Here is a 71,005-nt window from a genome sequence, read left to right on the forward strand (position 1 = left end):
TTCATATGCCCAGTCACTCATGTTGGATGCTTTGGGCCCTTTAAAGATAGAACTTTAATCCACTCTCATCACTTCCAGGGCTACCACTATGATCCAGACCAATATGATCCATCATTGCATAAACTAAGCATGGTTGTGCATGGCTATAATCTCAGCACTTGGGAGGTAGAGGCAGAAGGATCATAAGGTTAAGGTCATTGTTGACTACATAGTGAGTTTGAAGCCATCCTAGACTACATGAGTCCAGGTCTCCAGACAAGGTGGAAGGTTCAGTTTAAGGAGCTCCTGGCTCAGAAGGAATGACAGCTTCAGACACTAGGAGAGACAGGCTCACAAACTCTGGACAGTACATTCAATGATGGGCATTTTAAAGAATAGAAAGAAACCAGAATCCAGAGGTAAGCAATTCCACTTGGAGGATGAGGTTTCCACTTGACATCCAACAGCTGTGCGATGCCATTTCAAGAAGACCCCTGTTCATTTGGCATAGCAGCCTGCAGCCCTATGTGAAAGTTACAGCTGGTGACAGGACTACATACTAAATCTGGTCCAACAGAATTCTGCCAAACAGCAGTTAGTGATGTGGAAATGATTTTAGCCAGAATCTGCAGGGGAACTTTAGACACTGGTTCCAAGCAACACATTGGGCAATGGAAGGATTGCACAGCGGTGGGCCAACACCAGCAACTGAACATCTCAGGGACCACCCAGAGGTCCCAGACCATATCTGCAACCCAGTCTCCCAGAGGAAGGCCTGGGGCTGAGAACCACACTGTTCAGGGGGAGCAGACTTCTGGGAGCCTATGTAGGAATACAGAGAGACTCGGATACATGGCTGAATCCAGCAAAGCATCAAACAAGTCAGACTGCTTCCATCCAGCTCTCCCCATCACGTTTATTCCTTAACTCAGTTCCTAGCATCTACTTAGCAGACTCACTCCATGCTGTGCTGTTCTTGTCCTATCTGTTTTCCCCCCTTTCCTTTTCATTTTCCTCTCCCAAGGAATATAGATGCCCAGGTTTTCACCACCTCCGTGACTCAGCCTTTTGGGAGCTGGAAATGTCCTGTGCCATTTGATCATGTTTCTATAATCCCTTTACAATCAACCTTCAAACAAAACTGCCTTACTTCTCACTCCTTTGCCCCTGCTGTTATCTCTATTTCCCTCTCCATGTTTTCTCTGTCACCCCAATACTAATCACCAGTTTTAACCATGAATTGGATTTTCTTTTTCTTTTTATTCATACCAACAGTAACTAATGTTAATACACACACTTTATTTTTATTTTTTGCTTTTTTTCAAGATTGGGTCTCTCTCTCTAGCCCAGGCTGACCTGGAGTTCACTATGCAGTCTCAGGCTGGCCTTGAACTCACAGTGACTCTCCTACTTCGGCCTCCCAAGTGCTGGGACTAAAGGCGTGCGCCACCACGCCCAGCAGTGGCATGTAAAGGGTGTTTACTAGGCTTTCATTGGAACCTATTCTTTGGTGGTGACTCTTTTTACAGAAAGTATTACTGAGGATCAAGCCTGGTGTACCAATCATTAGCCCAGCAGAGGAAAACAACACCTGAACTCAACAACAACCTATTTCCTCTTCAACATTACAGATACTTCCCCCGAAAGAATAACGGTGGATTTTTATTTAAAATGTTAATAAAATTAATAAATGTGGGCTGGAGAGATGGCTTAACGGTTAAGGTACTTGCCTGCAAAGCCTAGGGTCCTATCTTCCACTCTGTATCTACCATAAGCCAGACACACAAAGGTGAGGCAAGTGCAAGGTTGCACATGCCCACTAGGTGGTGCAAACGTCTGGAGTTTGATTTCAGTGCTGAGGCCCTAGTGTGCCAATTCTCTCTCTCAAAACAGTAAAAAGTTTTTAAAATTTAATAAATGCAATCAATGACCTCATTCCTGATGCACAAGTCCTAGTGCAAACACAAGTATGAAACATGAAGGTAGCATAACCTCCAGAATTTACCAATCACACAGTAATTGCCTCCACTGACAATTCTAGCCCAGAGTATATACCCACCAAAGCTATCTGTCGTAACTGAAGGAGAAAGGAAAAACTGCATAATAAAAACAGGCTCTACCAAAGATACTTGAAGGGATCCTTTAGACTGAAGAGAAAGATTAACACCCATTGAAGTTACAGAAATAAGCTAGAACAGTAGTTGAGCAAGAGGAAAATAGGAAACACCAAAGCATTACAAAACAAACAAAACAGGGCTGGAAAGATGGCTCAGGGGTTAAAGGTGCTTGCTTACAAAATCAACAAAATAACAGGAATTATTACACCTCCATAATAAATCTGCATATTAACAGTCTCAATCCCCCAATCAAAAGTCACAGAGGGCTCCAGAGATGGCTTAGTGATTAAGCTTCTTGCCTGCAAAGCCTAAGAATTCATGTTCGACTCTTCTGGTCCCACATAAGCCAGATGCACAAGGTGAGGCAAGTGCACCAATTTCTCTTTCTGTCTCACATAAAAAAAAAAAAAAAAAAGGCCAGTCTGTTAGGCGTGCCTCAAAAAAAAAAAAAAAAATCACAGACAAGTAGATTGGGTTCAAAAGAAAAAATAACAACGATCTACATATTTATTGACTTCAAGAAATGTACTTCACCATCAGTGACAAGAGGCACTTATGCTGACAAGGTAGAAAGGAGTATTCCAAGCAAATGAAGTTAACTAGGAAATGAGCAGTTATCATTGTTCTAATATCTGAAAAACAGACTTCAACCCAAAACTAGGGAACAATACATCAAGTATATTACAATTCTAAACACATACAGTGAATGTACCCAATCATATAAAACAAATACTACTACATGTAATGTGGTAATTTAACCCTAGCACAACAATAGTGATTTCAATATCCGACTCTCATCAGTTGAAATAATCATTAGAGCTAAATGATACTGTAGATCATGAGGTAGGAGGATCACCTTGAGTTCAAGGCTACCCTGAGACTACATAGTGAAGTCCAAGTCAGCCTGAGCTACAGTAGACCCCCATCTTGGAAAAAAAAATATTGTAGATCAAATGTACTTCACAGACCTCTAGAAAATTCTGTCCAACCACTGCAGAATACTCATTCTTCTCAGCAGCCCATGGAACATCTAAATTGATCATATACTGGACACAAAGCCTTAACAAATATAGAAAATTTGAAGTAGCTTTGTGTATCCTACATGATCATAAGGAATAAAGTTACAAATAAAAAGCAAAAGAAACTACAGAAAATTGATAAATTTATGAGGATTAAACACACTGTTGAATAGGTCATTGAAGAAATCAAGAACATCAAAAAAGTCCTAGAGGGCTGGAGAGATGGCTTAGTAGTTAAAGTACTTGCCTGCAAAGCCAAAGGACCCAGGTTCAGTTCTCTAGGACCTATGTAAGCCAGATGCACAAGGTGGTCCATGTGTCTGGAGTTTATTTGCAGAGGTTGGAGGCCCTGGCGCAACCATACTTTCTTTCAATAAATAAATAAATAATATTAAAAAACTTTTAAGACCTAGAATTGAACAAAACTTAAAATACAGCATACCAAAACCTATAAGATAAAACGAAGAGTCCTAAGGGTAGCTATAAGTGCCTATATTAAAAAATCTCAGAGATCTCAACTTACTGATGCACATTAAGGGCTTGGAAAAACAAGATCAAGTCAAACCCAAAATCAGTAGATGGAAAGAAATAACATCTAGGTAGAACTTAATTATGTGCCAGGCATGGTGGTGCACACCTTTCATCCAAGCAGTCAGGAGGCTGAGGGAGGAGGATTGCTGAGAGTTTGAGGTCAGTTTGAGACTACATAGTAAATTCCAGATCAGTCTGGGCTACAGTGAGACTCTACCTCAGAAGAACTAAAAAACAAAAATTAATGATATGAAAATGAAAAACAATTACAAAAGTTCAGTGAAACTGGAAAATAATTCTGCACTTGATCTTAGCCAAAAGGCCGGGAAGCAATGGAAAATAATTCTATATGCACATGATCTACTTAAAGTAAACCAAGGGTCCGAGAGGTGGCTCAGTGGTTAAGGTGCTTGCCTACAAAGCCTAACAACGTGGGGTCCATTTCCGAGTACCACATAAAGTCAGATGCACAAAGTGGCACATGCATCTGGAATTTGTTTGCAGTTGGCTAGATGCCCTGGCATGTCTATTCTCATTCTCTTTCTCCTCCCTTGCAAACAAATAAAATAAGAAATGCTTAAAAATAAAGTAAACCGGGCTGGAGAGATGGCTTAGCGGTTAAGCGCTTGCCTGTGAAGCCTAAGGACGCCAGTTCGAGGCTCGGTTCCCCAGGTCCCACGTTAGCCAGATGCACAAGGGGGTGCATGCGTCTGGAGTTCGTTTGCAGAGGCTGGAAGCCCTGGCGTGCCCATTCTCTCTCTCTCCCTCTACCTGTCTTTCTCTCTGTGTCTGTCACTCTCAGATAAATAAATAAAAAAATGCACAAAAAATATTAAAAAAAATAAATAAATAAAGTAAACCAAGAGCCAGGCATGGTGGCACATGCCTTTAATTCCAGCACTCAGGAGGCAAAGGTAGGAGGATCGCTGTGAGTTCAAGGCCCGTCTGAGACTATAGAGTGAGTTCCAGATCTGGGACCCTGCCTCAAAAAAAAAAAAAAAAAAGCATCTCGTCTATAAAAAGCGAGTATGTCTGGTGCTTGCAGTGGCAATAAACTGTAGCATACACACACACAAGTAGATAAACAAAATAAGTTTTCTTTAAAAAAAAACTGTTGAGAGAGAGAGAGAGAGAGAGAGAGAGGAGCATATATAGAGAGAATGGGTGTGCCAGGGATCTACAGCCACTGGAAACGAACTAAATGGGCACTGGGGAATTGAACCTGGGTCTTTTGGCTTCGCAGGCATGTGTCTTAACTGCTAAGTCATCTCTCCAGTCCTAAAATAAGTTTTGCTCTTTTTCTTTTCCTTTTTCAAGGTAGGGTTTCACTCTAACTCAGGCTAACCTGGAATTTACTGTGTAGTCTCAGGGTGGCCTTGAACTCATGGCGATCCAACTACCACTGCCTCCCGAATGCTGGGATTAAAGGCATGTGCTACGACACCCGGCTTGGACTTAGACTTAAAAAAAACTTATCTTAGGCCGGGCGTGAGACCCTACCTCAAATCCCGCCCCCCCAAAAAAGTCTAAGTCCAAGTGTTGAATTTTACCAGAACTTTAAAGAAGGATTAACACCAATCCTTTTCAAACTATTCCACAAATTAGAAAGGGAAGGAATCCTCCAAAACTCTTTACAAAGCCAGTATCACCTTAATGACTAAATGAGATTAAAAAAAATTATAGAACAATCTTCCATATGAACACAGATGCAAAAATTCTCAATACTTACAAACCAAATTCAAGAGTCCATTGAATAGATCATTCATCACGATAAACTTGGCTTTGTTCCAGAGATGTTGGGATGATTCAATACACAAAAATTAACAAATATAATACTTCATATAAAATTACTCATGGATAGCAATCACATATAGACCCAGAAAAGAAGGCATTTGACAAAATTGAATGCCACTTCATGATAAATACCCCAAAGAGACGAGGAGTGGAGGAAAAATCTCAACAAAGTTTACATGTGGTAAATCTCCAGCCAACGTTACCACGAAGTGGGATTAAATCAGAAACAAGACAAAGATGTCCACTTTCTCCACTTATTCCATATAGTGCTGGGAGTCAGGCAGAGCAATAAGTAAAGAGAAGCCAAATAAAGGAGATACAAAGGAAGAAGTCAAAATATCTCCTTAATTGCAGATGGCAGGATTCTATACATAAGAGACCCTAAAGACTCCATCAGAAAATGGAACTGAACCACTTTCCACAGCACAGCAGGATACATGATGAACGTTCAAAGACCAGCAGCCTCCCTGTGTGCCAATGACAAACACACTGAGAAAGAAATCAGGTCAATAAAAGGCGGGGACTAGAGAGGTGGCTTAGCGGTTAAGGCACTTGCCTGTGAAGCCTAAGGACCCAGGTTCAATTCTCCGGGGCTCAGATGTGTCTGGGGTTCGTTTGCAATGAGTAGAGGCCCTGGTGTGCCCATTCTCTCCTCTCTCTCCCTCCTTCTGTCTTTCTCTCTCAAATAAATAATTTAAAAAAAAAAAAACCTTTAAAGCACAGCAGTTCAAAGTAGTTGCTACAAAGTCTGTTGGCCTAGGTTCAGTTCCCCAGCCATGATGTAAAATCAGACACAAAAAGTGACACAAGCAGCTGGTGTTCATTTACAGTGGCAAGAGTCCCTGATGTGTGTGCATGCATTCACACACAAATGAATTTTATTGTTGTTTTTTGTTTTCTGAGGTAGAGTCTCACTCTACCCCAGGCTGACCTGGAATTCACTATGTAGTCTCAGGGTGGCCTTGAACTCACAGTGGTCCTCCTACCTCTCTGCCTCCCAAGTGCTAGAATGAAAGGTATGTACCACCACACTAGCCCCAAATAAATAATTTTAAAAGTACCTTGGAATAAATCTAACCAAGGAAGCAAAGGCCTTTACAATGGTAATTTTAAAACACTCAAGAAAGAAATGAAGAGACTAGAAGATGGAAAGACTTCCAATGCTCATGGGATTGGAAGAATTAACATTGTAAAAATTATTACTTTTTTTTTTTTTTTTTTTGAGGTAGGGTCTCACTCTAGCCCAGGCTGACCTGGAATTCGCTATGATACTCTCAGGGTAGCCTCGAAATCACAGTGATTCTCCTACCTCTGCCTCCTTAGTGCCGGGATTAAAGGTGTGTGTCACCACTCCCAGCTAACAATTGCTATTTTACCAAAAGCAATCCACAGATTCAGTGTAATTCCAATCAGAATTCCAATATCACTTCATAGAAAAAGATTTTCTTTAAATTCACTTGGGGGCTGGAGGGATGGTTTAGCGGTTAGGGCACTTGCATGTAAAGTCAAAGGCCCTAGATTTGATTCCCCAGGACCTATATAAGCCAGATGCACAAGGGGATGCATGTGTCTGGAGTTTGTTTGCAGCAGCTGGAGGCCCTGGTGTACCCACTCTCTCTCTCTCTTTTGCTCTCAAATTAAAAAAAAAAAATAACCAAATATAAATTCACTTGGCCTGGTGAGATGGCTTGGGGGGTAAGAGCCCTCGCTACACTGGCATGAAGGTCTGAGCAGGCTTGATTTGCTGAGTTTGATTCCGCGGCTCCCAAGTAAACAGCTGGCCACGGCCATGCTCACCTGGGACCCCAGTCCTGTGGGGAGTGGAGATCACTGGGGCTCACTGGCCAGGCACTCTGATGGAAAGCAGCAGCTCTAGGTCCGTTAGAGAATCTGTCTCAAGGATGCATGATAGGAGAGAGAACTCATGACGTTCTCCTGTGGCCTCTGCACACGACCACATGACGTGTTACATGCACTGCATTGTGTGCTCTACACACACACACACACACACACACACACACACACACGCTCACATGAAGGCACAAAAGCTCTCTGATAGCCAAAGCAATCCTGAGCAAAAAGGAGTAATTGTCTCAGGAACAAAGGAGACAAGCAGGAGGGTGAAGGGGTGAGCAAGGGAAGGTGGGGGAACAAGGTTGGAAAGAAACATGCTACACACACACACACATACACACACACACTGGTATGAAATTAAAAAAAAAAATTAGGGAGGCTGGAGAGATGGCTTAGCGGTTAAGCGCTTGCCTGTGAAGCCTAAGGACCCTGGTTCGAGGCTCGGTTCCCCAGGTCCCACGTTAGCCAGATGCACAAGGGGGCGCACACGTCTGGAGTTCGTTTGCAGAGGCTGGAGGCCCTGGCGCGCCCATTCTCTCTCTCTCCCTCTATCTGTCTTTCTCTCTGTGTCTGTTGCTCTCAAATAAATAAATAAAAAATTTTAAAAAAAATTAAGGAGCTGGAGAGATGGCTCAGCAGTTAAGAGTTCTTTCTGTGTAAGCATGAAGGCCTGAGACTTCTGAGTTCTAGTCCCCAGCACCTACTTAAACTGCTGGGCATGGCCACCCACATCTGTAACCCCAGTTCTGTGAGGAGCAGAGACCACAGAATCACTGGAGCGCATGAAAATGGCAAGTTCCAGAACCCATCACAGACTCCATCAAGTGGATGGGCGACAGAGGAAGGACACCTGATGTTCTTCTGTGGCCTCTGCATGCACGGCCATGGGGTGTACACATGCACACACCACAGCACACACGTGCAACCCCCCCAAATAAGTAAAGGGTGTGTCACTGTCTTCCTTCAGAAAACAGGTATGCTGGTGGGTTGGATTCCCATGTCCACAGAAGGAAGCTGGGAACAGGGAGAATTCATAGCACTTCAAATTTACAAAACTCTTGAGGGCTAGAAGAATGGCTTCATAGTAAGTGCTTGCCTAGCATGTGTGAGGCCCTAGTTTTATCCCCAGCCCTACCAAACAAATGTACAAATGCTCACGCACATGTACATACGTATATGTACATATTATATCTATGTATCTCATATATGTGTCATATATATATATATATATCAGCCATATTAACCAGTAGTATAAGAGAGACCTGTGTTTGGGGAACATGAGGCCATCTGTTTCTGAGCTTAAGTATAAAAGGCCAACTATAAATAAAAATAAAAGGGCTGGAGAGATGGCTTAGTGATTAAGGGGCTTGCCTGTGAAGCCTAAGGACCCAGGTTCAATTCTCCAGTACCCACAAAAACACATGGTGGTACATGCATCTGGAATTTGTTTGCAGTGGCTACAGGCCCTAGTGTGTCCATTCTCTCTCTCTCTCTCTCGCTCTTCCTCATAAATAAAAGCAAAAAAAATTTAAAAGGGCCAACTCTCCTTCATAATGGATAACAGACATACTAAGTTTAAAATGTTTTATTTTAAGAAAGGTACTCTTAGATTTGTTTTAAGCTTTTTTCTATATTAACACATTAATCATCACCTTAGATAGAGCCATTAATTCTTTTTAAATCTGTATAAAAAGAATGTTTTCTTGAAAAACCACAAGAAAAATACAACTGCTTTCTCTTTTCCCAGGTCAGTTATTACAGTTACAGTACATTTACATGTGACCAGCATCTGATGCTTTCCAAAGTATTAACAAAAATAGTTAGAACTATTCCCTTAGACTACCAGCTTTTTGAACAAAAATGTACCAAACATGCTTAATGAGACTGCCAAAAGTAAAAACATTAATTACACAGTTTCCATGTTGGTCATACAGCAAATGCCTCTTACAAACTGAATTCTCTCAGAATTCCTGTGAGGTAGGGTACTTTTAGACGTGGCGCCATCCTGTAAAAACAGTGAGGTTGGAAGCCCTAGTGATCTTACAGGTCTGCACCGCTGGATGGAGAAGCCAGTGCTCGATGCAAGTCTATAGCCAGATTCCAATCCCCGTGCTCCATTAGGTGTCATTCAGAACCAGCAAGCTTGTCAATGCTCACAGACCCAAGAGAGACCTCTCAGTCTCAGGCCTTTGAACCACAGCCCTCAGGACAGGTGGCTGAGAACCGTGATCAGTTGAACTTTCACACTGTGCATGTACCTCTGTATAGACATAGAGACCATGCAGGTGAGCCAATTACTGTAATGGCTGTGTCGTTCCTTCCAGGGGTCATGGCCACAGGCATGCCAGTATTTCCAGAAACCCTGTATTCTTAGCTGGTACAGCTAAGAATGCATTTGTATTTTCTTTATTACCAACCCTTCTGGGGTCTGCATCAAGTGGGAACTTCGGACCCACACTGCTTTCTGTGTATTGTGTGGCTTGAATTGTTTACTAGTCCCAGCTTTTGATGAAAGGAAAAATAGACCTTGACATTGTACAAAATTCTTTCTTTATAAAAGGTATAAAATTCCAATGAGCTAATTTTGGAAGTTCTCAATACTGCTTCTGCACTGTTTAGACGCCAGGCAATATCAGTAAAGAGAAACAGGATGTCCATTTCATCCTCCCAGATGATTTCCGGGACAATTAGCAGTGCTTGTGAGCGGTGGCGTGCTGGTAAATGTTTAACAGCCAGCTCTCAGATCAGCCAGGGTTGCACAGGTTTTGCCCATTTCTGTGGCATGGCTCATGTCAGTGTGCCAAAGGGCTGTCGCTGAGCAGCTGGGGCCCAGCAGCAATGTTGCCACCTGGGTGCCATGGACTTAATGACCTCTGGAGAACTGTTAATAAAATCAGGAAGTGATGTTTTGAATATTCATTCGCTTTGTTTTAAAATATAATTTGTTTAGACATGTTAATTTAATTTTTAGTCATGACCGCACGTAACAACCAGTTCTCAAAATGAAAATTTAGTGGCCAGTTTTTCTAAGCTGGTCTGAGCTGGCCCAGCACACAGCTGAATTAGTGTCAGAGTCCACACTTCTTTCTGCCATTGTAGGGGACGGATGAACTGATTTCCGCAGGGGGAATGGAGGGACTTTTGACTACTGCTAAGTAAAGAGCACATAAATCCTTTGAACATGCCAGGCAATAACTTGGGGTTTTGATTAATTAAAAATATATCTACATGTAGCAATGATCATTGAGATTTACAACTTCAACAGAGTTTTTCAAACTTCAACTAAAAGTGACCTCAAACACAGAGTATGGTCCATGTATGAAGTGGCAGAGGGAGTGACGTGTGTCTTCTGCCTCCCATCTGGGTGTCATGACAAGTACCAGGTAAGCTCTTAATGATGTGCCCAGGGAGGACCTGGGTACCAGGACTCAGTTTATTCGTGGTTAAGTATGACTGGAGAAGATTGACACAAAGAGAGGCCTTCCCTGCGGTACTTGGTTTCCTGTGTCAGCTTGACCACTTTGGTGCTCGTGAGATAAGGGGTCCTCACCTGCCTCTGGCACCTCGTTTCACCTCTGGTAGAACTCAGAGCTCTCCACGCCAAATGACTTGTCTTGGCTAGGAACTATGAGAGAACACACAAACAGCGCAGGTAGCATGTACGGGCAGCTCTGGCTAGTTACAGGGTGATTCATCCTGAGACCTGACGAAGCTGTTTTGTTCCCGTGATGTTCTGTAGCTCACTAGGGAGCATAGGACACAGTGGGAGAGTCAGATCTGGTGTTGGCAAAGTGTTGGTGGAGGGCCTTTGGTTGAGAGGACTGACTAGCTTTGGGGAAGGACATGCATGTGCCTCCTGTGGAAAAGGAACGCAAGAACTGTTAACCATTTGATATTCACCAAGCGTTGAATGTGGGTCTTAAGGAAAGCTCTATGCAGGGGATTGCCTCGGCGGCAAGCACCACGTGTCATCTCAGAAGCTGTTCTAGGGGTTCTGCTGCCTTGCTGGCTCTCCGCACTGAGCGTTTATAGGGTGTAGAAGGCTATTCAGTGAGAAGAGGCCGGGGGTCAGGGGCAACTGTTCTTTCCATCTTTGGTGACTACTTGGCTTTAAAAAAATTTTTATTTATGAGAGAGAGAGAGAGAGAGAAGGGGATAGAGTGGGCTTAACAGGGCCTTCAGCTACTGCAAACGAATTCTAGATGTTTGCACCACCTTGTGCATCTGACTTATGTGGGTCCCGGGGAATTGAACCCGGCTGGGTCGTTTGGTTTTGCAGGCAAGCGCCTTAACCACTAGGCCATCTCTCCTGCCCCTCCTTTACTTGTTACAGAGAGAACACTGGCTCTGCCCAGGCTCTGTTAATGCTCAGCCCATGCAGAACCACAGTCGCTGGGCACCTTGAAAACTCTGGACAAAAGGGCAGGGGAGACTCAAAGTTACAAAACTAGCCTTGGGACGTCCCTAGCCTGGGGTCTCCAGGTAGGAGACTATTCTTAGGAGGCATATCTGCTCTGAAAGAGCTCTTCTCTATTTGGCCAGAAGGATTTCTTTTTGAAGAAGCAATTTGGATCTGAGTCAAAAATCCTAAACTGTAAGGAGATGGCCATTTAGGTCACTGGACCAAGCTCTAGGTGTGGACACAGGCTCTAGCTTCCCATGCCCTCAACAATGTGGAAGAGATTTTTTGGCCCTTGGGTCCATGGCTTGGTGGGGGATGCAGGAAGCCAGGTTCCCTAATCCCCATTGCTAATGGAGAAACTATGAGTCAGCTGTCCCACTCTTGCTGGGCTGAAGAGTCCACCGTGGACAATTGCAGGGAAAGCAGGAAGAGGGGAAAGGGAAGCTGTGGAAAAACAAACATTTCCTTGCATTTTACTTGGAACAGAATAGCACTTCTGGCCCATTAAAATCGCAGCCTTTCCCCTCCCCTGCTGTCTTCCTCCTCTATGTATAAATGGATTTTTTTTTTTCCTACCTGATGAGAGTTCAGGGTGCATCCTGTGGAAAAACAGAAGCAAGACGTAGAAGGTAAAAGCCAGGCAGCCAAAGATCACGCCACAGACCAGGAAACTGTAGCTGCCCTGGGCTTGGAAGACCTACCAGAGGGAAACACAGATAGTGGCCATTGAAATTCCACAAGTAAAGAGCATTGGGGACACAGCTTCAAGAACTGACAGCAACACAGGAATGTGGAGAGAGGGGGAAACTTTGGTCTTCCCAAGTCTAGAGGAGGCAGAAAGAAGTTCTGCCCAAAAGGCTAGAGATGGACTTGGCCACATCCTTAATTGTTTTTCAGTGATGGGGTCTGAAACTTCCTGGAAGTCTCCATATGACCACTGAAACTCCAGTCATGGGAGATGTTTCTAGACCCACAGTCCTGGGTGGAACTTTGCAGTGGTCTACATCTTTTAACGTTTTATTGTGAGCACGTAAAACATGTCAGAGTAGCTAATGGAACCTCCATAGGCCCACCACCCGCTTCAGAAGCCGCACTGACTCCGTCTGTGACCTCCCACTTCTTCCTGGCACCCTAACACCAAAGCCAACCCCAGTTATCCTGTATCAAGGCAGAGGACATCCAAGGTGTACCTCTGCCCGGCAGGGCGCAAGCGGAGGAAAGGACAGTGATGGCTGTGGGGGGATTTTGGAGACCACAAGCCGTAGTTTCTGTGTCCCTGCTGACAGTTACTAGAAGTGTGACTGACCTAGGGCAAGCTACTGCGTTTCAAGTTGCTCTACTGTCAAAAGGGGACAAATATCTCCACTATAGTAGTCAAGGGGAAGCGCTGTTGTTTTTGCTTTTGCTATTTTCCTGAGGAAGCAGAACAAATGAGACACAGGCACGTCAGAGGACAGCTGGGAGGGTACATGACGAGGGCAGGAGCTGGGCTCTGGGTGGCATGGCCTCAGGCTGGGAGGTGTGAGCGTGTGGGCAGGATGGCAAAAGCTTGCTGCCAGCAGCCATGTAAACCGTGCAGGCGCCCAGAGCCAACCGCACTCCCGTGGGTGCTCTCTGGCTCCACTCCCACACGGCCTGTGTTTGCTTTGGACTTGTGCACACGGCCATTAACGTCTCTACATCCCACATTTGGAGGCTTGGCTTTGGAGTCTGGCTTGGCAAATGAAAATAGGGGCCCTGTAGGCTATCTGAGACTCAGGAAGTGGCAGCTTGGGTTTTGAAGGGAACTGGATGCATCTCCACCAATGATCTTCTCGTTTGCCTAGAGGAGCCTAACCCAACCGCCCCTCTCCCCTGTGATCACACCTACCGATCCAACCAGCATCTGCAGCACCATCTCACCGATTCCCGCCCCGGTCACCAGCACCGTGGTTGCACAGCCTAACAAGAGAAGGGAAGGCTATTGAGGACTCTGCACTCGTGACCCTTAGGTACTGTGTCACTGCCTGGCTCTAACACAGGCCCTCCTACCCTTCGAACACTCCTTCTCCTCCCCCAGTTCATCTCATGACTCGGAGTTCAGATTGCCTTTGGGAATCTTCTTCCCCAGCCCTACAGCCTGCATTGGCAGCTTCTCCTCTTGGCCTGACTGTCCTAGACTCTGATCTTTCTGACCCCACTAGCCACTGGCCTCCCTGCCTTCCCCACCAGCTTATATGCCAAGAGGACAACTTCTGGTCCATTCCTGGTGCAGACCAGAACCTCTCAATAACACTGCAACTAGCCATGATACACTTGCTGGGGACTCTGCCTCCTTCCAGTTCTTTTCTTCCCCCTCAGTCCCATCTGTGATGATGAACGATGATGATTTGACAAGATCTACAATCACTTAGGAGACGAGTGCCTGGGCGGGTCTGTGAGGGAGTTTCTAGGTTAGGTTAGTTGTGTAGAAAGACCCACCCTGGCTGTGGGCGTAATCAGTCTATGGGCTGGGCTCCAGGGCTGGAGGAAAAACCAAAGCCACCAGCAGTCACTGCTTTCTGCCTCCCCACTGCACACCCCATGTGACCAGCTGCCACGCCTTCTCCACCATGACGATCTATACCCTCAAACTGTGAGCCAAAGTCATTCCTTTCTTTCTTAAGTTGCTTTCATCAGGTACTTTGTCACAGCAATGAGAAAAGTAATGCACAGACTTGTTACTGAGAAGGGAGCTATTGTCATAAACCTAACCATGTGGTTTATAGGCCTTTGAAACTGGTTGGTGGGAGACATGTGGAAGAGTTTAGAACTTGAAGCTAGAAAAGTCCTACAGTGCTGTAAGCAGAACTTAATGGGACATTCTGGTGAGAATCTGGCACACCAGGAGGCTGAGAAATGTTGACAGCGGAGGCTTGGCTCACTCCCGAGGAGAACAGGACTCTGCAGGGCAATGGGCTAGAGGCCATTTTGCAGAGTCCAGCTTCATTAGGTCCATGTCCTCAGCACTTGAGTGAGGCTAAATTTAAGAACAATGGATTACTATGTTTGGTGAGAAAACATTTCATGACGGCATAGCATTCAGGCTGTGGTAAGATTACTGTTCCCTTCTATCATTTAGCTCTACAGTAAGAGAGAGGAGAGAGGCAGAGGTAGGAGGATTGCTGAGCTCAAGGTCACCCTGAGACTACATAGTGAATTCCAGGTCAGCCTGGACTACAGTGAAACCCTACTTCAAAAAAAAAAAAAAGAGAGAGAGAGAGAGAGAGAGCTCAAAAATATATGAAAAATGTCTTTTGGTAAGGAAAGGTATGTGAGCAAGTTTAAAGCTCCTAATGGAAGAGGGTGCAGGTAACAAAATGTCTATAATTTTTAAAGCAAATGTAACTGTTAGAGATTAGCACCATTAAAGAAAAACCTCATCTTCACTAGGACAATAGGTAAAGTACCATGAGGACAAGACCCCGCCCACTGCAGGTTCTGACCTGTGCAAACGCACACTCACTTAGAAGGAGAGAGCCTAAGTCGGAAATACAGCCGACGGGCTTACTGCTGGAAGCCATGGCCTCGGCAAGTGTCTTCCCCACACTGAACACACAGAAGCAGGTGCAAGTGCTGCCTAAGGGAACCGGGCTCCGACCCAAGCTGTCAGCAGAACTCTGCGGTGCTGGTCATGGAGTACTGGTTTTGCAAGCACAAAAGATGCAAGATGGAAGGGGTCATGGAGTCTTTCTCCATAGTGCCAGAGGGCCTCTAAAGCCAGGCGATGTGCGGCAGGGTCCGAATTCCTGCAAGGCCACTGCGTGACGCCCTGAGGGTGAAGCGTAAGCTGCAGGTGCCAGGACCATGGGGTGGCAGCTGAGCCAAACTGCATGCACACAGTGGGTGCCGAGAGAGGCCATGGATGCCAAAGGCAGCAGAGCTGGAAAGGCAGCGCTCTCCAAGCCCCTTGGAGTCTAGATGATTCCGACATGAGCACTAAATACTGGACACAGTTGCAGGATTTGGCATGCATCCTGCTGGGTTTTTGTCTTGCTTTGTCTTTATCTTACCTTATGTCCCCATTCCTTCCTTTTTGAAAGGAAATGTTGACTCTCTGCCACTGTATATTGAAGTATGGAATTTGTTTTGTCTTTTAGGGGCTCTCTGTGAAGGAACTGCCTTGAATCTCAAAAGAGACTTTGGAATTTTGAACAGCGTTGGGATTGTTAAAAATTATAAGGGATTTTTGAGGTAGACTGAATACATTTTGCATTATGTGGTGGCCATGGGTCTATGAAAACATAGGGATGGAAGGTTATGGCTTAAAACTGAAATGTTTGGATGTCAAGTTGACAAGGGGTAGACTTGTAATGGTTAATGCTGTCAACTTGACAGGATCTAGAATCATGTAGGAGACAAATACCCAGGCACATCTGTGAGAGAGGTTCGAGATTAAGTTAATTGAGGTGGGAAGACCCACCTCAACTGTGGGCCTCACCTTGCTATTGGCTAGGGTGTGGGACTGAATAAGAAGGAGAGAGTGAGCTGAGCACCAGCATTCATCACGGTCTGCTTCCTGACCGTGGAGGCCATGCGACTGGCTGCCTCACCCTGCTGCTGCCATGCCCTCCCTGCTGTGACGGACTGTACCCCTCAGACTGTGAGCCAAGACGAGCCTTTCCTCCCTTAAGTTGCTTCTGTCAGGTATTTTGTCACAATGAGGAGAAAACTAGTAACTCCATCCCTGTCCCTCTGCCTATGCTCGCAAGCTGTTCCTTGCCTTGCCTCCCCTCCCTCAAGAGTGCTTCCATTTCTTCTTTTCTCACTCTCTCTCTCTTTTTCCTTTTCCTACTATGCTTTTCTCAGTCTTGGGCAGCTCACATCTCATCTACTTTCTAAATTCAACACTGCTCATTCTCTTCTCTGAATTCCAAGGGCTCCCAACGGTTCCAGTAATTCATTCAAAAACATCTAGGGCTGGAGAGATGGCTTAGCGGTTAAGCGCTTGCCTGTGAAGCCTGAGGACCCCAGTTCGAGGCTCGATTCCCCAGGACCCACATTAGCCAGATGCACAAGGGAGCACATGCATCTGGAGTTCGTTTGCAGTGGCTGGAAGCACTGGAGTGTCCATTCTCTCTATTTCTCTCTATCTGCCTCTTTCTCTGTGTGTTGCTGTCAAGTAAATAAATAAAAATAATTAAAATAAAAACATCCAGAGGCCCTCTGATGCCGCTAGGCACAGTGCTAAACACAGAGGCCCGCGCTGATGAGGAACAAGCTAGGAAGTATGGAGTAGCTGTGAGCCCTGGTGATGTGACATGGAGAGCTTTACGTTCTCTGCTCTAGGACAAATGGTTCTGCAAGGCAGGCACCGGATTTTGGGCTTGTTATTGTTTGTTTTTGTTGTGCTTGAGAAGCAAACCTAGGGCCTTTGCACATGATAGGCAAGTGCTTTACCACTGAGGAGGTACAACCCCAGCCCAACAAAGGTAAGCATTTTTTATTCCTGCTATACTGAGGGAGGTTCAGAGAGAGGAAAGGAAGTGGGATCACATGAGGTCACAGACCAGCAAATCAAGGCAGGACTAATGCTCGGGTCTGCTATGACCTCAAAGCCCATGCTCTTTCTCTTGTCTCTAGATGGGAGTATGTTGCATCCAAGTGGGCAGGCCTTGTCCCAGTGGGGTACAAAGGAGGGGTATCCTCCTTCTATGGGGACGAGAGGATTCCTAGAAGGGGTTGGGGATTGCTGAGCATTGCCATGTACCAAAGCATGGAGGGACGGAGCATCAAGTCGTCAAGGAATTCTAAGTGGTTCATGGAGGCTACACTGCAGGCTGTGCGGAGCTGGAGAAGGAACGAGCCCCTGAGGGAGATGCGGAGGCTGAGGTCAGCGGTGCGGCAGGCAGAGGGCCCCTCTGCCAGTGTGGAGAGCAGCCTGCTGAGGACTTCTCAGGCCTGGTTGCTGCCAGCACAGGCCAGCCTTCCTACGCTGTTCTAGGTGAGCCAGTGGGTCCGGTGATCACAAGATGGAAGGGAAGGAGACAGGCCAAGACCTGCCTAGGCGGTATCCTGAAGTCATGCGGGTCCAGGCCTGCTCCCAGAAACCACAAACGAGGTCTGCAGAGGAGGAGCTGACCCCAGCTACAGAAAGCAGCTGTGCCTCTCGCCTTGCGACTCACCTTTGTATTGGAGGATATCCTCTGTGTAGGCGAGCATGCTGGGGAAGGTGCTACTCAGAAACAGCCCGAGACTCGCTGTCCCCACGAACAGGAAGATGACGTTGTAGGAGAAAATAAGCAGCAAGAGGAATGTTATCACCACTCCCGCCTGTAGCAGCAGAGGGGCAGACGATTAGAAACGGCAAACTCCACCCCCTTTAAATTCTCTCTAAATTGATAATGGTTATCCCATTTAACCGGTGCTGACTTCACTCTCCATTGGAGAATCTGCTTTTCTTTTTCAGATGGGAGCAGGATCTGAGGAGATTAATGACCCAGCGCACTTCACCCAGGCCCCAGATTAAACCACGGAGGAATTGGGGAAATGAGCAAGAGTGCTGCTTTCTGGGTGAACCTGATATCAGCACAAAGGTGAAGGAGATAGACACTGAGGACACTCAACACCTACCAAAGCAGAGATCCAGAGGCTCCTAAGAGCTCATCACTGAAGTAGGCTTAAAATGCACCCAACATGGCTCAGGGAATTTTGCGGAAGAGGGGGCGGAAAGATTGTTAGATCCACAATCTGGGACATTATACACAGAGACATTGCCTCTCCCCCATAACTGATGGTTACCCCCACAATGCACGATCCACACTCCCCATGGGGTTGACCTGCATCCCCAACGAGGAAGGCCTCTTCATAAAAGGGGCAGGGATGAGGGAAACAATGGTACCAACATGTGTTGTTTGCATACTAAGTATCATATCAAAAAAAAAAAAAAAAAAAGAACTGGCAAACTCGAAGGACTTTCCCGCCTGGGGAGCAGGGTCGTGTGACCAATGCGCCACACTGTGGTCACTGTAGGAACTGCAATATTCCTCAGCGGGAGATCCACAAAGCGCTGAGATACATGCATTGCACAGGGTGGAAAACCCATCTGAACATCTACACAACAGGCCCACCATGTGCACCCGCTAAGCACTAGGGAATAATACAGTTTGTTCCCAAGCTCTCTTCTGCATCCACAGGGAATTCATCCAGGTCATCAGCCCCTCCACAGTGGCAGAGGTGGGCTCTATGATACTCCTCCGCTTCGCTTCTCTTCCTCTAAAAGCCAAGGGTTAGCTGCGTGTGGGGACTCGCACTTGTAACGCCAGCACTTAGCAGACTGGGGTAGGAGAATTTCCACGAGTTTGAGGCCTGCCTGGGATACAGTGAGTACTTCCAGGTTAGCCTGGGCTAGAATGAGATCCTGCCTTAAAAAAAAAAAAAAAAAACAACTCTAAAAAACAATAATAAAAGCTGAGCAAAAGCCCGGCGTGGTGGCCATGCCTTTTGATCCCAGCACTTGGGAGGCAGAGGAAGGAGGATCGCCGAGAGTTCAAGGCTACCCTGAGACTACATAGTGAATGCCAGGTCAGCCAGGGATAGAGCGGGGTTAAAAAAAAAAAAAAATAGCTGAGCAACATGGAGTCCAGTGTGCACAGAGAAAGCCGTGAGCCAGCAGGAGGGGAGGTAGCTGCAGAGACTCCCCTCTCTGGGAATCCAAGCCCAGCATCTAGGGAGGAGCAAGGGCTGCGATAACCAGCTTGGTGTCTCCCAGATTTGGCTCAGACCCCATTGGCAGAGCTAACATATGGCTGGAGACTCCTCCCATGCTCAGAAATCCTTGTAGCTCAGGAAGGTCTCTCCCAAGCATAGTTTTGCTAAAATTACCCAATTTCTAAGTGCTTTGGAATGGTTAGTGATTTCTGTGCAGAAGTCATTTGGGAAAGTAACCAGAGGCCCCCTCCCCCGCCAAGACCGGGAGGCTGAAGCACCTGTCACAGACCCCACCTGGACATCTCTGCACACTTGAGTTTCTCCCAGCAGGGGAGCCCTAGGGAGCTGTCCCCCTGAACCGTAGCTTCTTAATCTTTATACCAAGTAGTTACAAAGGCTGGTGGTAAATGACACAGACACTCTGTAAAGTGTCAAGATTTTTATTTGCATGTGTGTGTGTGCATGTTCACACGTGGGGGGGGCACACCTATGTTTGAGATGCATGTACACATGTGTGCATGTGACCATGGAGGCCAGAGGATGATGTTGAGTATCTTCCACAATCACTCTCTACCTTATTTATGGAGACAGGGCTCTCACTTGAATCCAGAGCTCACCAATTCAGCTAGTCTATCAAGCCAGCTTGCCCCCAAGGGTCCCCCGTTTCCCCTCCTGAGTGCTGGGATCACAAGTGTGGCATCCTGTCTATCCAGCATGCACAGGGGTGCTCTGCATCCCGACTCAGGTCCTCACAATTCCATTTCAAGTGCTTTACCCACTGAGCCATTTCCCCAGACCCAGTGTCAGCTTTGAACCAATGTTAGTCCCAATATTTCTATGAGGGCTTTTATTCTTCTTTTTTGCTATGCTGGGGGTCAAACTTAGTATGTATGCTAGGCAAAGACTGAGCTAGGCCCTGTGTGTGAGCTTTTCTCCATAGCTTTGAGGGGGAAATGCCTTGGGTTTGACTAAGGATGAGTTTAGTGGGACAGCACTTGCCCAGGATTCTCAAGGCACTGGACCAAGGAAAACCAAGGCCCACCCACACCAGAAAATAGTAGACTGGCCATATCTGCTTGTAGCGGGGGTGGGGGAAGCACATAGACCTAAAACCATGTAAGAAATACTATCTAAACATCAAAACATGCCGAGAGAGAGAGAGAGAAAGAGAGAGGGAGAGAACTGAAAAAAAAGTAAACAGGCTGGGCATGGTTGTGCATGCCTTTAATCCCAGCACTCGAGAGGCAGAAGTAAGATCGCTGTGAATTTGAGACCAACCAGGGACTACAGAGTGAGTTCCAGGTCACCATGGGATAAAGTGAGACCCTGCCCCTAAAAACTAAAAAAAAAAAGAAAGAAAGAAATCCCATCTAGTTCAGCACCCCACCCAGTCCCTCTACTTTACAAATGAGGAACTGGGCAGGCAGGAAGGAAGACCCGGGGAGATTTGCTCCCACTGGAAGAGCAAAGCCGATGAGCCAGTTTGCGAGTCCCATCAGCTCTGCCTCCAGATGTCTCAGGCATGAGGTGTTCGAGTCATCCTCAGACTCAGCCTTTTTGCCTTGGAGAAGGTCGCCAAGAAACAGTGGCTGAAGGTACAAAACACATTCCTTAACCACGGAGAGACAGCATAAAAGACTTCTCTCATGCAGCTGGGCATGGTGGCACACACCTGTACACCTGTAATGTCAGTACTTGGGAGGCTGAGACAGGAGGAATGCAAATTAAAGGCATCCTGGGCTACACAGTAAAACCTCATGTAAAAAAATAATTTGAGTTGGCGTGGTGGTGCACGCCTTGAATCCCAGCACTCGGGAGGCAGAGGTAGGAGGATCGCCATGAGTTGGAGGCCACTCTTTGACTACATAATGAATTCCAGGTCAGCCTAGGCTAGAGTGAGACCCTACCTCAAAGAAACAAAACAAAACAAAACAAAACAAAACAAAACAACCCCAGCAACAGCTATATCTATGGTTCCAAATACAACACTTGAAGGATGATGTAGAAGATGGTCCCGTGCTCTATTTGTTATTTCTTTCTCCCCAGCTCAGTCCTTGAACGTCGGAGTAGCTAAGAATCTAGTCTGGCTTCTTGATCTACACCCCTTTAGCCCAGCTGCAAGGCTTCAAATGTCCCCAGGCCAAGGACACTTACTGCTATCCTCATATCTGTGACCTGCCAACTTCAGACATGCACAAAAGCTGCCTTACAGACACAGTACCCTCTCTAACCTCGAGGCCCACACTAAGCTTGCGGTTTCCTCTGTCTGTCCTCTGCGCAGCAATGATTCCTGCACCCTGTTCCTTCCCTGCTGCCCACCATCACTCACAGACCACTGGATACGGTCAGGATTCGACTTCAGAAAAGGACGTGTCCCTCAGCGGTCGAGCACATCCTTAGCGGCCCCCAAACACTCAAAACAAAATAAGATTTGGCTTTATTTGTAACTTAGGTCCAAAAACGGCACTGCTACCGGAGTATGCTGGACATTAATGCCACTTTACAAGAGACACTAAAGGTCGCCTCCACCCACGATGGCTTAGCACATGGAACTCACGAGGCAATGAAAGCCTTTGGCTAGTGCCAAGCACACCTTTGGGTGCCGGCATCTGTCTGGGAGGAGCTGCAGACATCAAGCTGGTGGAAACCTTTGCACTGAGCACACAGTGTGATGAAGACTGACGATGAGGAGAAACTAGAGGGCTGGTGGGCCTGTGACAGTGGCGGAGGGAGACTCCCAAGAGAGGTTGGCTGTGACTGTGTCCTGGTGAAGGATGATGGCAAGGCACTTGCAGCCAAGGGTGTCACTGGAGCGGACTTAGATGAAGAAATGAGCAAAGAAAATTCTAACAAAATAATGAGCATCTCTGCCATTGTTTGCATCTTTCCCTCTCTCTCTGCTGTATTCACAGGTGTGTAGGCAGTTATGTATTCACGTGTTCGTGTGTGTGTGAAGGTCAGAGGTCATTACTGGATACCTTCTTCAATCACTCTCCACCTTATTCTTCGAGACCGGGCCGCACTGTATCTGGAGCTCATGCCTGGCTTTTTTTTTTTAAATTTTTTTTTTTGGTTTTTATTTTTTTATTTATTTATTTGAGAGCAACAGACAGAGAAGGAGGCAGAGAGAGAGAGAGAGAGAGAGAGAGAGAGAGAGAGAGAGAGACAGACAATGGGCACGCCAGGGCTTCCAGCCACTGCAAACGAACTCCAGACGCATGCGCCCCTTGTGCATCTGGCTAACGTGGGACCTGGGGAACCGAGCCTCGAACCGGGGTCCTTAGGCTTCACAGGCAAGCGCTTAACCGCTAAGCCATCTCTCCAGCCCTCATGCCTGGCTTTTATGTGGGGGATAGGGATCCGAACACAGGCCCTCGTGTGTGTGCAGCCAGCACTTTACCCACTGAGCTATCTCCCTGGTTCTCATTTGGATCTTGAAAGGCCTACATGGTAAAGGCTTGGTCCCCGCTTTGGGAGGAGGTTGGACCTGTAGATGATAGGATCTTGGGGGAGACCTTTTGGTCAATGGAGGCATGCCCTCAAAGGGACCACGGAGCCTGTGATGTTTCTTAGGTCCCTTTACTTCCTGGCTCATGGGGTGAACAGTATGCCCAGATCTACTCTGCCTGGCACCCCCACCGGAGGTCCAGAGCAGTGAACACCCCTGGCATAGACCGGAACCTCCAAAAGTGAGAGCTGCGTAACTCTTTTCTCTCTGTCCTTAGCCCAGGCATTTCACTCTCATAGGGAAAGGCAACTTACTCAGGCCCGCTGCTGTGGTTGCTCCAGCCCTGTTCTTGAACCCTATTTCCTTTCTGCCTACACCCCGACACTCAAGTGAGTTCTGCCCACTCCACCTCATGAGGCAGAAGAGTCTTTTTGCCTCCCTCATCCATCCAGAACCCTCCCCTTCTCTTGGTCCCTAGTGTGACTCTCCCCTGGTGTGGCCGTCACACCCGCCCCTGCAGTCTGTCCCTCCGCACAACAGCCAGAGGCACTGTACTCCCTTGCTTATTTACTGCCTAAGCTACCTAGACAAGGAATGACTTCCTGGAGACATTTAAAGAGACACTGAGGACTCCTTGGAAGGGATGTCACACAGGTGAACTTGATGGAAAGTTGGACTACTTGACCCTGTGGGTTCTGTAATCTGGAGCCCTTTCTCATAGATGGTGACATGGGCGTACATCAGGGCCCTGGTCTTCACTCATTGTTTGGTCCAGACTCCTGCTCCCAGGCAAGCCAGTTCCTCAGTCCAACTACATGCTAGTCTGCCCCCTCCAAATCTCCTGGGGAGGTGGCAGAGGGCTCCAACTAGCTGGGCACCGTGAGAACAGGCCAAGCCTGCGTCCCTCACAGTCCTGGTAGTTATCAGCTGCTCTGCTCTCTGTACCACAGTAATCATCTCCTATGGCCCCGTGCTTTTCTTTTCTTTTTTTTTTTTCTTTTTCCCCTAAGGAAGGGTCTTCCTCCAGCCCAAGGCTGACCTGGAATTCACTCTGTGGTCTCAGGGTGGCCTCGAATTCAGGGCAATCCTCCTACTTCAGCCCCTCAAGTGCTGGGATTAAAGGTGTGTGCTACCATGCCCAGCTCCTATAGCCCTACTTTTTAAAAAAATATATTGTTTAATTTTTTTATTTGAAGAGAGAGAGAGAGAATGGGTATGCTGGGGCCTCTAGCCACTGTGAACGATCTCCAGACACATGTGCCACTTTGTGCATCTGGCTTTACTTAGGTACTGCAGAATCAAATCTGGGTCCTTTGGCTTTGCTGGCAAGCACCTTAACCACCAAGCCATCTCTCCAGGCCTCCTATGGTCCTTTCTATCTGTGTTTTTCTGGGTATAAGATTAAAGGCCCAGAAAGGAGAAGGAACTTTTCCAAGGGCACACAAGCAGGTTCCACCTCTTAGACCTCCACCCTTCCTTATCTGCACCTCTCCTCCTCTTGGTCTATATCCCTACAAGGTGAGCAGAATCTCCTCCTGAAATGCTTTGAGCCTTGTTTAAAAAAAAAAAAATAGCTGAATTATGGGCTCTAAGAAGGGAAGGGAAGCTGGGTGTGGTGGCTCATGTCTGGAATCTCAGCACTCTGGATGTTAAGGCAGTACTGCCATGAGTTCAAGGCCAGATGCAGCATGTGATGCAAGCATGCAAGGTCACACATGTGCACAAGGTGGCGCACACATCTGGAGTTCCATTGCAGTGACTGGAGGCCCTGGTGCTCCAACTCCCTTTCTCTCCCTCTCTCTCTTTTTCTCTGTCTGTCTCTCAAATTAAAGGGAAAAAGACCAGTCTGTTGGGCTTTCCAAAAAAAAAAGGTGGGGGGATGAAGGGCATTACACGTGGCCACTTACCACATTGACAAACACCATGGTGGATGGCCTCACTCTTGAGGAGACAGGGATGGAGATGAGTCGTCCCAGAGTGATGAAGCCCCAAAAGAGGCTGGGGAGATAACCGGCTGCCTTGTGCCCCACAGACAGTGGCTTCTCCACAGCATAGCTGTATACAAAGGCAGAGTATGCACCCTGTGGAGAGAGAAGGCCTTGCTGAATACAACTGCTGCCCAGGTTGGAGCAGAAGTGGGGAGGGCTGAGGACGCTACTGGCTTTGTCCCCTGAGGGAGCCGAGATCACACAGCACACTCACTCCTGAGCTGAGAACTGAACAGAGATACCACAATTCCCAAGAGGTGTCTCTAGGTCTCCATGGCTCTCCATGGAGCCTGGGCAGAAAGGCATAGCTTCCTGGCTAAAAGCAAAAAGGCATGCACACGCATCTCATTTTATAGATGAGGGAGCACAGAGAGAGAGAGGACACACTCAAAGTCACCTTGAAAGGTGCAAGTCAACCAGATCTGTCAAGAATGTTTTCAACAGGGGCATCTGAACAGAGCCTCTGTCAGGAATGCCCTCCTATAGCAGTTAATCAATCAGCCAGCCTCGCCAGACTGTCCTAATCTCGTCCTAAAAGATTTCTGGAAAAGGCACTCAAGTGTGAAAGAGGTCACCCATGAAGCAAACAACTGGGCTCAAGTCCTACCTGTAGTTTGTTCACATGAGCTTGTAAAGCCAGGTTTGTGGTGCGTGCCAGGAGGCTAAGTACCCTTGGGTTCATCGGGTATGACCTCTAGCTGGGGGAACAGAGCTCTGTCCTTTTCAAAAATGTGGGTCACAGCCCAAGTATGGTGGAATGTAATTCTATAATCCTGGCACTTGGAAGGATAAAGGAGGAAGAGCAGGAATTCAAGGCCAGCCTGGGATACCTGACATCCTGTCCCAAAAATAATTGGGCTGAGGAAATGGCTTAGCAGATAAGGCATTTGTCTGCGAAGCCCAAGGACCCTGGTTCGATTCCCCAGGACCCAGGTAAGTCAGATGCACAAGGGGACACATGCGTCTGGAGTTTGTAGTGGCTAGAGGCCCTGGCATGCCCATTCTTTTTTTCTCTCTATCTTCCTCTTCTCCCTCCCTCTCAAATAAATAAATAAATAATCAAACATTTTAAAAAGAAAAGCAAAAAAAAAATTTTTTTTTTGGCTTTTCTCGAGGTAGGGTTTTGATCTAGCCCAGGCTGACCGGGAATTCACTATGGAGTCTCAGGGTGGCTTTGCACTCATGGCAATCCTCTTACCTCTGCCTCCCAAGTGCTGGGATTAAAGGCATGTGCCACCACGGTCGTCCAAAACTTATTTTTAATGAAAGTCACTTATCATTGGAAATCAAAATAAAACACCAAACAGGCCTCTTTTTGGAATTAATAAAAATAAAAAGAAGTGGCCAGGACAGAGTCTTGATTCCAGTGACCTGTAAGCACCCTGGGAGATGGGTTATCACAAGACCCTAGTTCACAGTTTCCAGTCCCTGTACTGCAGGTGAGGCCCTGGGAACCTGGTGAGCCTCCCTCCTCTTGCCAGCCCAGGTGTCAGGGTGGGGGGCTCCCCAGAGAGGCGCGGTCTCAGAGGCAAGCTCACCACCATCCCATCTGTCATGAACAGGACCAGAGCAGCAGTGATGTGGATGGCGAAGAAAGAGTAAGGGGCACCCTGGAAGTTCTTCCTCTGGCAGCAGCTGAACAGGTCCTGCTGGCCTGGAAGAGGCGCAAAGAGCGGGGCTGAGTCTCGGCGTCTGCCCTCCCCCTTCTGCACACCCGAGGGGAGCGGCTGGCAGTCAGGAGAACCCTGGCAGGATGGAGCCACCTGCGGCCTCCGCCTCCTCTAGTTTTCAGCTACAGAAACCTCTGCTCTTTTCCTAGTGCTGTTGGAACCAAAACTCAGAGAGGCCCAGTAATTCCCCCAAGGTAACCCAGGCAGGCTGGGAAGGCTGGAAGCCGGAGCCTTCCTGATTCTCTTGATCACTTGGCTCCATCTCCTGACTCACGAGACTGTCAGGACCAAAGATTGTTTCTAACCATTATCACGGTGATCTGGGGGTGAGGTTACCAGGGCAGCCAGGACAGGTCACGAGAGCCCGCACCTGGGTGTGGCTGAAACTTGGGGGCCAGCGAGGAGGTGTCTTCCTTCTCAGGAGGCCGGGTCTCCAGTGCGAGCTCATCTGCGGCCAGGAGCAGTGGCTTCCTCTGGCGGCAGGTCAGCAGCCGCTCCTTGGACAGCAGGAACAGCACGGCCAGGGGCACGGGAAGCTGGGGGCGGCAGAGGGTCAGCAGTGCCTGGCCTGCGGCTGCGCCTCTCTGCGCTGTTTGGCCCAGGCCACAGCTACACCGGACTGAGAGAAGACAGCTCTTCGCAAGTGCCCACCTCACCAGAGCCATCGCCAGTGCATGTGCCAGGGGCCAAGACACCACACAGACCGATGTGAGCGCTGCCCAGCCCTGGCCACCCCCATTTCCCACACAAGACAGACAGGCCTTTCAAAGCCTGGGCTCACTCAGGGCCTCCCCCTGATGACTCAGGACAGGGCCCAGGGGTAACGGCCTGCTAAAGCCCTTATTTTGAACACTGCTGTGGTGTGACACCTCACGCTGTGTCCTGCTTTTGTCTGTCACATCTCTGTAGAATGTGATTAGGGCTTGGGGACGCGGTTCAGCAGACAGCACTTGCCCAGCATGGACAAGGCCCTGGGTTTCACCTCTAGCACTTCCAAGAAAAAAAAAAAAAAAGGTGATGGAGGGATTATTCCCATTTTCTGGATGGGACAACCGAGATTCAAAGATATGCTATTAGAATTTGAAGATTCCTGTGAGGTCAACTAGAGCACCAGCGAGTGAAGAGTTGAGGTCACACAGTTGGCATGGGCAGGGCCAGACTGGAACCCAACATCCTGATTGTTCCCAGCAGGTCCTAAGAGGGTACAGACAGCTCTGTCAGGAGCTTGTTGTCTAAGCAGGAAAATACAGGCACGGGTGACTAACAGGTGTCCAATTTTTGTTGTTGTTGTTGTTTGTTTGTTGTTTTAAACTAGGCAAGGGTTTTACCACAGAAGCTAGAAAACCTGTTAGACAAATTCTAAAAGCTGTAACGCTTAACAAGTGCCTGTTTGAGAAGCACCCCTTCCTCAATGTTCAGCTCTCTGATGAGGCCCTAGTCTCACCAGGGCTCCCCAGAGCCTCAGGAAACACCTCCTGCTTCCGAGGTTGCCTGGAGAAGCAGCTACTACGTCCCTACGGTGCTCCTGCCCAGGCCTAATCACCCTCGCTGTCAGGAAGCTCTGCCAGGTCTAACCACTGGCTGACTGCTGCCCAGCTCCTCTGCTTGAGAAAAAGGGGAAGCCTAGGGAGCCCCAGAACATTCCAGATGTGAATGCAGTCAGCTAATGAATGGGCCAGGGAGGAATGGAAACCAGGTAGATGGGAGGCTGACCTGGCAGGGCACTGCTCTGGGGGAGACCCTTGCTCTCCCCAAGGGGAGGCTGGCTCACAACAGTCTGGAAGACAAAACCCATCATGCCCTATGTTCACATCTCCCTATGGGGACCTTGAGAATGGAGGAGCCACCTTGGCATCTACCTTTTTTTTTTTTTGAGACAGGTTTTCTAGCCCAGGCTAAGTAGTTGAGACTGGCTTTGAACTTCGAGGTCGTCCTACCTTCAATTCTATATGCTACCATGCCTGGTGAGAGATTTCTTACACAGTCCAAATTGTATCAGTCAGTGTGCTTGGGAGATAGCTTGGTGGATAAAATGCTTGCCTTGAAAGACCTGAGTTTGATTCCCTAGGACCCATGCTGGGAGATTACAGCACATGCCTGTAATCCCAGTGCTGGGGAGGCAGAAATAGGAGAAACTGGCTGGCCAGCTAGTCCAGCCCAATTGTTGAGCTCCAGGACAATGAGAGACCTTGTCTCAAAAAGAGGTGAGTGGAATTTCTGAAGATGACCCCCAGGGTTGTCCTCTGGCCTCCACATGTTTGTGCACCTGCACACACATGCAAAAACAAAGCAAAATTTTGTCAGTCAAAGTCATAGCTAGATACGGCGGTGGCACATGCCTATATGCCCAGCTACTCAAAAGGCAGAAGGATCTCTTCAATTCAGGAGTTCGAGACCAGCAGCACAAAAGGACCCTATCTCATTAACAACTCACAACAACAAAGTCAAGGTCACATAGCCCTGGCAGCTGCAAAGCTACACGCAGGATCCTGCATAGGAAGAGACCTGTGCCTCTGCCCTCAGGGAGACCCAGCCTTTCCTCCAATGACTGGGGAAACAGGAAACCCCCACACCAAGGCTGCTGCAGCAGCAGCAGAAAGCCTGGGAGAAGGCCAAGGGGAAGCAGCTGGGCTTAGTCCTGGCATTAAGTGGCCTTTCCAAGGGAGGTGGGTGGGGTGGGAGGAGAAAAGCTTCAAAGCTGATTGGTTGGCATTGCTGGTAGGAACACACCCAGTTTTTACAGAAATCCCATTCGGGGACATTACTGCCACCTTGAAAGCCAGCTAAAGCCAGATCGATGTGCACATGGGTGCGTATGTGTGAGTGTGAGCAGGCCAGTGCACACACAGCTGCAGTATTTCTGTGGTGGGCAAGACAAGCTAATGGTTTTGGAAAAGTCCAGAAATCCTGCAGCAAAGTCTCCCCCCAGGAGGCAAGTCCACTGCTGAGAGTCCCACTGACCATGAGGAGCAGCACTAAGGGGGAGGGTGGCCGGGTCTCTGCCAGTGAGGGCGACCCGGCTCTGTGCTGGCACGTGTGACTGGGCAGGGGCTAGGGTGCTTTCTGTCTAATGCCAGGCATCCTCTGAGATGCTGCCGCAGAAACAAGATGACCTAGTGTACGGAGGCTTTGTGACAGGGTGACAAACCATATGGAGCTGCTGTCCAACAGCCAGACCGATGACCATCTGGAACACTCTCCGCCCCAGCCCCATGGTGGGCTCAAGCCAGGAGTCCCAGCAGCTCAGGTGCCTAGTCTGTCCCTCCCCAGAATGATGGGCAGAGCATGGGTTCCCCATCTCCCTTCTGCTCCCCCTGTGTTAAAATGCAGACACTAGAGATTGCCAGACAGAACCAGAGTCACTGCTGACCTGGCCAGGTACACAAAACAGGCCTTGGCGTCTGAGCCAATCAAACAGTAGGTGGTGTTTCTGCTCAGTTTCCACCACAGACTGATAGGCCCTCTCTTCCCCAAGCATCAGGCCCCAGAGAAGAAGCTACTCTCTGCTGTGGCTTTTCCCAGGGCCCGCTTCATGTGGTTGTGGAAGAAAAGAGCTGGTTTTCCAGAGCCTCGGATCACTTGAGAGCTGACCCTCATTTTGCTATGCTAAGCCTTCTCACTACCTGCCTGCTTCGAAAACTGCAGATGTAAAGGGTCAAAGCAGAGGGTCCTCAGAGATGATCCCTGGAGGTCATTTCTCTTTCCCTCCTGCTTCCTGCCTGCACACATTAGCTCCATGGTTCTCAGAATCTGAAGACTCTGTATTGGGGTCCGCTAGGTGGGGAGGCATGTGCTATTCCCAAGTACCCCACTCTGCCCACACTGGTGACACTCACATTGATAAGGGCCATGATCCAGAAGGCGTAGGACACGTGGTTCTCTGCTGCATCCTTTGGGGGTGACTTGGTGATAGTCTGGTTAGACCAAGGCTGGGCTGTTGAATGGTGCTGGCCCAGGACCCTGGAGGCATGGAATAGGTGACTTCTGGAGGTGACATTGTGTGTGCTATTTCCAGGAAGGCAGTTGGCTTCTGATAGGAAGGGGTCAGCGATCAAGGGGCTCAGCAGGGCACCAAAGCCCACGAAGAAATGCAGGACCTAGGAGGGGTTGGGCACAGCTCAGTTGTGACTCAGGACTTTCACCTAGAGGGGGACACTTCCCTTCGCCTTCATCTCATGCCCTAGCTGGGGAGCCCTGCCTGGCCCCAGGATGGGAAGAAAGAGTCAGGAAGCAGGAGAAGGAAAGATAAAGAGAAAAGCCCCTCTCACTGTGCTCTGGGCTGGGAAAAGCTGGGGTGACAGTGAGTAAACCTCTCACTTTCTCTTATTTTCCCAACTGTCAACTTTATTGGATATAGAAACACGTTGGGGGGTGGTGGTGCTGGAGAGATGGCTTAGCAGTTAAGGCTCTTGCCTGCAAAGCCAAAGGACTCAGGTTCGATTCCCCAGGACCCACATAAGCCAGCTGCACAAGGTGGTGCAATGTGTCTGGAGTTCGTTTGCAGTGGCTGGAGGCCCTGGTGTGCCCATTCTCTATCTGCCTCTCCCTCCTTCTCTGTACTTCTCTCTCTCAAATAAATAAGTGAAAAATATTAGAAAGAAAAAGAAACACCTTGGGCACGATGGAGGCACATGTCTGGGTCTGTCTGTGAGGGCATTTCAGGGAGGTTAACCTGAAGAGGGGAGATGCACTCTGAATGTGGGCAGTGCCCTGCCATGGGCTGAGTTTCCAGAATGAATCAAAAGGAGACAGCCCGCTGATCTCTAGCATGTCTCTCTATGTTTTCTGGTTTGTGCCACAGACCAAGCCCCCACCCCCGCCACCCACTACCGTGCCTTCCCGTGATGCACTTCTCCTGCGCCATGAGCCAGAACAAACCGCTCTTCTCTCAAGTTGCTTTTTGCTAGGTATTTGGTCACAGTGATGAGAAAAGTAATGAGGGGAAGAAAAATAAGAGATGAGGAAGGAAGGAGAGACAGGAGAACAGCCAGTCAGCCCCCTGTCACCCTACTTTTTCACTGGCACTGCAGGGCAAGCCGGGGTCACCACTCCACTGCAGAAATGAGGACGCCCAAGCTCAGGTACTGGGTTATTGCTGGAGTGGCCCAGCTGGCTTGAGCCGTCACCCTACCCCTGGGGAGATAGATGGGGGGGTGGGGGTTCTGGGGAAAGTCCTATACTCTACCAACCATCTGGCCACCTCCACCCCACTTACCTGGAGGAAGAAGGCCGAGTCCTTCTGGTATATTCTCACCAGTTGCATGTTGGCTACAGTGTCGATGCAGCCCATGGCCAGGCCTGCCAGTGCCATGACTGAGGCCAACACCTTCACATCATGGCAGAAGGGGATGACCACGAACACCAGGGAGATGACCAGGGTGGAGGTGAAGAGAGCCCATAACGACTGTGCTAGACTGGGGCAGGGGAGAAGCTGAGTCAGTGGAGGGGCTCCGAGCCTGCCCAGACGGCACCTCCTCCTCTCCTTGCACGGCCAGGCCTTGGGGGACCAGCCATTTCTCGGCCACCAGCGAGAAGGTCGCTGCAGTGGGCTGTGGGCGGCTGACCGGGCCACGTCCTCGGAGAGCAGCACTTGCTCACAGAGCTGCCGTGAGCATGCCGGATGTCACTGGAATACGTTGCTCACAAAGCCTGACTGGTATTTTATGTGGCTTAATAGCTTAAGTCGGGGCTGAGGTGAGAGCTCAGCTGGCGAAGTCCTTCCTCACAAACAGGAGGAGCTGAGCTTGAGCCCAAAGCCCGTGTAAAAAATGCTGGGTTTGGCGCATGTGGGAAATCCTAGTGCTGGGACTTAAGAGACCAAGGGATCCCTGAAGCTTTCTGGCTAGCCAAGATAGCCTCATTGGTGAGCTCCATGCCAATGAGAGACGCTAAGTTAAAGGAGGCTAGCTGTATTCCTGATGACCCCTGAGGTTGTCCTCTGGCCGCCACATGCATATGCACTCCCGTCCCCGCGCGTGTCGACACATGGAAACACACATGCACAAAAGCTCCACACTCCCATGCCCCTTAAATTGATCAGTTTAAGCAACGCTGTGCAATTATATATTCCTATCCCCTTTAAGCATCTCCTGCAAGTCACCAAGACAAGCTGGAAGAGGAACCCAGGATGAGCTTGACTCCTCTTGCCTGGGGCAAGGTGCACTGCATGTGCCTTCCACACAGGAATGCCCCCGAGAGCTGTTCTTCCCAGCTGTAGGCCTGGGCTACCAAAACCAAAGTCATAGCCTAGTGTTTGGGTAATCTGGTGATCCCTCTAAAATGATAGCGGTCAGGGGCTGTGTGCCTGCCTAAGCGACTGGAAAGGAAGCCCCGAGGCTACTCCTACTGAGACCTGAAAGGTTCCCAGCTCAAACCGTGGATAGGTCAAGGTCCTCTCGGGGCCTTCTGCCCAACAACCAGAGGCTCAGAGAAAGAATTAAAGACTTGTGCATGTGTGTGTGCGCAGCGTGTGTGCGCGTGTGCATGCGTGTGTGTGTGTGTGTGTGTGTGTGTGTGTGCTGGGGAAGAGCTTGGGCAGTAAGAAGTCTCTGGAGGTTGTGGGAGAAGTTGCTCAGATTATGAAAAGCTGGAGAAGCGGGGGTGGAGGGGCCCCAGAGACCCAGCAGACTGTCTTGCCAGAGTTTCCCTCGGTGCTCAGCGGTCTCATCTGGTCCCATATCTGATTAAATCCTTTTATCAAAAGAGCTCTACTGATAGCCGCAGTTCGTTATTTTGTTATTTTCTCATTTCCAGGCTGATCTGTCGGGAGATTAGTGTTCACGACCCCGTCTGGTCTGTTCCCTCTCAGAACTTGATGGCGGCAGATCTGCTTCCAGGCTGGCATTAGTTAGGATGGAAGGAAGGAAGCTGGGATGGGGAAGCCTGCTCCGGTCCCTCCTGACTCATCTCTCTCTTCTCCCAGGCACTGCTCTGACAGTGCCCGGCCCTGGCTGCCCAGCCACCTGCCTGCCACGTGATGCGCACTGTGCCACAGCTCATCTGCCTCCTCTTCAGGACTGGCACAGAGGTGTGATGGCTCTGCATGACAACAGTGGATCTCTTCCTCTCCCTCCTCCCTTTCCTTATACAAGATAGACGAGGCAGCCTCCAGTGGTCTGGCTCCAGGGGTAGCCCTTCTCTGACGTCCACCCTCGAGTATGCCCCGGACTAGCTGTAGCGCACAGGACACGATGTTATCACTACCTCACTCACCAAGACAAGTACAAAACCTCTCTTGAAGAATTAAAACATCCTCATTATTCCCTTAAGAAACCCGGATGTCACATGTCTGTACTCTTAGCGTTGGAGAAGCTGAGCTAGGAAGATCTGGGCCACAGAGTGTTCAACACCAGCCTGAGCTACATAGCAAGACCTTACCTCAAAAATTTAAAAAATGGGGCTGGAGAGATAGCTCGGTGGTTAAGACACTGCCTGCAAAGTCTAGTGATCCGACCCAGGTTAGATTCCCAGTACCCACATAGAGCCAGATGCACAAAGTAGCGCATGCATCTGGAGTTCATCTGCAGCAGCTACAGGCTCTGGCATGCCCATTCTCTCTCTCCTTGCAAATAAGCAAATAAAAAATATTTTAAAAAAATACAACAAACAAACAAACAAAAAACAACCAAATTCTATATATGTAAGTAGAAGAACAGATTACAGGTAGGGGAAAGGCCTAAGCAAGGTCAAGGGAAGAGATTATATAAAAGAAAGGTGGCAGGGGGGAGGGTCAATCAAAATACACAATACTCTGAATAAGACATATGAAAAACTACTTTCTTGAATAACAGCACATCCAGAAGCCATAGATTGTTACTAGAACATTTTAAGTGCCAGGGATGGAATACCTTCCAGTGAGTTGTTGGCCAGGAAGGTCTCTGTTGCCTCCAAAACATTATAGGCTATTGCCAAGGCCCTTGGTTTCCCTTGAGAAACAGATGGTAAGACCCTATTGCTGAAAACTTCGCATGCCCGAGTGGAAAGTCACTGAGAAATCAAGCTGGTGCTGAGCAGAAAGCCTTCTACCTGCAGCCCAGCCAACTGAAAGCTGGGAAAAGCTGCACTGTAAGCAGCCTTGCGGGAGACAGAAGTCATCATCAGTGAAAACACTGGACACTGGAAGCCTTAAGTTTGGCCAGACAGGCCAAATGACCGAAGGAGTGCAATAGTGGCATGTCTGCTCTGAGGGAAACTGACTGCTCTCTAATTGGACTGGAGGCTCATTCTATGGGAGGGAATACATGCCTGGTACTGAAAACCTAATCAAAAGCCTGCAGCAAGGGAGGTTGTGAGCCTTAGGGGTATAAATCCTGCTATTGTCTGGCTAAATGTATATATTATTCTCACCAAGCTGCCCTGAAAGCACTACACTTAATGTTCATATTCATATATTAATGCTACTCTCACTTTTGGTAAGAGAGCTTCTCTTTACAGATGGTGGTGACCACTGGGGTGACCCCAAAAGACAGCATAGTGCAGCGAAGAATGGATGGAGGAGTGCTCAGCACTGAAACATCGCTATCCCACCCTCCAAGACTCAGGGTCCATTGCGGAAGGGGTGGCAGAAAGAGCCAAAGAAAGGGCACCACTCCTTACAATGCAACTGTCCAGACAGAAATTGGCCTCAATATCCACAACCTCACAGTGCCTAACAAAACCTTCACAAGACCCTCATAATAGGAGAAAAAGATGATAACATCAAAATAAAAGAGAGACTAATGGAGAGAAGGAGGGGATATGATGGAGAGCGGAGTTGTGAAGGGGAAAGTGGGGGAGGGGAAGGAAATATCATGGTCTGTTGTCTGTAAGCACAGAAGTTGTCAATAAAAACAACAACAATAACTGGGTGAAAGCTGAGGGTGTGGATCAGTGGCAGCATGCTTTCCTGTCATGCATGTCTAGCTTGCATGAATGAGGCTCTGAGTATGCGGGAGGGACTGCAGAGGGTACCTAGCGAACAGTGTTCAGCACAGCAGTCCATCCCGTAGCAAAATGCTAGGAGGACTGTAACAAGGAGGAACTACGGGGAGCTGTGGGAAAGGCAGGTGAGTAGTGACTGGCCCTACAGTGTACACAGAGCCGTGAACACTTGCTTACAGTGCCCCACACATCCGGTACTCATAACAATGGGTGAAGTAGATTTCAGACCTGTGTCCATCTGACCCATGAATGGATCCAGGCTAAGAAAGTAGCTGAAATGGCTGGAGAGATGGCTTAGCAGTTAAGACATTTGACTGAGAACCCTAAGGACCCAGGTTTGATCCTCTCCGCCGTACCCACGTAAGTCAGATGCACATGGTGGCACATGTATCTGGATGAACTTTGGTGCAATGGCTAGAGACCCTGGCATGCCCATTCTCTCTCTCTTCCTCTCTCTCGCTCTCTCCCCCTCCCATGCCTCTTTCTTTCTCTCTCTCTCAAATAATTTTTTTTTTTTAAAAGAAAGTAGCTGACAGATGCTGGAGAGGCCCAGGTCTTCTGACTTCATGTTTGTTAAGGTCCTGCTTCTTCATGGAGGAGAGGCGCCCCTGTCTACGTGTAAAAGGGCTGCTGCTGGGCCACTGGGGCTGGAAGAGCAGGAGTGTTAATAGACAGCAGGAGCCTGGCTCTCCAGAGCTCTGGATGGCAAGGCCAGGACGCAGTAGCCATCAGTCTCAGTCGGCAGGACGTGTCACCATAGCTCCGGATGCCAGATATTGGCACACTGGCTGCACTGGCAGCTTCCTAGGCCACTGGCTACAGCTTATGCCTATGGGATCCAGGCTTGAAGGCCCTGAGATAATGCTCAGTCCAGGCTGGAGACCGCGCTGGTGAAGTGAGACAGTGCTCGAGGCCTATTCTGCCACCTCCTGCAGGCTGGCCTGGGGAAAGAGACTGGTGACTTGTCAAGAGGCTGATATGAGAGTTTACCAGTTGTCTGATTGATGGTGGTTGCAGAAGTAGAGAGATAATAATCTAGAAGGCTGTCGGCATGGCGTGGTGATAGAGTACTTGATTGGTGTATGTAAAGCCCTGAGTTCAATCCCCAGTCACTCAGGAACAAGTTGACAAGAAGGTGCCTAGGGGAACTACAGAAGACTCAGAAGGGACAGGCTGAGGAAGGTTGGCATATACAGTGGGCTGTCTGTCCCAGGCCTGTTCCCTGTCTCATCTATACATTTTTCCTTGTCATTCTTAAGAAGAACAAGGGATGTCCACAGACCTTTTCATTTCATTTTATTTTATTTTGTCCAGACAAGTGACAGGAGGAACCAGGCCTGGGAATTCCCCTCCCTGTGTCTTCTGTCAGGCCCTGGGCTGTGATTTGAGCCTAAACCTACTGCGGCCCAGAAGGCTGAATCCACATTTGGTCTGGGTTCTTGAAGGCCAGAGGGATAAACTTGTCCCTAGCAAACAGAAACATCTGTGAGTTCACTGGGGCTGTTTGTGACATTCCAGAAGTCAGTTTGAACATATCATTCTTTGGGGTGCTATTCACAGAGCCAGACTAAAATGTATTGACTGCCTGTTTTAGATGGCTAAGCCAGGGCTCCTTCCAGGAATGTGGCTAATGGAAAACTACAGACTAATAATGCTGAAAGATGTTGTTATCAAGGACGAAGTGGGGTGTGTGGTCAGAAGACGGATCTAGTCACACTTCTGATACTTCCCAGTGGCAGGACCTATGAAAAGCCAGTTTTACACTTAGCCTATCTCTGAGCCTCAGCTTCCTCTGCTCTAAGTGGAGGTAGCAAGCTCTCCTTCTCTAGGCTGCAGGCAGTGGTCTCCCTAGTGCTCACCTCTCCTTACTGGTCCTGGGCTTCCCTAAAGTCAATAAAGGCCCAGAGGGCTGGTGGGATGGCTAAGTGGTCAAGGCATTTGCTTATAAGGCCAAAGGACCCAGGTTTGATTCTCCAGGACCCAGGTTCAATTCCCTAGGACCCACGTTAGCCAGATGCACAAGGGGGCGCACGCATCTGGAGTTCCTCTGCAGTGGCTGGAGGCCCTGGCACACCCATTGTCTCTCTCTGTCTGTCAAATAAATAAATATAAAGGGCCCAGAGCACCTGCTAGCAAGAAGAGGGCAGCAATGAGCTGGGCGTGGTGGTGCATGTCTTTAATCCCAGCACTGGGGAGGCAGAGGTAGGAGGATCACCATGAGTTCAAAGCCACCCTGAGACTACATAGTGAATTCCAGGTTAGCCTGAGCTAGAGTGAGACCCTACCTCAAAAAACCAAAAAAAAAAAAAAAAAAAAGGAAGAGGGCAGTGACCAGTGTCAGCTTGGGTCTTCCCATGCCCACCTCTGTTTCTGATGACACCCCGTCTGAGAGGCTCTGGGATAGGCTGCTTCTGTTCCCGCTTGCTGCTCCCGTGCAGTGTCCCTCCCACGGTGGCATGAGAGCCTGTAGGCCCTACTCACTTTTAAGATCAGGAAACTGAGGCCCAGATGGGAAGAGAATGGTGCAGAACTGACCACAGAGCACCAGAGTCTTGACTCCCAGTTGAGCCAAAGACCAGCCAAGTGCAGCTGCCCTTCCTTCCACTGGTCCTCGGCGGTGAATTTAGTGCCTTTAGAGGAGTCTCCCTCTTCTAAGGCCTAGGAAGCCTTTCAGGAAGCCCGAGAAATGGCCAAGTTACTCATTAATGGCTCCCCAACAGAAGGTACAAATGGGCGCCAAAGAAGGAGGGGCCGAGGTCCTCTTTCCTCCAGGCGGGCTGTGGCTCTGCTGCCCCACGTTGGCTGTGTGACCCTGAGCAGCGGCTGACCCCTCTCAGGCCTGGTTACCAGAAGAGAACAGGTGCATGATAATCGTGACACACGCCTGCCTTGGCCACCCGCTCTTGGCCTCCTGCTGCTGTGAAAGGGGTGGGGCTCCATGGTTCCAAAGAGGACGGGGTCCATCTCTGTGCTTCACCCCTGGGGCAGCAGAAGAACGCTGCTAAGGCTGAGGCCCAGCCCCAGGCCGCCTGGAATGGTTGCAGGGTCTGGGACACGGACATTCTCCTCAGGAGCTCGCTCCCTACGGCAGGGATGCTCAGGACTTGGCCTTTTCCTCTCTTCCCTATCCAGATAGACCATCTCCTTCGGTGAGGGCCAGGCCAGAGGGAAAGAGCACAGAACGATACAGGCAAAGCAGAGGCAGCCCTGGCCCCTGTGCACCCCAAATGAGCAAGCAGCCCACCTCTCTGAGCCAGCTCTGGGTAGAGAGTCTCTCTCAAGCCAGACTGATGAAGAAGACATGGGGCGAGGAAGCTGCCTATATCTCAGCCAGCCCCAGTCTCCTTACGACCCCTCAGCCTCTTCAGGGACACACTCCAGAGGAGCAGGTAAGCCTGTCTTTGGGGAGATCCTTATCTAAGGAAATTAGATTGTGCTGGGACTGTACCCTGTGCAGTCTGCATCCCCAGAGCCTGCCGGGTGCACCTTAGACCAGAACTGGACCTGCCCTGTGAGGTCTCTTTTTACCTTGCATGCTGGCTGAACGAGATGCCCTTATAGGGATCTACTACATTGCACTTATCTGACCATCTACTCATGGATATCTGGCTTGTTCATACACACAGACCCCCCTTTTAAAACAATTATGAGTAATGTTGCTATGAACATTCATATGCAAGTTTTTGTGTGGACAGCTTTCTTTTTTCCTCACAGGTATCTGTGAGTAATATTGCCAGGTTGATGGCAACTCCATGTTGAGGTGAGTCTTTGCCTATGCATGCTGAACCATCTGCCCAGTCTGAGATGAGTTCCTTAAGATTTATTTATTTATTTGAAAGAGAGAGGCAGATAGAGTGACTGGGTGAACCAGGGCCTTTAGCCATTTCTCAGGGCTTCTAGCCATTACAAACAAACTCCAGGTGCATGAGCCACCTTGTGCATCTGGCTTTTGCGGATACTGGGGAAACGAACCGGAGTCATTTGGCTTTGCTAGCAAGTGCCTTAACAGCTAAGCCGTCTCTCCAGTTTCCTGGGATGCTTTTTTGGTTTTTTGAGGTAGGGTCTCACTCTAGCCCAGGCTGACCTGGAATTCACTATGGAGTCTCAGGTAGCCTCAAACTCACGGCAATCCTCCTACCTCTGCCTCCTGAGTGCTGGGATTAAAGGCGTGCGCTACCACGCCCGGCTCTGGGATGTATTTTTAAATAAGAACCAATCTGGGGCAGTTGAAGGGACTTGCTTGCAAAACCTAATGATTAGCGTTTGATTTTCCAGCACCCATGTAAAGCTGGATGCAAAGTGACACATGTGTCAGTGAACCCAATGCACCTACAACCACGGGAGACAGAGCCGGGAGAATCCAAAGCTCACAGGCTAGCTACTGGCAGTAGTTTGCAGCAGCAAGACATCCTGTCTCACAGGAGGTGGAAGAAGAGCCCAGAGAGCTCGAGGCTGTCCTCTGACTTCCACACACATGCCATGGCTTGTGTGCATCCATGCACATAGCTACACATGCACATACGTGCAAATAAACAAGGAAAGAAAGAAACAGTCTGGTGCTGAACTCCCATGATCCTTTGGCATGCTGAAAGATAGACAAGCTATTGAAGAGACAAGCAGGCTTCCTGGAAGTGAGGCCAACTGTAGCCCAGCTCAGAGAGGGAACTGGCTGCGTTGTGCTCCAAGGACTGAAGGGGTCCAGTGACTTTAGAAGCAAGCGGCCTGGGGAGCCAGGTATGAAGGGTAGAAGACTCAGTTTGCTACAAGGTTTTAGCTGGGTCTAGGCAGTATGGGACTTGAAGATAAGAAGGAATTTGAGAGAGAGAAAGAAAGAATAAGGAAGTGTCACTCAGTAAATAAAGATGTCACTAAGCCCTCAACCAGTTAGTACAGGGGAGGAGCCACGGGGAAGTTGGCAGAAGTTGGAAAAGCTCTTAGGTCATCTATCTGCTGATGCCCCCATGATAAGTGGGTCTTCTAACCACCCAGGGTGGTTAGACAGGTCCCAAGAAACCAGAAAAAAAAAAACCCTAACCTTTTGTCTAGTTGCGTCTTCCAAATCCTGTCAAAGCACGTGCCCAGTCACCCTGCCAACTTACGTGGCTTTCTGGGTGTCTTCTCTTGGAAGGCTCTTTCTTTGTGCTAGGCATGATTTTCCTAGGAAAGTCTAATTCAGGATTTTTTTAAATTTTATTTTGGTCTTAGGGTCTCACTGTAGCCCAGGCTGACCTGGAATTCACTATGTAGTCTTAGGGTGGTCTCAAACTTGTCAATATTCCTACCTCTGCCTCCAGAGTGCTGGGATTAAAGGTGTGTGCCACCATGCCTGGCTTCAGAATCATTTTTTAAAAATACTTTTTTTTTGCTTGAAAGAGTAAGAGAGAGAGGCAGATGTGGAGTGGGAGAATGGGCACACCAGGGCCTCTAGCCACTGCAAATGGAACTCAGACACGTGAGCCACTATTTGCATCTGGCTTACATGAGTATTGGGGAATTGAACCTGGGTCCTTAGGCTTCACAGGCAAGCACCTTAACTGCTAAGCCATCTCTCCAGCTCCTAGAAACATTTTTATTTTGTAAATTTTATTTGTTAACTTGAGAAAGGGGAAGAATATGGGCATGCCAGGCCCCTTGCCACTGCAAACAAACTGCAGATGCATGTGCCGTGTTGTACCTCCTGTTTTACATGGGTAATGGGGAATTGAACCTGGGTCAGCAGGTTTTGAGTGCAAGCACCTTTAACTGCTGAGCCATCTTTCCAGCCCCAAGTTCAGATTCTTGTGGCTGCAATGGCACCTTTCTTCCTCCTGCTGGGTCTGAAGATGGCCTCCTTTATGGTTCTAGGTTTCTGTCTACGCTAGGGGTTGGGGAGGAAGACTGGTGCACCCTGAGCATCTGCTCTAACATCTGAACTTTCCGTGAGTTGTTCCCCCAGTGCCTGCCTTTTGGAGGCATTCTAGAAGCCCCCTTTGGCCCAGGGTCCTCTGATTAGGCTAAGCAGTAGGCATGATTCTAAAGAAGAAGGCACTGCCGGATTCACTTCTCTGATATGTCATTCACCATTCTCCCCCACTTCCTCGCAACAGCTGGCCCTCCAAGATTTGTTAAGGCAATCCACCACACCAGAGTGCCAACCTGGCACACTAGCTGGTAATCACTTAAGCTGAAAAGCACTTTCATGCAGGAACATTAACATTTCAACAGAGACAGACCAAGCTGTACGGGAAGCTTCAGAGGCCATATCAGAGCTGGCAGAGGTTGTATTCAGTGAGTGGGGCAGGGTGCCCTGAGAGCCGCTCAGAGTCAGGTGCAGGGACACTACAGCCTACACCCAGTGTCACCTCTGCAACCCTGCTTGGCTCTTGACCAAAGAAAAAGGTTCTTGGTGGCATTTTTTTTTTCTTGGGGGTGTGTTGAGAGGACTGAAGTTCACATTTTAAACCTGGAGGCCCTATCCCACCCTCCAAGATTCCAGCAGGAAGTCCCAGAGGTCCACCTTGCCTTCTCAGGAGGTGCCACAGCTTGGCTAATGAAGATTCACGGGACGGTCATCTCATGCATGGGCTTCAGGTGCAGGGTTGAGCCTGGCTGCTCATTAGGCAAGAGCTGCTACCTAGGTGTCAAGAGTCTACAGACAACTGCCCAGGTTCAAACCCACGAACAGCAGAATGTGGGACACGTTCCCTCCCACCCATCATCCTTCCTTCTCTCTCTCTCTCCTTTCCTTCCCTTCTCCTCCTTCTCCCTTTCTGACTTTTTCTTCCTTTCCTCCCTCCCTCCCTTCCTCCCTCTCTTTCCTTCTTGCTTGCTTGCCTTTTGAGACAATCATACTGTGTAGCCCAGGCTGGCCTCCAAGTAGAGCTTCTCCTGACTCAGCCGCCAGAGGTCTGGGATGACTGCACCCAGCTGAATCACCCAAGCCCTCCACGGGTCAGCTTTCTTGTGCATAAAACAGAGGCAATGGCACAACTTTACAGACTTGCGGGGAAGATCAAGTGGGTTGAGACACATCTGGCACAGACTTCTTGTGGATGGTTAGTGATTGTTGCCACTGGCATTGCTGTGGTTTCCTGCTGCAGGACCCCCCTCTGTTGCCTGGTGGATAGGGCACCCTGAGGGAGGAACAAAGCTAGCCAGGAAGAGGTGGCCCGGTTGGGTGTATATCTCTGCCCACTTCAGAAACGCAGTCCTGTTAATCTGTCATTTCCAACTATCCTCAGTCCCCTTCCTGTTTGTATTATACATGTTCCAAACACGCTTCAGGTAAGGGAACTCCTGTAAGGAAAAATACTGAAACATGACACAAGGAGATGCCTGTGACAGCTGGAAGTGCTCAGTGGTACAAGGCTGGCCTGGCATGAATGAGGCCCTGGGTTCCATTCCCAGCTTATTAAACAACAACAAACCCACCTCTGACATCCCGAGGTGCTCTCTCTTCCTCCCGATTACATTTCTAGGCAGAATGGATTTGAAGCTTTTTCTTAATGTTTTCTGAATTCCTGTACATCCGATTCCCTTGAAAATCTACCAAAATACTGGTGTGTACAGGAAGATTAGCTTCTGAGAATTATTCCATTTACAAGAGGGTTTAGGGAAGATGAAAATCGGCGCAGTCTAGTTGCTGGTGTGTGTGGCTCTGGGCGGACTAAAGCTCAGGTCCACCCGCACTGACACCTGTCCTGTCTGTTCCCACTGGCTGCCCACCTGAAGGAGTGGGTCCAAGGGTGCCTCTGCCCAGAATGGCCCTGCTTGAGGTTTCTCTGAGTCAGCCTACCCAACTGTGGTTTTCTTCTCAAGCCAGTTGCTGCTTGAGTCTCTGCAATCCAGGAAACAGCTCCCGGAGGAGCTATGATGAGGGAAGGCTCACTGCAGCCTCTGGGTGTGCAAGTCATCCGTCCCTTCCCTGGCTCTAGGTCTCTGTTCCCAGTTTTCAAGAGAGTAAAACCTACTGCCTTTCCCCAAAGGGCCCTGGAAGGGTTCCTGCTCAATTAGCCAGAAGGATACTCTGTGAAAGTACTCCCCTGACTCTGTCCCGGCAGCAGCCAGAGAGCAAGAACAAGGTGGAGGGGGAAGGAGAGATAGAGAGTGCCCGTATTACCGAGCTCTGGATAAGAGGTTCTGTCTCCCTAACTGGCCCTAGCTGGATGTGTCTCCGAGGCCTAAGGGCTCTGACTGTATGGGCCAGAGCAGAACCACAAAGATGCCACCAGCCCCACCGCCACCTCTGCAAAGGGGACAGCCTGTGCCCGTCAAGGTGGAGCTAACTATGAGTCAAGCCCGGCTCTTCTCGCCCCAGCTTAGTCAAATCCCAAGCCAGCCCTGGCACCCAGCACTGCCCCTGAGCTAGCACCCCCGCTTATCTTCCCACCGCCCTGCCAACTCTGCCCCCATGGCAACTACGGGCTACGACAAATCTCAGAGGATCAGCGCAAGAGGGGTCCCTGGCCACCTCTGCAAACTCCATCACTTCTCCCGCCAGCTGTGGGCCGGGGCGTGGGCATCAGGAACTGGTTCTACTCTCTCACGGAGGTGAGTGACGACAAATAAATGACACAGAAATCACCTTCAGTCTCGAGGGAGTTTTCCCAGGAGAGCTGGGGTTGGGGGAAGGAGCCCAGCTGGCCAAGCTTGGTGGTGGTGGTGACAGAGGCTCGCGGGCGGCGGGGCGGGGTGGGGGACAGGGACAGGCTGGCTGGGGGTCGCGGGTTGGCAGGCCGGGGGGTTGGGTGGCGGTGGTGGAGGGGGCGCGCGCGGGGCGCGACACACTCACGTCCTCTTGAAGACGCCCCCGAGGGCGCTGCCCAGCAGGAGGCAGAACTGCTGCGAGAAGAAGACCCAGGAGATCTGGGGCAGCGAGCTGTGCGTCTGGCAGCGCAGGTCGAGCAGCGTGGGCCCCAGGAAGGCGATGCACAGGCCGAAGCTGAAAAACACGCTCCAGTAGGTGAGCGTGGGCTGCAGGTTGCGGCGGAGCAGCTCGGACACGCGGCCGTCGCAGCCCATGGCTCGGGCCGGCTGCTGCTCCGAGCGAGCCGCGTCCCGGGAGTGGCGCGCAGCCCGCCCGCCCGCGGGAGGGAGGGAGGGAGGGAGGGAGGACCAGCCGGCGACGGCGGGCAGGCGAGGACGACGCCGAGGAGGACGAGGACGAGGAGGAGGAGGAGGAGGAGGAGGAGGAGGAGGAGGAGGAGGAGGGCCGCCCGGCCCGGCCCCGCCTCCCGCCCCGCGCCAGGACGCCTCCGCGGCCCGCGCCCAGCGCCACGCACTGGCTCGTCCTCCCCAGCGGCCGGAACCAAGCCTGGGAGCCGCCAGCCCCGCTCCCCGCCCTCGGCCCCCGCGTGCCCGCACGGTGCCCACACGCCCTAAGACTGGGCGAGACAGGTGGACTTCGAGGGGCCGCCAGCGCCGCCCTCCCTCTCCCACCTGGAGGAAAACAGTCTCCACCTTGGTAGATACCCGGGGCGTTCGTGGGCACCTCGTGGACTTCAGCACATAGGCTTTTGGGAACAACTCCCTCCTCCCCGCAGAAAATGAAGTCTTCTTTTTTTTGTTGTTACTGTAGTTTTGGGGTGCTAGGGGTTGAATCCAAGGCTTTCAGCATGCTAAGCAAGTATCCCCAGCTCCAAAACCAGATCATTTTCACCACTCTAAACTTCATGCGCGTGGAGGCGGGCAGTCCTGTCCCCATCTGTCCATCACGGATGCGAGAGGTGGCCATGTTCTGTCCACATCGCATCTGTTGACTTTTTCCAAGTTGAGGGAGAGGTTGGGGAGAGACAGCAGTGACTTCCAGGATTCCCAAAGGAATACTACATAATACTCTAGGGAACGAACTCTTTTTTTTTTTTTTTCTCCTTCCATTGAAAAAGGCCTGGGCAGCTGGCAGTGGGTTGTTAAGACTCCAGGACCCTACTGCTATGGTCCTAAGGGAGCTGGGATGTGATTCCTGCTTCGGACCCCAGGGGCAGAGTAGTGAGCTCCTTCAGTGCCACCTTTGCCCAGGTATTCCAGTAGTGGTGGGAGTCGTGACATTATGCCCACTTGTCACCACAGGGACCAGAGATGAATGTTCCTAGGAAGTGTTTGGTTGTGTGTCCCCAAGACAACTTGGCATGAGGTGAAGGTCTTGGTATGAGGTGAAGGTAACCAACTTCTCTTGCAGGCAGGGCTACCTCAGTGGTACCCTGGCATCTGCTCCACCCTGTCCTGGACTGTGTGCATTAGAGGACAGCTCCAAAGTTCCCGTGTTCAGTCAATCTGTGGCTGATGAGGAGTCCTTGCTGAATGATGACAGGCCCGGCCTGTACAGTACTTGTAATAAAGAACAAAATTATTCTCTGGAAGGCTGGAGAGGTGGCTTAGCAGTTAAGGTGCTTACCTGCAGAGCCATATGACCCATGTTCAGTTCCCCAGTACCCATGCAAAGCCAGATGCACAAGGAGGTGCATGTATCTGGAGTTCTTTTGCAGTGGCTAGAAACCCTGGGCACTCATTCTCTCTCTCTCCCCCTTTCCCTCCCTTTTTCTCTCTCTCTCTTAAATAAATAAACTATACATATATATATATATATATACATATACATATATATATATACATATATATATATATATATATATATATGTTTTTATTTATTTGAGAGCGACAGAGAGAGAAAGAGGGAGAGAGAGAGAGAATGGGTGTGCATCTGGCTAAGGTAGGTCCTGGGGAATCGAGCCTCGAACCAGGGTCCTTAGGCTTCACAGGCAAGCGCTTAATTGCTAAGGCACCTCTCCAGCCCACTATATATATATCTACACACACATACATATATACATATTGTTGCAGTCCGGTTCACATTGCTGTTAGAAATCACCCAACCAAGAGCAGCTTCTGGGAAAAAGAGATTTATTTTGGCTTACAGGCTCGAGGGAAAGCTCCACGATGGCAGGGGAAAACGATGGCATGAGCAGAGGGTGGACATCACCCCCTGGCCAACAGAAGGTGGACCACAGCAACAGGAGGGTGTGCCAAACACTGGCAAGGGGAAACTGGCTTTAATGCTTTAATACCCATAAGCCGGCCCCCAACAATACACTCCCTCCAGGAGGCATTAATTCCCAAATCTCCATCAGCTGGGAACCTAGCATTCAGAATACCTAAGTTTATGGAGGACACCTGAATCAAACCAACACACACACACACACACACACACACACACGCACATATATATATATATATATATATATATATATATATATATATATATATATGTATGTATGTATTTAAGTATCTTCTGGAAAGCCGGGCGTGGTGGCGCATGCCTTTAATCACAGCACTCGGGAGGCAGAGGTAGGAGGATCGCCATGAGTTAGAGGCCACCCTGAGACTCCTTAGTGAATTCCAGGTCAGCCTGGACTACAGTGAGACCCTACTCAAAAAAAAAAACAAAAAAAAAAAAAAACAATATCTTCTGGGGAGAACCCCAAGTCATAGGTTTCAGCTTTGGAGTCCTGTTGTAAAATTCCACAACCACAGGAGCCCAGAGTTTGGAAAAATAGCCTCCTTTCCCCCATTGTCCCTTAATCCTGTGAAATGCAGTGCCCTCTTCTTGACAGATGTCTCTATGGATAGGGACCTTACTTGTCTTTTCCTGGAGACCTGCATCCATTGTGAGTCAACTGTGGGTAGGAGGGGTCTTCCACTTAACTGAAATGCTCCTCCCTGCACCGTGTCCCCAAGATTGCACACAGAATGAACCAAACTTCCTGCTTGAACACGTTAGTCCTTCACACACATGACCTTGCCCCAGGGATTTCATTCCAGAACATTTGGAATTCTTTCTATTTCTGGATGGTACATCCTACCTACATGGTCCTACCGACCAGCTCCTTTGCCACAGTGACAATGACAGTTCACAGTGTTTGGAGTGCTAGAAATATTTTGTAGCACAATCTGGGTGGAGATTAGCCATTAATCTCAGAGAACAGCACCCTCATTATACTGTGTTTTTTTTGGCATGCTGAACAATGTGATCTAAAGAAAATTAGAAAGCTTTAAGATGCCTAGAATCAAGACCCTGTATTCCTTCCCTTCCTTTCTCCTTTCCTCCTCCCCTCTTTAGAGCCCTCCCCTTTCCTTCCCTCCTCACTTAAGATCTTTAAAGTGTTTTATTATAAGTCACACTGCAATATAATAGTAATTTGTAAATTTGTAAAAAGAAAGAAAAAAGAAAGTCAGTAGGACCATGTAGCTGGGATGTACCATCTACAGATATAAAGGAAAATAGTAAAAACAGGGCTGTAGAGATGGCGAAAGGCACTTGTTTGCAAAGCCTGCTGGTCTGGGTTCAATTCCCCAGTAGCACAAAGCTATACGCAAAGTGTCACATCACCTGGCTTTTTGTTTGCGGTGGCAAGAGGCTCTCACATGCATGTGCACACGTGCACACACATGAGCAGAAATGAATCAATTTTGGAAAAATAAACAAAAAGAAAGTAAAGCTAGGCAAAAATGAGTAGTGACCCCCTACAGTGAATACAACAATGAACCTCCACCCCAAAGTCAGAAGACTGCTGGGTGCTGAGCTGTTTGCGTTCTTGGGTGAGGAGAGCAGTACAGTGATGAGGTGGTCTCTGCTGCCCAGAGGGAGGCATGACTGGATCTAGGAACTGGAGCATAGGACAGAAAGGTCCTATATTGTCTCCTTTACCTCCATCTCTTCTGTTCTCAAGCTTCACGGACCATCCAATTCCACCTGAAAATTTCAGACTCAGAAATTAAAATTCAGAGGACTTTACTTGGGAGCTGAGAATTGCAGCTGAGGAAACAGATGACACAGCCCTGAATGAGTGATCTGAGGGACACATTGTGCAGGACTTAAGGGGAAAGAGAGGGGCTGGAGAGATGGCTTAGTGGTTAAGGTGCTTGCCTGCAAAGCAAAAGGACCCAGGTTCCCTAATCCCCAGGACCCATGTAAGCCAGATGCACAAGGTGGGGCATGCATCTGGAGTCCAGTTGCAGTGGCTAGAGGCCCTGGTGTGCTCATCCCCTCTCTCCCTGTTTCTTTGTCTTTCAAATAAATAAAATATTTTTTTTAAAAAAAGGGAAAGAGAAACTGAGGCCAGAGGAAACCCTCCATGTTACATGGAAGGGAGGATACCGGCACAAGGATGACACCTTCACACTAGACTAAACATCCCAGGGCTGAGCATGACTGCTTGCTGGACTGGCTTCAGGTGTAATGTCCGTTAGTCATTTGTGAAACTGTTACAGCTACAACATCCAATAAAAGATGTTATTAGCTTCCAGGCCTTGGCCCGGTTCAAAGGTTCTCATTCCTGTATCATTTTCATGCCCGGTTTAAGAATTCCCTTTCCTTAGCTGAGTATGGTGGTAAATGGCTTTAATCCCGGCACTTGGGAGGCAAAGGCAGTAGTTCAAGTTTTCTCAGCTACATAAAATGTTTAAGGCCAGCTTGGGCTACATGAGGCCCTGCCTCAAAAAAAAAAAAAAAAAAAAAGTAAATAAAGCAAGCAAGAACCTTTTCTCAGGCAGCAGTCTAATACATACATACACACACACACACACACACACACACACACATATACTGGGGCTGGAGGGATGGCTTAGTGGTTAAGGCGTTTGCCTGCAAGGCCTAAGGTTTGATTCCCCAGGACCCACATTAGCGAGGTGCACAAGGGGCACACATGTCTGGAGTTTGTTTGCAGTGGCTGGAGGCCCTGGTGTGCCCATTCTCTCTCTTTCTCTCTCTCTCTTTCCCTCTTTCTTTGTCAAATAAATAAATAATAAAAACATATATACACCCTGGCTCTGCAAAGTTCCCCCAGCTCCATTTTAAAGTGTTCCTCAAGTGACTTTTGGGGATGGAGAGGTGGCTTAGCTGCTAAGGCGCTTGCCTGTAAAGCCTAAGGACCCAGGTTCGATTCCCCAGGACCCACATAAAGCCAGATGCACAAGGTGGCACATGCATCTAGAATTTGTGCCCATACTCTCTCTCTCCCCCTCCCTCTCCCCACTCTTTCAAATAAATAAATAATTAATAAAATACTTTTTTTTAAATTTTTATTTATTTATTTGAGAGTGACAGACACAGAGAGAAAGACAGATAGAGGGAGAGAGAGAGAATGGGCGCGCCAGGGCTTCCAGCCTCTGCAAACGAACTCCAGACGCATGTGCCCCCTTGTGCATCTGGCTAACGTGGGACCTGGGGAACCGAGCCTCGAACCGGGGTCCTTAGGTTTCACAGGCAAGCGCTTAACCACTAAGCCATCTCTCCAGCCCAATAAAATACTTTTTTAAGTGAATTTTTTTTTGTTGTTTGTTTGAGGCAGGGTCTCACTCTAGCCCAGGCTGACCTGGAATTCACTGTGTAGTCTCAGGGTGGCCTTGAACCCACAGTGATTCTTGTACCGCTGCCTCCTGAGTGCTGGGATTAAGGGCGTGAACCACCACACCTGGCTAAAAAGTGAATTTTTTTCATAGTTTCCTTCTGGACTTTGGAAACCTTCCCCAGTAAATTCTGCATGTCTTCAAATCAACTATTGTCCAGCTTGTCCTGTTGCTGCTGGCCTCGACCACCTCACCGGAAGCGTCAATTCTTCAGAATGACCTCCTGAGGTCTTGAGTCCCAGAGGGCAGTTACATCAGTTCTAGCTCTCTGTCCTCACCATCACCCGCCTCACATTGAAGGATGCCAGGAGCTGGTTATTTGTACAGCATCTTTGTAATTACTTTTAGTATTATATAATTATACATTTATATATCTTATCTTCCAATCAATCCAAATACGTTCCCAAGGACAAAGGCTGTACTTTTTCCTCCTCCTCTTCATTTTGCTGTTTTGTTCAAGACAGTTAGTTATTTTTTGTGTGGGGTTCGAGGTAGGGTCTCACTCTAGCCTAGGCTGATCTAGAATTCACTGTGTAGTCACAGGCTGACCTTGAACTCATGGTGATCCTCCTACCTGTGTCTCCCAAGTGCTGGGATTAAAGGTGTACACCTCCACACCTGGCTACTGCTTACTTTAAAAAAATATATTATTTATTTATTTATTTGCAAGCAGAGAGAGAGAGACAGAGAAAGAATAGGTGTGCCAGGGTCTGTAGCCATTGTGAATGAACTCTAGACACATATGCCACTTTGTACATCTGGCTTTATGTGGGTACTGGGGAATTGAGCCCAAGCTGTTATGCTTTGCAAGCAAGAGCCTTAATCACTGGGTCATCTCTCCAGCCCTGTTGCTTACTTTTGAGACGGTATCTGGTCGGACATAATATTCACAGGTTGACCTCCAACTTATAGCAATTTTTCTACCTCAGCATGCCAAGTGCTGGGTTCAGAGGTGTGTGCCACAAATGCAGTCTCTACTTTTCTTTCTGTTGTGTATTTAAATGTCTATTCTTGGGACTTAGTGGTAGAGCACTTGTCAGTCATGTGTGTGAGGTCTCTGGCCATCGTTGAACATGAGGCCACCACTCCCCCACCTCAGGACTTTATCTCGACTGTTGCCACATCACTGCCCTCCTGGTTGGAGTGTGCAGCAAGCTTTGGAAGGCTGTATGTGAGGTTGGCAAGAGAAAGGTGGCAGAGAGCTTGTGCTTGGTGCCAAGAACTGCACTTGAATAGTCCAGCCGCATTACCGCACGTGAGCACAGACAGAGCCGAGATGGGTGTATGCACAGAGCCTCCCTTACCAAATATCCGGATGAGCTTTTAAAGCGCTTGGCTTGAAAGGAAAGAAGGGAGTGTCCCTGCAAGTGCCAAGGAGGATAGGAGTGAGGGGAGGAGGTGAGATGACCCCAAAAGATCTTATCATCATCCCAGTGGCTATAGACACTCTGAAGAGGCATTTAATGGGTGCTAATATGTATTAGTGGTTAAAAGTGCCAGTTAAAGTCAGCCTAGCTTTGAGAGTCCAAAGGACTCTGAAATTGTGTGGTAGAATCTCCCACTATCAAGTGGCATTCCATGGTCAGCATCCCTGTCGGAAGCCTCTCAGTCTTAGTCCAGATATGCCCAGGACCAGCGTCAGAGGGATCTTACCTTCAGAAGTTGAGACTCGGTGTGATTCTGTCTAAAATGAGAAGAATTGTAGGTCCCTCTGGGAAAAAAAAAAAAGTCAACAATATGCAACACAGGAGTGGGCTCCCCACCGATTCTTCTTCTTATTAACAACACAAACCGCTCTCCTGGTGTGGCTCTCTGTGATGAGGGCTAGCAAAACGTGCTGTTAGTCTGGCACATGTCCCAGGAACTTGCTAGAAATGCAAATTCTAGTCTTGCCCCAGACCTACTGAGTCAGAAACTGGGAAAGAGGCTCAGCATTGTTTTTAAACAGCCTTCCAGGGGATTTAGAGGCTAAGTTTTGAGAATCTCTGCTTTAAGATCTACAAAGACAAACTATTTACTGTTCTACAGTCTACCAATCAGTACTTGAAGACACTGGATGCTTTTGTTCCCAGCATCTCAAATAATGTTCACTACTTCCTTCAGCCACTCCTCATTTGCCACATATTTCCCTGGTCACTCTCATCTCACGACCATGCCATGCTCTGATGAACCAGCTGCCTTTTAAAAAGGGTGCTCCCAGACTAGAGAGATGGCTTAGCAGTTAAGGCATTTGTCTGCCAAGTCTAAGGACCCAGGTTTGTTTTCCCAGTACCCAGGTAAGCCAGATGTACAAGGTGGCACATGAGTCTGGAGTTCATTTGCTGTAGCTGGAGGCCCTGGCCCACCCATTCTATCTCTCTCTCTCCTTCTTTCTCTCTCTAATAAATAAATTCAATTTAATTTAAAAAAAATGTTGCTCCCAGCACTGTCCCCAGGGCTCCTGAGGGCTGAGCAATGGGTTTGTAATATATTTGTTGTCTCCTTATGGGCATTCTGCTTGTGTGTGTGTGTGTGTGTGTGTGTGTGTGTGTGTGTGCGCGTTCTACTACTCAAAGGATGACCTAGAACTTCAGATCCTCCTGCCTCCACCTCCTGAGTGCTGGGATGAGAGGTGCATGCCATCACACTCAGGTTATAGTGTTGGGGATGGACCCCAAAACTGTATGTGTACTAGTTGCTAGGCAAGCACTCTACTAGCTGAGCTACATTTTTAGCCAGTCCTGGATCTTTCTTTTCTTTTCCTTTCTTTCATTTATTCTTCTTTTTTTAGACAAGGTTTTGTGTAACTGAGGGTTGCCTCACACTCTATGTAATCAAGGATGACCTTGAGCTTTTAGTCTTTCTTCTTCTCTCTTTCAAGTGCTAGGATTACAGGTCATGCACCACATACATAGTTTGGGATTTTTTTTTTGTTTTTATTTTTTACTTTTATTTCTATTTATTTTGACAGAGGGAGGGGGGGAGAGAATGGGCATGCCAGGGCCTCTAGCCACTGCAAACGAACTCCAGATGTGTGCGCCCCCTTGTGCATCTGGCTAATACAGGTCCTGGGGAATTGAACCAAGGTCCTTTGGCTTTATAGGCAAGTGCTATAACCACTGAGCAATCCCTCCAGCCCTAGTTTTGGAGGAGGATCACCATGAGTTTGAGGCCACCCACCCTGAGACTACATAGTGAATTCCAGGTCAGCCTGAGCTAGAGTGAAACCCTACCTCAGGCTGACCTGGAATTCACTATGTAGTCCTAGGATAGCCTCAAACTCACAGCAACATTCCTACCTCAGCCTCCCAAGTGCTGGGATTAAAGGCATGCACCATCATGCCCAGTTCCTGATTGCTCCTTTTGTAAAAAAAAAAAAAAAAAAAAAAAAAAAAGTATTTTATTTATTTATTTGAGAGAGAGAGAAAGAGAGAAATAATGGGCACACCAGGGCCTCTAGCCACTGAAAATGAACTCCAGACACATGTGTCAACTTGTGTATCTGGCTTATGTGGGTACTGGGGAATCAAACCTGGGTTCTTAGGCTTTGTAGGCAAGTGCTTAACCACTAAGCCAAAGCCATCTCTCTAGCCCTTGTTTAATTTTCTTCTTATTTTATTTTATTTTTTTATTAACAACTTCCATGATTATAAAAAATACCCCATGATAATACCCTCCCTCCCCCCACCTACCCCACTGAAACTCCACTCTCCATCATACCCCTCCCCATCTCAATCAGTCTCTCTTTTACTTTTGATGTCATAATCTTTTCCTCCTCTTATGATGGTCTTATGCAGGTAGTGTCAGGCACTGTGAGGCCATGAATATCTAGGCCATTTTGTGTCTGGAGGGAGCATGTTGCATGCAGTCCTGCCCTTCCTTTGGCTCTTACATTCTTTCCACCTCCTCTTCTGCATTAGACCCTGAACTTTGGAAGGTGTGATAGAGATATTGCAGTACTGAGCACTGTGGTCATTTCTTTCCATCACCATGATGCCTTCTGAGTCGTCCCAAAGTCACTGCCATCTGAAAAGAGAAGATTCTCTACCAAAAGTGAGAGTAGCATTAATATAAGGGTGTGAACATTAACAGAAGTGCTTACTGGGCAGTTTGATAAGCATAGTATATACATTTAGCCAGACAGCAGCAGACGTTACACCCCTAGGGCTCATGACTACCCCTGTTTTAAGTTTTCAGTATCAGGGATGTATTCCCTCCCATGGAGCGGGCTTCCAGTCCAATTAGAGAGCAGTTTGTTTCCACCATGACAGACATGCCACTATTGTACCCATTGGCTCATTGGACCTGGCGGGCCAAATATAAGGCTTGCAGTGTCCACTGTTGAGTATCTTCACTAGTGATTTCTCTTTCTCCCATTGAACTGCATGCATTCCAGATTTCTGTCAGCTTGTTTAATTTTCTGAATGAAGTGAAACTTCCATATATTAAAGCAAACAATAGGGCTGGAGAGATGGCTTAGCAGTTAAGCACTTGCCTGTAAAGCCTAAGGACCCCGGTTCGAAGCTCAGTTCCCCAGGTCCCACGTTAGCCAGATGCACAAGGGGGCGCACGCGTCTGGAGTTCGTTTGCAGAGGCTGGAAGCCCTGGTGCGCCCATTCTCTCTCTCCCTCTATCTGTCTTTCTCTCTGTGTCTGTCGCTCTCAAATAAATAAATAAATAAATAAATAAATAAATAAATAAATAAAATTTTTTTAAAAAGCAAACAATATTAGGGGACTAGCTGGATGACTTTTGATGTATGTACACACTTGTGTGACCAATGCTGTGTTGTCCCCCTCCTACGCCCACTGATCCTCTTCCTTTTCCCAACTTGTCCCCTTTGATTTTTGAGCGTGTGTGTGTGTTTCTCAAAGGATTGCTTATAGGAGCATGGATGAAAATTTATTTACAGAATCATGGGCACCTTACCAGTGGCTACACCACTAACCTGTTAACCATTAACTGCATATAAATCCTGAGACCCTATGAGCCCATACTCCATGTCTGGATATCGAAGGGTCCAGTCTTGCCCCTGTCAGACCGAGAAGTCAGCCTTCTCTACCGCTCCCTCCTCACTTCTTCCAGCTCACACATTCTTTCCATCCATTCCCTCTTCTGTGACATTGCCTGAGCCACGAGGGGATCCCTATAGGTGTCCCATTTAGGGCTTCAGGGCTTGAGCACTGAGCCACCCTTATTTTCAGAACTTTGATCAGCTATGAGTCTCTACAGTCACTACTGACCACTGCAAAAATAAAAAAATAAATCAGGGCTGGAGAGATGGCTTAACGGTTAAGAGCTTGCCTGTGAAGCCTAAGGACCCCGGTTCAAGGCTCGATTCCCCAGGACCCAAGTTAGCCAGGTGCACAAGGGGGCACACACATCTGGAGTTCATTTGCAGTGGCTGGAAGCCCTGGTGCGCCCATTCTCTCTCTATCTCTATCTGCTTCTTTCTCTCTCTCTCTCTCGGTCACTCTCAAATAAATAAATAAAAATGAACAAAAAGTTGTTAAAAGTAAATAAATCAAAAAGCTTCTCTGATCAAAGCTGACAGCAGCATTTACCGATGGACATAAACATGGTGATTTAGGGCTGGAGAGATGGCTTAGTGGTTAAGGTGCTTGCCTGTAAAGCCAAAGGGCCCAGGTTCGATTCCCTAGGACCTATGTAAGCCAGATGTACAAGGGGACACATGCATCTGGAGTTTGTTTGCAGTGGCTGGAGACCCTGGTGTGCTCTCTCTCTCTCCCTGCCTATTTGTATATCTCTTTGTCTCAAGTAAATAAATAAATAAGCTTGTTTAAAAAATTTAAAAATGGTGATTTAAAAGGCTCTTAGATGCAACATATCCATTTAGCCAAACAAGAGCAGTAGTTTCTTCACTAGGGCCTAAGATATCCCCAGGCACAGGTTTTTGACTGGGTTTACAGCACCAGATGTGAATTCCTTCCTATGTAGATGGCCTCAATTTCAATCCGAAAGCAGTGGGTTAACTACATTTAACAGTCACGACACTGCACCAGTGAGCAATCTTGCCTGGCTTGTCATTAGTATCGCACCCAAGGCTCACAGCTGAGTAAGACTGTTGATGACAATTTTCCCCCAACAGCCTGCATAGCACCTTCTAGCACTGAGAGAGCTAACCGCCAGGGAGGGTGCTTCCAGCTCAGGCCCAGCTTGATTTCTCTATGTCTTACAACCAGCACGTGTAGCATATTCAGCATTGGGGTCTTACCATCTAGTTTTAGTGGGCAGCCAAGAGTAGTGGAAATTGCCTCTATTGTTTGGGGAGGGGAGGTGTTCACTCAAAGGCCTTCCTAACCAACAGCTAGTAAGGAGGTAGTTCACCTAAGATACTGGGATTTTATTTATATATTTGAGAGACAGAGAGAGGAAGAGGCAGAGAAAAAGAGAGAGTAAGAGAATGGGTAAACCAGGACCACTGCAAACGAACTCTAGATATATGTGCCACCTTGTGCATCTGGCTTTACGTGGGTCCTGAGAAATCGAACCTGGGTCCTTTGGCTTTGTAGGCAAGCACGTTAATCACTAAGCCATCCCTCCAGTCTGACACTGGGATTTTTATTCAATAACCTATGGCTTCTGGGAGCAACTTCACCCACGCATGCAGGTACGTCCATTCAAATGCTTTTTACTTTATTTTACTACTTTTTGAGATAGGCTCTTACTCCCTCTGGCTGACCTGGGATTCATTCTGTAGATCCAGGCTGGTCTCAAACTCACAGCAATATGCCTCCCAAGTACTGGGACTAAAGATGTGTGCCACCACGCGCAGCCTCAGCCCATTTTAAAAAAATTAGTTATTTTTATTGACAACTTCCATAATTATAGACAATAAACCATGGTAATCCCCCCCCGCCACTTTCTCCTTCACAACTCTATTCTCCATCATATCCCTGCCCCCTCTCAATCAGTCTCTTTTATTTTGATGTCATCATCTTTTCCTCCTATTATGATGGTGTTATGTAGGTAGTGTCAGGCACTACAAGGTCATGGATATCCAGGCCATTTTGTGTCTGGATAGTTACATTGTCAGCAGTCCTATCCTCCTTTTGGCTCTTACATTCTTTCTGCCATCTCTTCTTCAAGGACCCCGAGCCTTTGAAGGTGTGGTAGAGATATTGCAGTGCTGAGCACTCCTCTGTCACTTCTTCTCAGCACTATCGTATCTTTGAGTCATCCCGGACATCACTGTATCTGAAAAGAGAAGCTTTTCTAACCAAAAGTGAGAGTAGCACCTTAACTGCTAAGCAATCTCTCTTGCCCGAAGAGACTTTTTGATGGACATAGCCATTCTTCTTAACCAAAGACCAGTGGGAGCTGTTCTCTGGAGTCTATGACCTTCCTATTCATAGGATTTTGGTTTGGTTCTCAGTACCAGGTATGAGTTCTCTCTCACTGAGTGGGGCCCATATCCAATCAGAGAGCCATTGATCACCTGCACAGGCTGCATGCCACTATTGCACAGGTGTGTACATCTTGTCCAGCTGGTTAATTTCATAGCTTGCAGGATCCCCTGCTTATTCATACTGTTGGTGGTCATTATTCCCCAGTATTTCACATAGCACTTTTCAGCACCATGAGGGCTAACCAGCAGGGAGCTGGCTTCCTTCTAAGTTCCAGTGTAGTGTCTCAATGTCCTGTGTATGACAGGTACTTTTGCTGGCCATAGTAGTCTGAGCTGGCAACTATAGTCTTTCATAAACTGAAATACATTATTCTATGTCCTTTGGGCTTTTAAAGTTTCTGTTGAAAAACCAGCTGTTATTCTGATGAGACTTTGTTGTACATTTAGTGCTTTAACCATAGCATAATGTGGTGAGATTCTTTTCTGGTCATGTCTATTTGGGGTTTTATATTTTTGTACTTGGATGGATTTCTCTTTGTCTAGATTTTGGGAATTTTTCTGCTGTGATTGTATTGAATTTTTTTTTTTTTGGAGCAAATACTTCTTAGTGGGTATATTTTACAAAAACACTGGAGGGTCATGCAATGCTGCCTGCATTGGATGCAATCCTGGGCCACAAGTCTGCATACTCCTTTGCAACTGGTCCTGTTATGGCAGAACCTTTCATCTCACCTTTATTGTTTACAATGACCACTACATTGTCTTCAAAATAAAGAAATACCCCATCTTTTCTTTGGTATGATCTTCATTGTCCAAATCACCACTGCTGGAGGGACCTTCTTTCTTAACTCTGGTTTTCTTTTCTTGACTGTGGCCATCACCATGTCACCTACACCAGCAGCAGGAAGTCTGTTCAGGAGTCCTTTGATCCCCTTCACACAGATGATATACAGATTTTTGGCTCCTGTGTTGTCTGCACAGTTGATCACAGCTCCCACTAGAAGACCCAGGGAAATGCAGAATTTCACACCGGAAGACACACCACGTCCTCGCTTGGACATCTTGAACGCCTGGAAAGAGTCAAAAAGCTATATTGAAAAAAAAAAAATATTTTTATTTATTTATTTGCAATGAGAGAGAGAGAGAGAGAGAGAGAGAGAGAGAGAGAAGAGAGACAGATAGAATGGGTGCGCCAAAACCACCAACCACTGTGAGCAAACTCCAGATGCTCACGTGAGTACTGGGGAATCGAGCCTGGGTTGCCAGACTCTGCAGGCAAGTACCTTAATCACTTAGCCATCTCTCTAGCCCCTTGAAAATCCTTTCTATGCCTTTGCTATGAAATGAAATTATTTTCCTTCTTCTGTGCCTATAATACATAGATTTGATATTACTGCTCCCAAAGAACTTTCATGTAACATTCATAATGCTTTTCTAAAAATATAATTATCCTTGACTGTACCTTTCTTCATGCCTTATATTCTGTCTTCCTTGTAACCCATTTTATTGATGATGCTTCCAATAAGGCTTTTTATTTGACTCATTATGTTTTTCATTTACAGTATCATTTCCGTTTATTTTTTCCTTGTGTTTGTCTTTATTGAATTCCATTTTTACATCCTATATTGACTTTTTTTAAAATTTCATTCAGCTATTTATTTTGTTCTCTTGGAACTCATTCAGGAGTTTCATTTCTTTGAATTATAACCATTCTTATAAATTCTTTGCCTAGAATTTCATCTGGCACTCTCATTGAGAGCATTGCCCTGGGATGGGTCGATTTTGGAGGAGACATGCTAGCTTGGTTACCTGTGTTTCTGTGTTGGGACTTGTGCATCAGGAGTTAGAACACTGGCTGAATTTTTATTTATTTATTTTTTTGGGGGGGCAAATTAGGCCACTTTTTTTTCTTTCAGAAGGGCCTAAGTTGTAGTAAAGTTGAGGTGTTGTTTTCCTCTGTTAGACCAATGTTCAGGACACCAGACTATCTCTGGTGTTCTTTGATCTGCAACAATAGTTACTATCCAGGGGCAGACCCACTATGAAAATAGTGTAATATTCAATTATAGAGCAATCACCCTTTAAGCACTAAGCATTTTAGGGAGTGAAGGGACATTGACAGTACTGTGTATACTGATATGTTAGTTATTGTTGTACGAGTGGAAAAAGGAGAGAAAACCAAGTAAGACTACTGATTCATATTGGGAGGACAGACAGAAAGCAGAAAAGGGGGTGTAAATAGAAGGGGGAAATGAGGAGGCAGAAAAAGTGAGGAAGGATAAGAAATTGTTGGCTAAAGGTCAACTGAAAATAGAGAGGTGAAGATGTGCTCTTAGATAATGTACAACAGCCTTCTCTAAGGAGGCTTAGGCAAAGGGACCTTGCAAATGAAGCAAGACTGCTCACTGTGAGTGGGAAAAAGTAGAAGGAAAGAGTCAGGAGAAAAATAAAAAAGCAACACAAGGCAGGAGGAGAACAGGGGGTGAGCTGGCCTGCTAGAACGACATGGGATAGTAAACAAAGACAGAAAATATGGCGAGAGAGGAGAGAGCGAGGGGCCACTGGGTAGAAATGCAGGATATGAAAACTGACTGACCTGACTGCCGGATTCCATCTGTAGTCTCGTGTTCCTTCCCCAACACCGAAATCCCATCTTGCTGCTGGGAGTTCCTCTGGGATAGGCAGTCCTCTCTCCCCCTCCGAGTCTGCCTTTGGGTGGTCAAACTGCTCATGCTGTCCTGATCCAATCTGATTCATGGGTAGTGCTTCCCCAGCAGGGTCTCAGAGGCTCACAACACCTCTGTGATTTCCTTCAAGGTTCTCATCACAGATTCAGATAATTTAATGTGTAGGAAATTCCGAGTTAGGTATGAATCTCACTAAGGTTGTTGTGGAAGCTCTGTAACAGTGTGATTAAGCACAAAATGCTTCCCAAAGAGTGTCCCCTTTTTCTGAAGAAGGGTCTCCCTCTAGCCCAGGTTGATCTGGAATTTACTTTGTAGTCTCAGGCTGGCTTTGAACTCACAGGGATGCTCCTACCTCTGCCTCCCAAGTGCTGAGGTTAAAGAGTACAACACCACGCCTGGATGCCCTTTTTGATAGTCCAGGCTAAGAAACAAACTTCTAGGTAAAATGGTCTACATGTTAGACAGTTCTGGTCCAAGGTCAAGGGGATGTATCTGGTGATGGCTGTCTTGCTGATAGAGTCCAGATAGTACAGGGTATCATATGGCAAGAGACAGACATGTGTCTCAAGATTGACTTTTTTTATTTTTCACTTATAAAGAGAACATTAAGTACCTTTGTCTTCCTGTGCCAGATTTTTAGTTAACATAATGTCCTCTAGTTCCATTCCTGTTTCCATAAATGGCTGGATATAATTTTCTATTGATATAAATATTTATAACAGTCACTCCTATATGTATGTATGTATGTATGTGTATATATATATAATTTTGTTTAGCATCTATCTGTTGATGGACCCTTAGGGTGACTTTGCTATGGTAGGTTGTGCCCCAGGAAATATGGAGTATAGATTTTTCTTCAACGTATTGATATCATGTCCTTTGGCTATATACTCAGTAGTGGGCTAGTTATAGCATATGATAGCTTTATTCATAGTTTTTGAGGACCCTTCGTACTATTTTCCATAGTGGCCATACTAACTCATATTCCCACTAGCTGTATATAAGCATTTCCCTTTCCCTACACCTTTGTTTTGGCTGTCTTAATACTAGCCCTTCTTACTGGGGCAAGGTAACTCAGTGTGGTTGATTTATTTACTTATTTGTTTGGGGGCGGGGTGTGCGTGTGTGTGTGTGTGTGTGTGTGTGTGTGTGTGTGTGTGCTTATGTGTGGACACACATGTGGAGGTCAGAACACAGCTTTTTGTCAGTCCTCACCCCCTTTACTTAAGGCAGAATCTCCTCACTGTTGCTCACTGTTCCACTTGTAATGCAGGCATTTCTCCTGTCTCTGCCTTCCTCCTCAGCGCAGATGCACTGTGATTGGAGAAGCCTGCCACAGCTTCTGGCTTTTATGTGGTCTGGGCATCCAGATTGAGGCCCTGAGAGTGTTTTATCCACTGAGCCATCTCCTACCTCTCACTGTGGTCTTGGTTTGCATGTCCCTGATGGTTAGTGATGTTGAGCGTTTTCATGTAGTCAATGGCCCTTCATCTATCCTTCCTTGAAAAAAATCATTTTTAAATCATTTGCCTATTTTTAATTTTTTTTTTGTGTTTTTTTTTTTTTGAGGTAGGGTCTCACTCTAGTCAAAGCTGACCCGGAATTCACTATGTAGTCTCAGGGTGGCCTTGAACTCATGGCGATCCACCTACCTCTGCCTCCCGAGTGCTAGGATTAAAGGCGTGCGCCACCACGCCCGGCTATTTTTAATTTTTTTATGCTGTTGAGTTCCCAATATAATAGGTGGAAGGAACTGGCCCTCTTTTCAGGTTTCTGGGGTGGCCAGACCCTGTAATTTCCTACTAAAAATGAGAGTGGCATTTTAAGAAGCTTTTTTGTTTTTTCCATGTAAGATACAGCTCAGTGGCCAGTTCTCTAGGGACTTAATGTCATGGCATTGCATCTGGCAGGCTTTTTACTCCTGGGATAAAAGTAGAAGGCTAGGAAAGGCATATTTCATAGACTGTCAACAAGGGACAGAAGGAATATAACTTCACTTTTACAGATTATTCATTAAGAACTCAAGAACCCGTCTGTCGCTTGCCCCCAAGTGGGTCCCTGTCTACTACATTCATCCCTCAGTGATTTCCTCCTTAATCTTCAGGAGAGCAAAAGGACAAGTATCTCTTAACTTTCATGATGATTTCTGAATGACATGTGAACACAGATCCGACCTATCCTTGGGGGTAATAATTTCTTGTTGCCAAATTCGGGAACAAGACTGGTGGCATGGAGTCTCTGTCTGGGATGCACTGCAAGTCCCCAGGGAACATCAGTTTACTTGGAACTGGTGGAGTGCAGAGACACAAACCTTAAAAGCATATTAAACAATTAGAGAGGCCAGACAGAATGACTTGCAATTCCAGCAACTCAGGAGACTGAGGGAGTAAAATCGCCATGAGTTTGAGGCTAGCCTGAGCTGCGTAGTGAGTTCCAGGCCAGCCTAGGCTATAGTATGAGACCTTGTTTAAAAAAAAATCCACACATCCACATGTATTTATGTATGTATATATGTATTTAATTAACCAAGCAGGGAATATACAACAAATAAGTAGGAGAATGGTGGTAGAAGCCAGGAGAAATGAAGCAATGTTTGGCATAAGCAGTCCATATATCCTTTTGGTTCTATTTACTTTTCAGTTGGCTTTCTGTATATCTCCTTAATACTTATCTTTACTTGTCTTGAAGTGTGTAGCCAAGTACATTAGGTGCAGGATAAACGGCTCAGACACTGTTTTGTCAATAAAACAAAATGTGAGCAAGGGATTTAGTGAGGGTTAGGCCAGCCAGTACCTTGCAGTCCTACTTAGTTCCTTTATAGGCCTCAGTTAAGGCTGTGCATGCGTATATGCGCGTGCATGTGTGTGTGTGTGTGTGTGTGTGTGTGTGTGTGTGTGTGTGTGTGTGTAAGCATATATGTGTGAGTGAGACACGAGTCTGTGGAGATGAGAGGATAACTTTCAGGCCCGTTCTTGCCATTCCACCACCTTTGAGGCCAGGTTTTCTCTCTCCCTCCCGCTGTGCCATTGTTCTTTGAGGCACTTGCCTCCAGCCCTTGGGAGAGCCTCCTGTCTCCATTTTGCTGTCACAGAGCTAGGACTATAGAAACTTGCCATGGCTTTGTTTCAAGCGGGGTCTGAGGCTCTCAAACCTGGGTTCTCAGGCTGGAGTGGTGAGTACTTGATCCACTGAGCCACCTCCCAGCTCCTTGGGTTAGCATTAATCATGCTGAGTGAGGTGGCCCCAGAGATTGAAAGGGGATATTGTGTGTCCAGGCCCCCTTGGGTAGGAATAGCTTACTTTGGTCTCAGAGTCAGGCTGGATTTGTAAGGGTCTTGTTCCATGGCTTTGCTGATGTTTCTCTAAAAACAACAACTCCAAAAGAAGCCAGACATTTCATCTCAGAGCAAGAATAGTTATTATAATCACAGGGCAGAGAATGATCAAGAGGCCAGCATGTCACAAGGCCAAATGAAGATATGTATGTTTTTATGTGGTCACCTGACCATTAAACTATACAGGCATTCAGTGCAGCTCTTGTTATGGAGTCAGGTCCTGGTGTCTGTCCTCTATAGACCTAAAAATCTTGGGTTGGAGAGATGGCTTAGCGGTTAAGTGCTTGCCTGTGAAGCCTAAGGACCCCGGTTCGAGGCTCGATTCCCCAGAACCCACGTTAGCCAGATGCACAAGGGGGCGCATGCGTCTGGCATTCGTTTGCAGTGGTTGGAGGCCCTGGCGTGCCCATTTTCTCTCTCTCTCTCTCTGTCTGTCACTCCCGAATAAATAAATAAAAATGAACCAAAAAAAAAATTTAAAAATCTTGCTGTGACTGAATCAAGTGCACATAGCCCAAGGCAAACACCAGAAAGCTGGTCTATATTTCAAAAACAACAATGTTCAGAAGCTAGGATTCTTGCACTGGCCTTTTTAAGCCCATAGGCAGACCTCTGTAAGAACAGATCTTTTACCGGAGACCCACAGGCTTGGATGTGCGTTAAAGGAACTTCGTGATCATTTGCCAACACAGGCTGTTGGGCGCATGTCCGGAAGAGCTAATGGGACAGGTAATCTGGACTTCTGGCTGAGAAGGTTAGGAAAGCACAGGTGTGGCCAAATACTGCTGGGATCTGTCAGCTATTTTTCTTGAATACTGCGGTCACGGGTGGCTTTTCTGAGTAGATCTTGTGACTGGGAGGTGGCGTTTCAAGCTTCTTCTCACATGCGGTGCAGCTCATTCTGCTTCGTCACCACCAAGACTCTCCTGTGGGTGTCCAAGACTGAGCAGGAAGCCAAAACTTGACCTTTTTTCTTTCTATGTGCAATTCAGTGGAAACTCCTTCAGGGTTACATCTTGGACCTTGCAAGTTTCCTCAGCGCCCTGTGAGTGTACAGCTAGGGTTTGAGACCTAAACTCCAGGGATCCTCACTTACCCTGGATGACCTGCTTGAAGATCTTGTACCCCTGAGGGTTCTTAGTAAGTCTCTTCAGAGAATTATTCTTGAGACTTATGCCCCCAGCCTAGAGCCACTGGACTCTCCTAGAGTTAGAGGGGATTCACTATAATGGTTTCTCCTTTATTAAGGTGCATAAGGGAGCTTTTCTTGTTGCTGGGGAGATAGCTCAGTCAGTAAAGTGCTTATCTCACAATCTTTGATCACCAGAACCCATGCAAAGCGCTAGGCATGGTGGTGCATGACTATAATTCCGATGCTGGGGAGATAGAGATGGGAGAATCCCTGGGGCTCACTGGGCAGCTGATCTAGCCTAATTGAGCTGCAGGCCAGTAGAGACCTTGTCTCAAAAACAGGTAAACAGTGTTTCTGAAGGTGACACCCAAGGTTTTCCTCTGGCCTTCATATGCATGCACACATCTGCACACACATGGACTTAAACTTTTTTTAAAAAAATTATTTATTTATTTGAGAGAGACAGAGAGAGAGAGAGAGAGAGGTAGAGAGAGAGAGAGAGAAAGAGAGAGAGAGAGAGAGAGAGAGAGGCAGATAGGGAGAGAGAGAGAGAATGGGCGTGCCAGGGCCTCCAGCCACTGCAAATGAACTCCAGATGCATGCGCCCCCTTGTGCATCTGGCTAACGTGGGTCCTGGGGAATCGAGCCTTGAACCAGGGTCCTTAGGCTTCACAGGCAAGTGCTTAACTGCTAAGCCATCTCTCCAGCGCAACTTACAAATATTTTTAAAGGAGACTCTTATTGAACATCAACACCAGAGTAAACTGTAATTCCTGAACCACCAGGCGGTGGTATGGAGAGGATGCTGGGAATCACTAAATTAACACTGTGCTGCATTTGTGTAAAGTCTTATTGTGTGTATAGAATTTATGATACATATGTTATGTGTTGACTTGGTTCTGCTCATTGTCTAGCCTTCCTTCCTTTACTTTTTCTCACTACACTGCTTTTCCTTAAGATAATTCACATACCACCAAATTCACCCTTTTAAAATGTGCAGTCTAGTGAGTTTTAGTATATTTGCAAGATTATATGACCCATAATCACTGCCTAATTCCAAAATGTCTTCATCACCTCAAAAAGAAACCCCATAACGAGTTAGCAGTCATTCCCCAATTCCTCCTTCCCTTGCCCTCCTTTCTGTGGCTTTCAATTTGCATGTTCTAGAAATGTTATATAAATGGAATCACATAACATGCAGATTTGATGTCTCATTTCTTTTCCTCACACAATGTTTTCAAGGCACATCCTCGATAGAATATGTCAGCATGGCGTGTTCCTTTACATAGCTGAATAATATTCTAATGAGTAGGCATGCCACATTTTTGTTGAGCCATCCATTGGTTTCACTTTTAAGCTGATGTGAATTATGTTGCCCCAAACAATCATGTGCATGTTTTTTTTTCAATGAGCAGATTGCCTGCTTCTTTTTTTTTTTAATTAATTAATGAATTTATTTATTTGAGAGCGACAGACACAGAGAGAAAGACAGATAGAGGGAGAGAGAGAGAATGGGCGCGCCAGGGCTTCCAGCCTCTGCAAATGAACTCCAGATGCGTGCGCCCCCTTATGCATCTGGCTAACGTGGGACCTGGGGAACCGAGCCTTGAACCGGGGTCCTTAGGCTTCACAGGCAAGCGCTTAACTGCTAAGCCATCTCTCCAGCCCAATGTGCATGTTTTTATATGTCCAAGTCTGGGTTCTCTTTGATGTACACTGAGGAGATGTTTGCTGGGTTGTGAAGTATCTCTTCATTTAGCTTTTATTGTGTGTGTCAGGGTCTCATGTAGCTCAGTCTGGCCTAGGGCTTGCTATGTAGCCAAGAACCTTGAATTCATGATCCTCCTGCCTCTAACTCCCAAGGGCTGGGATATAGGTATTTGCTGTCATACTCAGCACATTTTTGTCAGAATCTCACTATGTAGGTGGCCTCAAACTCATGATGCTCCTGCCTCAGCCTCCCGAGTGCTAGAATGCAGGCATATGCTACCATTTGTTTACCTTTCATGGGACTCTCCTCACAATTGTTTTTGGTTTCAGTGTATTGCACCTATCTCTTTAAAGTACTGCAAACCCCTCTTTTTGGAATGAGGCAGATATAAATAAAAATAAATCACAAAGCATTCCCAAGCCATCTGTTTAATAATCTGTGCTAGAATTTTGCCAGGTTTCTATATTGAGCTGTTGGTCTATAGTTTCCAGAAATATCCTCGGTCTCCTTGTAGAAATTAGAACATTTGTTCAGCCAATGTTCTCACGCTGCATCTGACTTGCTTTTCAGTCCTACCTGCCAGGTCTTTCATGAGTGTAGTGTCTAATTCACCTGCTCTGGCCCCCAAACTCATCTACAACCCCAAAGCTCTCACCATTACCTTTTTACCCATCTTGAGATGGGTCTGTTTCTTTTTTTATATCAAAGTAATTCATGCACATGCTTAAAAATAAATCAGAACAGAAGAGCCTACAGAGATGAGTCCTGCTCATCCCTTGCCACGCCTAGTCTTGTTTCCCAGAGGCAACTGTTTTGAAATCTTACCTCATGATTCTAGAAGTAACTTGTAGATCTCTGAATAATGCGCTTATGTTGCTGTCCCTTGGGGTTTCAAGTTTAAACATCTTGTATTGACTTATGACTGTGAAAAATGAGGGCTGAGTTCACAGGCATTTTCCAAACAACCCTCTCTCTCCCCAGCTCCCAACATGGCTACTTGGCTGTTTTTATTTAGTTCCTCTAAATAAAATAAAATAAACTGCTTATTATGTTTGTTGCTTCATGTAACATATTTCCATCTTTATTTTCTTTCTCTTTTTTTTCTTCCTTCATTTATTTATTTTTCTTCCTTCCTTCTTTTATGCTATTTTTTAATCTTTGGAGACAGGGTCTCAGTAGTCCAGAGTGGCCTTGAACTTGTGATGTAGTTGAAGATGACCTTGGACTCCTGATCCTCCCACCTCTGCCTCTTAAGTGCTGGGATATAGGCTTAACTCACCACGCTTTGAATTTTTTTTTCCCTGAAAGACAATATTGCACTTTGAATAAAGCAGATACAAATAAAAATACATTGCAAAGCAATGTATTCCAGTCTGACCTCAAACTGTAGTGATTTTCCTTTCTCACCTTCTAATTTTCTAACCATGATCAGGTCTTCTGTGTGTTTTAATTTTAATTTTAATTTTTGTTTATTTATTTAAGAGTGACAAGCAGAGAAAGAGGAAAAGAGAGAGAGAGAATGGGCATCCCAGGGCCTCCAGCCACTGCAATGTGGGTCCTGGGGAATAGGGCCTTGAACGGGGGTCCTTGGGCTTCACAGGCAAGCGCTTAACTGCTAAGCCATCTCTCCAACCCTATTTTTTATTTTAGAGAAAGAAGCAGACAGAGAGAGAGAGAGAGAGAGAATGGGCATATCAGGGCTTCTAGCCATGGCAAACGAGCTCCAGATGCATGTGCCACCTTGTGCATCTGGTTTACATGGGTCCTGGGGAATTGAACCTGTGTCCTTGGGCTTTGCAAGCAAGTGCCTTAACTGCTAAGCCATCTCTCCAGCCCTCTTTTGTGTTTATCTTAGATTGGCTCTACAAATTTCAATCCAGTACATAGTTTACATTGGGTGACAATGTAGATATTGTATCCTGTGATTTATTTCCTTACTTTTTAAGTTTAGTTTTGAGTCACCTTTCTTTCCCTTCCCTTTCTTCTTCCCCTTTTCATTATCTTCTTACTATACTATAACCATTCCCTAAATGTCTCAGAGTCATTTTATTGCTAATAACTAGAATAACAGACTAGTATGTTATGAAGAGTTTCATTTTGGCTCATGGCTCTGGCCCAAGGTCAAGGCTACGTCTGTTTGTGCTTTTATTGCTGACGAACTTCTAAGGTGGCAGGGCATATGCACACATGAGACAGCCCATGGGTGACGTGGCCGGACTCTTATAGGAAAGTCACTCTCCAGGTGCCCGGTTAACCCCTTCATGTTCTGATCCATTAATCACATGGATGGATTGATGCACTCATGAGAAAAGAGCCCTAACTACTTCTGAGAACTTCCACCTTGTGCTACCTTATAGGAAATCTCAGAGCCAACAAACTTCTCGAGTCATGGCACTGAACGTCAGTCCCACTTTGCCCTGGGCCCAGTCACACAGAACCCTCTGTGCTTCAGCTGTTATGTGGGCTTATGGACTGTCTGTCACAAGTTTTTTAAATTTTATTTTTATTTATTTGAGAGAGAGAAGGGGGGTGGAGAGAAGAATGGGCACACCAAGACCTCCAGCCACTGCAAATGATCTCCATATGCTTGCGCCTCTTTGTGCTTCTGGCTTTATGTGGGTCCTGGGGAATCAAACCTGGATCCTTTGGACAAGTGCCTTAAACTACTAAGCCATCTCTCCAGCCTTCTGTCACTAATTTTAATTGGGTCTTTCTCCTGTCTCTGATTCCAGACCCACCTGCCTTTTCTCCTCTTCCCATCTCTCTCTTTTTTTTTTTTCCTGAGGTAGGGTCTCACTCTAGCCCAGGCTGACCTGGAATTCACTATGGAGTCTCAGGGTGGCCTTGAACTCATGGCAATCCGCCTACCTCTGCCTCCTGAGTGCTGGGATTAAAGGCGTGCACCACCACGCCCGGCTACCACCTCTCTCTTTTTAAAAAATTAATTTTTATTTATTTGAGGGAGAAAGAGATACAAAAATAGGCAAGTAGAGAGAGAATGAGAGAATGAGTGCTCCAGGGCCTCCAGCCACTGCAAACAAATTCCAGATGCATGCTCCCCTTGTGCATCTGGCTTACGTGGGTCCTGGGGAGTCGAACCTGGGTCCTTTGGCTTTGCAGGCAAGGACCTTAACCGCTAAACCATCCCTCCAGCCCTCATCTCTCTTTTCATCTTGTTTATGATCTCATTTTACTACACCACATCTCTAGATGTGATATGCAGGTTTCCTGAGACCTTCTTGTCAAAGTGGTATTGCTCTACCCTTACAGCTGATAGGTTGTTTATTCTTATTGTTTTTTCAGACCACTTGGCCCTGTGGCCTTGAACTCTGGACCCTCCAGGCTCAGCTTCTTGAGTGCTGAGGTTATAAGTATGTTCCACCACACACAGCCTGAAGGATAATTTGAACCGAGATCTTCATTTAAGATTGTGTCTGTCATAGCTCAGTGACAGCATTATTCTAGCCTTTGCTCATGAGAATCATGAGGCAAGGCTGATTCTTATATTTATAGAGGTATCCTTTTTGTTTTCCTCTAAGGAAATTTTTAGGATCTGGTTATGCTATTGACCAGATATTGGACTAATTCGCTTAGCTTCCCATGCCTTTTATTGAAATTTTTATTTTAATGATATGATCCTATCTTTTTAAATGTTTCTTCTTCTTCTTCTTTTTTTTGGGGGGGGGTTGATGTAGGGTCTCATTCTAGCCCAAGCTGACCTAGAATTCACTCTGTAGTCCCAGGCTTGCCTTGAATTCACAGTGCTCCTCCTACCTCTGCCTCCCAAGTGCTGGGATTAAAGGTGTGTACCACCACGCCTGACTCCTTTTTGGACTTTTTATTGATAACCTCCACTGAGCACACAATAGAGCATGATCATAATCCTCTCCTACCACCCTTCCTTCTCTCCCTCCCATATCCTCCCTCCGCTGAATTCTTTTTTTCATTTATTTATTTATTTTTGAGGTAAGGCCTTGCTCTAGCCCAGGCTGACCTGGAATTCACTATGTAGTCTCAGGATGGCCTCGAACTCATGGTGATCCTCCTACCTCTGCCTCCCGAGTGCTGGGATTAAAGGCGTGCGCCACCATACCCGGCTTCCCTTCTTTTCTCCAACTAGCCCCTGTTCTGTTTTGATGCCGTTGTGATCCTGCCTCTAATTCCCAATGGCTCACATTTATTTTCAGAGTATTTCTCAGAGCACCTGGTCCTTTGGTGGTGAAGCAGAATCTTCTCCGAGGACCCCCATTAGTTTTAAGTGTCACAGCTTGGCACAGTGGCACACACCTATAATCCCAGCCACTAAGAAGCTGAGACAACAGGATTTCTTGAGCCAAGGAGTTCAACTAAGCCTGGGCAGCATAGAGAGAAAAAAGGAGAGGGGGAGGGGAGAGGAAGTTTCTTTCTGTGGCCAGTTAAGCACCTGGGCTCCTTTCCATGTGGAGGCCTGGCATGCAATGGCCTCTTCAGCAGTGCGTAGCCTGTTGTTATGAGAGACCATAGGGGACCTTGCAAACAGCCCTTTCCAGTGAACATTCCTAATCTAGGCTCTGTAAAGCTATGTGGGACTTGTGGAAAGCCCTGGGGCAAGGTGGCCAGGGTTCACACTGGGCCAGGCTGTGGTCACGTCTAACCAGAACAAGCAGCAGGACAAGGGGCATGTGACCAAGGACCTGTGCAGGGCCAAGTTCAAATTCTCTGGCTGCCAGAAGAACCATATCTCAAAGAAATGTGACGATCACCTTCAATTTGGATGAATTTATGAGCCTGGCGACTGAGGAGCAGCTCCTGCAGATGACCACATGGGCGGAAGCACCCCAAGTGCGGTCCTGGGGACTTGTACCAAGACAGGGGCCCACCCAACAATAAATCCTAACTTCTGTCTCCCTTAAAACTGTTTTGCTGAGTTTTCTGTCTTCCTAGAGAGCTTCCCATTCCGGTTGATTTGCCTTCATGCTGGAGGCTTTTCTCAAATGTCTGAGCATCTTTCCCTTCACAGTTAAGTGTGGGCTGGGTGTGGT

At 47.5% G+C, this 71,005-nt stretch overlaps 1 protein-coding gene, 1 non-coding gene and 1 pseudogene across 5 annotated transcripts; all 3 read right to left on the reverse strand.

The window, feature by feature from the left end:
• Nucleotides 1-8,864: 8,864 nt before the first annotated feature.
• On the reverse strand, nucleotides 8,865-44,416 carry Mfsd4a (major facilitator superfamily domain containing 4A). 4 transcript variants are annotated; one of them, XM_045142929.1, is made up of 11 exons: nucleotides 44,160-44,416; nucleotides 31,686-31,884; nucleotides 30,307-30,567; nucleotides 26,841-27,006; nucleotides 26,339-26,454; nucleotides 24,720-24,893; nucleotides 17,840-17,987; nucleotides 13,567-13,637; nucleotides 12,273-12,393; nucleotides 10,845-10,919; nucleotides 8,865-10,175 (listed from the first exon to the last, which is right to left on the reverse strand). In XM_045142929.1, exons 1-10 carry the CDS (start codon nucleotides 44,387-44,389, stop codon nucleotides 10,864-10,866), a joined length of 1,542 nt encoding a protein of 513 aa, XP_044998864.1. In that variant the 5' UTR covers nucleotides 44,390-44,416; the 3' UTR covers nucleotides 8,865-10,175; nucleotides 10,845-10,863. The 4 variants fall into 4 exon arrangements, with proteins under 4 accessions (XP_044998864.1, XP_004663597.1, XP_044998923.1 ...); XM_004663540.2 differs by having other exon boundaries at nucleotides 8,865-10,919; XM_045142802.1 differs by lacking the exons at nucleotides 8,865-10,175; nucleotides 10,845-10,919 and adding an exon at nucleotides 11,522-12,140.
• LOC123458383 lies at nucleotides 27,788-27,847 on the reverse strand. Its single transcript, XR_006635641.1, has one exon. It is a non-coding gene; the product is annotated as a U7 small nuclear RNA (small nuclear RNA).
• Nucleotides 44,417-57,735: 13,319 nt separating the features above from the next.
• On the reverse strand, nucleotides 57,736-58,180 carry LOC101606203 (annotated as a pseudogene).
• Nucleotides 58,181-71,005: the final 12,825 nt, after the last annotated feature.

This window comes from Jaculus jaculus, chromosome 1 (assembly GCF_020740685.1).
Source record: "Jaculus jaculus isolate mJacJac1 chromosome 1, mJacJac1.mat.Y.cur, whole genome shotgun sequence".
NCBI classification, from domain to species: domain Eukaryota; kingdom Metazoa; phylum Chordata; class Mammalia; order Rodentia; family Dipodidae; genus Jaculus; species Jaculus jaculus.

Coding starts and splice junctions, on each gene's coding strand:
- Mfsd4a (XM_045142802.1), bottom strand. CDS start 44,389: ATGGGCTGCGACGGCCGCGTGTCCGAGCTGCTCCGCCGCAACCTGCAG. Junction 26,455..26,840: donor CAAGTTTCAGCCACACCCAG/GTGCGGGCTCTC, acceptor CGCCTCTTCCAG/GCCAGCAGGACCTGTTCAGC. Junction 24,894..26,338: donor TCATGACAGATGGGATGGTG/GTGAGCTTGCCT, acceptor CTCTCTCCACAG/GGTGCATACTCTGCCTTTGT.